We start from the raw sequence: 72,089 nt of genomic DNA on the forward strand, positions 1-72,089 counted from the left end.
GCTGGTTCCGGAGCTTAGGTGAACATCCATGTCGGAATAGCTTTCGAAATAACTATCAGAATAACTATCGGAATCTGAGGGACTCGAACTGATTGAGGGATTCATCTCGTACGATCAGATGAAGGATTTTCGATAAGAAATAGATTATCAGACGTAGATTAGTACCCTGCAATACATAATTTAGATATGCATATATAATACTAAAATCCCATAAGTTACAGAGGAATCTACGGAAGTTGTCAGGCAAAGTCTACAGTAACAGATATGCTAAGTTATGAATTAGCAAATACGCTAAGATACGAATTTTGTCTATACACTATTCATGCAATCATTGCAGTAAGATGTGTCTAGACTAAGAATTATAAGCAAGTAATTTCCTAAGGATGATAAGCAGATGATTTCCGACTAGAAATGATAAGCAAAACTTTTGACATGCAGACACGGTCGAAGTCCAGACTCACTAATGCATCCTAACGACTTATCAGTTATACACACTAATGCAGACCTGGTTCGCTAAGACCATCGCTCTGATACCAACTGTAGAGACCCGTCCTAATCCATCCGGACGAAGTCCATATCGATTATAAATGATTCACAACAGTTGATTACATCGCGAGGTAATTGACCTCTATATGATACATTTTATAAACATTGCATTCGTTGAAGACAATCTTTCATTACATCGAAGGTTGACAGCATGCATGCCATTTTATAATATATCCACTATAATTGACTTAATAATAATCTTGATGAACTCAACGACTCGAATGCAATGTTTTTTGAAAGATGCCATAAATGACTCCAAGTAATATTTCTAGAATGAGCAAATGCACATCGGAAGACTCCTTTCATACCTGAGAATAAACATGCTTTAAAGTGTCAACCAAAAAGGTTGGTGAGTTCATTAGTTTATCATAAAGAATCATTTCATAATTTTAATAGACCACAAGATTTCATATTTCCAATTCTCATAAACATACGTCCCATGCATAGAGACAAAAATCATTCATATGGATTGAACACCTGGTAACTGACATTCACAATTTGCATATAAGAATATCCCCATCATTCCGGGATCCTCCTTCGGACATGATATAAATTTCGAAGTACTAAAGCATCCGGTACTTTGAATGGGGCTTGTTAGGCCCAATAGATCTATCTTTAGGATTCGCGTCAATTAGGGTGTCTGTTCCCTAATTCTTAGATTACCAGACTAAAAAGGGGCATATTCGGTTTAATAATCCAGCCATAGAATGTAGTTTCATTTACTCGTGTCTATTTCGTAAAACAGTTATAAAAGCAGCGCATGTATTCTCAGCCCAAAAATATAAAGAGTAAAAAAGGCAAATGAAACTCACGCATATAATTATTGTAAAACAGTTAATAAAACATTTGCATGTATTCTCAGCCCCAAAAATGTAAAGAGAAAAAGGGGAGCAAATGAAACTCACCTAATGTATTTTGTAGTAAAAATACATATGGCTATATTGAAACAATGCAGGGTTGGCCTCGGATTCACGAACCTATATCATTTGTATGTTTATTAATACATATAATTGTAAGTGAATAAATTTATATATATAATAATTTATTAATTGTATTATTTTTATAATAATGATATATATATATATATATATATATATATATATATATATATATATATATATATATATATATATATATATATATATATATATATATATATATATATATATATATATATATATATATATATATATATATGACTCAAATATTCTTTGTATATGAAAATATTGATTTTATTATGTTATGTGTCTTAATATATTTTTATATATATATATCAGTTGTTTGGAAAGGTAGTTATTATAATAACACTAATTATTCTAATAACCATATCCTAATTTTAATTAAAATAATGATGATTTTATTAATTATTTTAATGCTAATAAGAATAATGGTAATACTAATAATAATAATAGTAATAATAGTAGTAATAAAAATATTAATTTTTAATATGATAAATTTTAATGATCGAATTAATAGTAATACTAAAAATAATTAGATTAGTAATGATACTGATTTTACTAGTTTTGATAATGATGCTAATAATAATAACTATAATATATTATACCATAATACTTCCATCTTATAAGCTTAATACTAATATCATTATAACATTTACAAAGTTCGCATCTTATTATTATTCTTATTAGTTAATATAAATCTTAACATCATCAAAATTACCTTCATCTTTTTATAATCTCAATCTTAATCTTAATCAATATAATAGTAAAACTAAATAATAATATGTATACTTGAAATTCAAATTCATAATAATAATAATAATAACATCATATTAACCAAATAATAATAATCATAGGAATAATAATATAGGAATAATAATAAAAGTGCTACCTCAAGAATAGGCTTTTAAAAAAAATATAACGCCATTGCCCGGGCTCGAACTCGCGACCTCTCGTTCAATGACCACACCCCCAAACCAACCACTCTGTCTATTACTTTCTAAATTAATTCGCCACTTTAATCTATTTAACCCATTTACTTTGTTTTTCTTCTTCTTCTTCTTCACCCCTAAAACAATTCTACCAGAGTATAACGAGTTTTATCTTCTATTATCATTCAATCAGTATCATCATCATCCTCGCATATAAAATCACATCACCATATAGTTATCATAACTGCATCTTAATTAATCATCATCGTTATCATCATAATCACCATCATGTGCTACTTCTTCATAATTTCGATGTTGTAGGTTATTGTTCAAGTTGTTTTACTAAAGACTGCAAACAGAAAATGACTACAATAAACGAGATACAAAAAAAAAATGGCGGTTGAGTCTTCGAACCACAGCAGAAACAACAGCATAGTAGCAGCCCAACAAAGTAGCCTAAATTGGGTCATGGCCCAACAACACCATTTAAACCATTCGGCCCAAGAGGAAAAGAAGTGAGTTCACAGCCCAAACAAAAAAAAATACAGCTCAACAACAATTTCGTGGATAGAATCTCTAACCACAACAAAAGTAAATGATCTGTTTCCTCCACCTTTTGTTAGCCGACACTCAAAAAAAGAAATACACACAATCATCATCAATGAGTCATACACCAACTACCATTATAATAATTAGTAAGTGGGTATTACTTATGCCTTTCGGTTGAAAAGAAAAAGGGTACCAGCGTAAATAAAACGAACAAAAGAGGATAGGTTCGATCACTACAAAAAGAAGAAGAAGAGTTTCTAGTTTCAGGTTTCCAATCAAACACCACAACCCATACGTTCAATATCATCATAGTTGTTATCACATCATTTTCTTCATCGAGAAATCATAATCGTATTCTCATGTATTATCAATCGTCATTATAATCATCCTCATACATGCAGCAACAATCGGCTGTGGCAAAAAAAAAACGAATCGGGTAGTAGTAGAAATTTGGGTTTGATGGTTGTGGTTTGTGTTTGAGGGTTCCACGAAGAGAGAATAGTAAGAGAGAGATGGAGGCTTGTATTGACAAGGTGGTTCATGGTAGTGGTGGGAGTGGCAGTTGTAGGGTGGTGGAGAGGTGACGGGATAGTTTTCAAAGTGAGGTTGGTTGTGGTGATCTAGCATGGTGATGGTGTCTTTGGTAGAATAATAGAATCCTTTGTTGTAGTATTAGATTTTGAAGTCTCGATGTGTGTTTGTTCGAGAAGAAAGGGAAATAGATAGGAGACAGAAATAGTATCCTACAAGTGGTGTTCTATGGTGGTTTCAAGGGGTGGTGTGTTTGTGATGTTTGAAGAAACAGAAGCTAAGTAGATGATGAGGTGAGTAATGAATTTCTAACATATATCCGCATATGTAAGTGTTTGAATGTTTGATGTGGGTTGTCGACCAGATGTCACGAGGAATACAGAAGAAAAAGAAAAAAAATAAAGTGGATAGTGATTTATAACAACTCATTTTTTTTTAATTATCTGTTTTTGATTTACAATTTGCAGTACTTGTGTGATTTTGTAACAACCCAAATCAACCCGCGAGCAAACCACGTGAAAATACAAAATAAATTTTTTTTTGCTACACAGTGAATTGGCACGGCGCGCCATTCGGGTTTGTCCGGAAAGTCTCAAAATGCGAAAAAGATCGACTAGTTCCCGACATTTTTAGATGACACGCTTTTAACCACACATTCAAATATGTAAAACTAACACAATTCAAATGTAAAATGAGTTTTACAAAGCGGGGCCTACTTCGGCCGTTTTACGAGTTTAATACAAAATATGAGTTTCGACCGCCAAAAAGTTTAAGTGCCAAACTACACTACGAGCATGGCGTTTGGGATTAAACTACCCAAGTCTCGGTCAAACTCCGAGAACTAAACTTCCAAACCTAATCAACCAAGCGGGATCTCTATTCCAAGATAATGCCCTTACCCTTGTCCACAACCGAACCTATAAAAATAGTAAACAACGAGAGGGTAAGCAAGGCTTAGTGAATGCAATAATTATACGAATACATATATAATTATACCTACTTGCATACACTTACACAACCGCAAACATGCTAGCAAACAACATTAGCTTATCGTCATAATAACAAGCTATAATCCACCAATACCCCTAAGCTAGCATAACAACCGCATATAAATATAACTCGAATAACATAATATGCTTACAACACAAATAACCATGGTTAACCAATAGTACAAGGGAACGACGCTCGCGAAAACGCCATCGGTGTTCACAACATCCGTTAGGGCACTTAACACCTCGCACCACTAACCCCTAGGGTGGCACCTTAACACCTCGGCACATCACCCCGAGTGGCATCTTAACACCTCGATGCATCACTCATTAATTTACGGAGTGGCGTCTTAACACCTCGACACTACACTCCTAGGTGGCATCTTAACACCTCGATGCTACACCCGAGTGGCATCTTAACACCTCGATGCTACACTCTTCATGTGAAACATGGTGTCTTAGCACCTCGACACTACACATTTCAGGCTACAACAAATAGACACATTATATACATACGCATATAATTATTCCACTCACCTCAAAGTCTTGTGAAAAGATACCCGAGCTTGCAAGACCTCAAAGTAACGTACCTATCATATAATACACATCATCAAACGCAAACTCAAGTCAGTCAACCAAACCCTTTTCACCATTCTAAGCCATTTTGACCCAAGGTGCAATTTCAACCCATTTGCACCCTTAACCCTAAATTGGGTCAACACACACCAAAACCCTAATCATTCGTCAAGATGGGTTTAAAACACATTTAGGTCGCAAGGCTAACTCGTTTTCATACTTGCTAGGCCACTTAGGTCATTAAAGACTCATTTGACCCATTTCAAGGTCAACACACCCATTTGGGCCATCCATACCCAATAACACCCATTTACATATTATTAAAGTGTTCTAGCAACTAACTAACCAAATTTAAGACTCAAAAGTCCAATTAACACATTCAAACCCTAGGTTAGTCATCAATGAGCCTTCATAACCCATATTCACCCAAAATCCCCAAAATACTAACAAAATGGGTCTTTGGTTCATCACTAGCCCAAACCCTAACCCTTAAAGCAATTAAAGTAAGAAATCGGGTTTTATAACTTACCAACACAATCACCACGTAGCTATCGACTAGATGAACAACTTTATAACTTGCACCAAGACCCGATTCAACCTCTTTCACCCTTTAATGAAGCTTTCTCTCTCAAGGATTGCACTCTCTCTCTAGAGTTTAATTGGAGAAGATAAGGTTATTGGGAATGGAGTGAATGAAGCTCCAAAACTGATCCAAGGCATTAAATTCGGGCTCCAATGTGTTTTGACCAAAATGCCCTCAAAATATCTATTTTAAAAGAAAAGGAGAATCTATCGCAGACAGATGGTGCGGTGCGCCACCAGGCCGCGCGGCGCGCGACACCTCTTGTTCAGCTTCTTTCTTGCTTTTAAATATATAACCAAAACCCCGTTTCAAGTATCGAACATTACACTTATATACACTACAAATACTCGGGTCTTACAGATTTATGCTATCACAAAATCAATTAAGGTTGTAATGTAGTGAAGGTTGTAATGTAGTGATAATTTATCGACAGGGAATAATTCGTGAGCAGGGAAAAGGAAGAAGTTTCCAAACAGATAGAGATATCAATAATGTGTAATATTCTGTTTACATATATCTGCATTTGTATATATCTGTATCAGTATAGTCACCCATATTTATGTATCCATATATATATCAATCTGTTTATATACATATGTTATATTAAATTTGGTATTATTAATTAATGATATAAATTTATTAACAATTCTATGAATGTTATTATTATTATTTTTTTAAAAATAATAAGAATACTAACAACAACAATAATAATATTAATGATAATAAAAATAATAATAATAGATATATAATATTAAATCTATTAATAGTAATTTAAAAAAAATGATACTAATAATATTAACACAGATAACCCTAGCAATATTGATACAACAGATTATACTTATCAAATCTCATATATTATATATTAGATGAATAATATTAATACTACTGATATTAATATTAATAATAAATGAATTAATATTATTATTAATATAATAACTATATTTAGCTTGTAGTTTAATACCTAAATTTTAAATAATTGGATAATATACATATAGTATTTATATCTTTTATATATATTTACATAATTATTTATACACATTTGTTCGTGAATCATCGAGAATAGTCAAAGGTCAGATGATCTCATAAAATAGTTCAAGCATTTTAGGACTCAACATTATAGACTATGTTTATCGTGTCGGAATCATATAAAGATAAAGTTTAAATTTGTTCGGAAATTTCCAGGTCGTCACAATAGATACCAAGAAATATTAGTAATAATGAGTTAAGATGTATTGACTCATTCTTCCTGAAAATTATATATGTATACTTTATATATATATATATATATATATATATATATATATATATATATATATATATGTGTGTGTGTGTGTGTGTGTGTGTGTGTGTGTGTGTGTGTGTGTGTGTGTGTGTGTGTGTGTGTGGTTTGGAACAATAATAAATCTTTTCGTATTAAGCTATTACGTGTGAATCTTAACTAGTATGTACTACTTGGTTAATTCATATCACTAATATGCTATGATGTACATCCCTCGTTAATGAATTAACAATCGTTAATCACTGCTTCATCACAATAAACTTCATTTCATAATAAATTAAGTGTATTATTCAAATACATGTTTGGTTTTACACTTTCATTTTCGATGTACTCAAAACTCTTTAGAAAACATCATTCGTGCCTTGTGAATTTCACAAGAATTCCACGAGCATCAACATTATATACCGAGGTATATCAATAACAATGAACGATGGAGTATTGATTCATAACTTCATTAAAGAAAGATTCTGCGATGATTATGTAATCTCTCAAGTTTTGAAGATTATTTATTCTCGCTTCAACCGCAAATCAAATGAGTTTAATAGTATATTAACTCATTAAATCTATATTATACGTGAAGAATACATATATGAACGTATATCTTCATAAAGATTGTAATTAAAAATCCTTTTGTACAAACTGTTAATTGTGAAAATATTTTAACGGGTAGGTAAAACCCGAGAAATATGTATATCTCACATTAATATCTTACATTGTACATTCTTCAAATTCTGATTCAATAATTAGTAACTATACTACTTACATCCACATATGTATCCGTTCACTAAAGAACAACCATTTTCATACAAATTTAATTACCTATTCTGATTTGGACATATCGGAATCCAAGTAAAGCTTTAGCAAGTGTAATCTTCCTAAAGATCACTACATTCATGAATTATATTCATTCGTATTCTATGATGAATTATCACATCAAACCACCGAAATTATCGTTCATTACTTTTGAAATCAACAACGCCTATTCATCAACCATTAGATCCGTTGACGATTACAATCAGCGTTTAATCATCTAAAAATGAAATTTCTTGAAACCATCTCAGATTGATAACCGATGAATCAAATATGGCTGCATTAAATGCAGAGGAAATAGCAAAATTGTAGATGGTCTCAATGGCCAAAAGTTTGATAATAAAGAATGGTACGTTGGAAAAGCTCAAAAGAAAATTTGGAACTGAAAAACGGATTGAGCTAACCATGGAGGAGACCAAGGACAAATACAAGGACCAAACCCTATATTCAAAGAATCTAGGTAATTCTGGATCCGATGAAATCTTTAGAGAATATCTTGCTCCGAAGTTATGTTAAAAGCTTGCGGAAAATTTTTCTTCATCAACCTTCGAACTTAGAAATTCCAAAATGTCGTTATAAATATCCTCTATATTTCTGAAGATATTTTCATAACGATTCTTGTCCACAATTAAGTATCTCTTTGCGATATCGTTATAAAGGAAACTATTTTAGTTTCTATATTCAGTAAAATTCAAGTTTAAATTATAAATGTTTTGAAGAAATGTTGGAAATTGAAGCATGAGTTAGTATAATATAATGACGTCAGGCCAACGTGATTATATTACAGTAAGTCATGCTAAATTTTTAATGGAAGATGATGATTCATAGACTTTATAATCATCATTTGCCATGTTACACGACTCTTACATTCTACTTAATCTCTGAACATATCAAGAACATATATTCTTGATAGTTCTATCCTCAGTAATTCTGGTAATTTACCAAATCAAATCGTGATATTACGCTTAGAACATTAGGTTCATTCGAAACTTCATACCTACAAATTCTGGACCATTACTCGCTTAACTTAGAGTCGAGAGCAGAATAAAAAGGTAAAGAGCTCCGACATATAAGGGAAAATACAAAGCTCGATAACAACACTGAAATTACAAATCGTGTATATCAATGCGTATAGCAACATAAAGACACGGGAGAATTAAAAACACTATAACCCCAAGAGCATAGTAGAAGTAAACAGATTCCTCTGGTGGTAAAAGAAAAAGAAGCATGACTGCATATATGGTCAATATAATAACAAGTATCAATACGGGATTGAGCATATTAACAAATCTTTTGGAATTATGAATCTAGGAAGAAAGTATAGAAGTGGTGAAGATAATGAAACGAAAGAAGCTAATTTATAGCAAAATTTCCAAACACAGCAATCGAGGCAATTCACCGCATTTAATCAAAGAAATCCAAAAATTCCGTAAATACCAGAGAATCAAATCTTATAGATTACGAAGATTTCCTTTAATCCCTTGAATTCCGGAAATAAATCGTGACTACGTCAAAAGTTAAGGCGAACATTTAATTTACTCAATCTCTCTTTTACGATAGCTTCGTTTATACTCTTCCTATAATCGAATCGTTTTATCTATATTATTCAATAGTGATAAAACTTTATTCTTCAACTTATATTCATCATTACAATATTCTTGTTGTAAACAATGATGATCTCTATCAAACTTCATGACTATAATTTTCATGAACTACTCTCTGTTTTGTCTACCCTAATATTGTGGCATAACCACTCAAGGTTTTAAATGAGCTCGATATTATTCATAACACATTTTATATATCCAATTTACTGAAATGACTTGTATAACATCATCATTTTGAATGATCTCCGCATTAATAATAAAATGCACTTCGTAGAAGAACTTGTAGAAATTATGGTTTGTATGATTTTAATTCTTGAAACAGAACAATATTCTATCCGTTGGAATTCACGCAAGGCCCCGAGCATACCTGGGAACGTGAAAACCAAATAAAATGTAGATATCCTCGTCTATGTACGAACAACGCCGATTGATGCCAACAACTAAATTTCGGGACGAAATTTCTTTTAACGGGTAGGTACTATAACAACCCTCATATTTCCATACTTGAATTGACTAATTTGCCTATAGGGTTGTTATCCATACGTAATATATAATTAAATTTGACGTTGATCAAATATTTATTTTTAGTCGACACTTTTTGTTAACTAAAGTTTACACTAATTATATAAAATAACTTTAGTTAATATTAATATTAATGCGTATTATATTTAAAACTATATGAAACATAATTATTAATTAAATGATAAGTTTTTTAATCATTATATATATATATATATATATATATATATATATATATATATATATATATATATATATATATATATATATATATATATATATATATATAGCTTATAAAAAAGAGATTTTTTTATAAATTAAATAATGAGCCCATGAATTTTGACTAAATATTTTCAAAAACAAAAACTTATTAAAAACATTTTTAACATGTTTTTATTTTTGGTCAAAATTGGCACCTTTATTTTATTTATATTTTTTATTTTCACCAACTATTTTTTTCCTATAAATACCCACTTCCATTTCATAAAATCTTGTATCAAATCTTTGGAAAAACTCTCTCACAAACTTGGGAAAGTACTTGAGGTATTTTCTATATTTTTTATCGAATTGCTTTTATTTTTTTGTATATTCTTTAAAAATTTGAATTTAATATATATAAATTATTTTTACATGTTATAATTAGTATTATAAGTATTATGATGTATAAAAATAATTTTGATAATTTATGGAATATTATTTATAATTAAATACGAATTATGTAGTATTTAAACATAAAAACAATATAAAATTCGTAATAAAATATTAATCAGTAATAAAAATAATTATATATTTTTTTGAGATTATTATACTTTTATAAACAAGTGAAAATTATAAAAATTAAATAAATGGAACGATTAGTATTTAAAAAGAATTTACTTTTGCATTATTCTAAACTGAGAGAAATAATAAAGAAAATACAAAATAAATACAAACGTGTATTAAATATTTTTATAAAAATTTTATATGATTAGTAGCATCACTAGATACTTTAAAAAAATATAAAAATTAATTTTAAATTATTTTTCCTATTTATTTAATTATAGGCCGATTACAATGGTTAAATAATTAGAAAACATTAAATAAATAATATTTTGATATAAAATTTGATTTAATAATTTTTATAACATTTTTACATAATATAAAACCTGTAAAAAATATAAAATTATTTATTTAGGTCGATTTAATATTTATTACCTAATTAAATTTGATTAATATAAACAGAGTATATATATATAAAGAAAAGTGGGAACTAAATACAAAAACTTGATAAAATTATTTTTATAAAATATCCTACTGAATTGTATAATTAACTAAGTTTATAAAAATTATAAATATAATATTTAATGAATTAATATTCGAATTAACATATATTAGTATGATTTTCGATTAACATAAGTATATTACATATACTAAATTAATATTATTATTATAACTTACGGTTAATAACTAAGTATACTATATAATAAAGTATAATGCTTATAATGTAAGTTAATAACAATACATTATTAATAAACACTTATTTTATAACTATACTAATTTAATAATAATAACTTATAGTATATAATATAAGATAATCAAATTGTTAATACATTAATAAATATAATATAACATATATAATAATATATAAACCTAAAGTGAAGGTTAATCAAAAATAATGTACAATTCATGTGAACTTCATCGCTACTCACGGTCGTAAGTGAATGATGTCTAGGTTGCCATTTATGGGTAAGCTTGTGGATCTCGAATGCCATGACTTAGATTCTGGTCAAGAGTCCTGGGCCCCCGGTTACATCTGGTCATTCCTGACTTATTTAATAGCAACGAAGTTTGAGTAAAGTTATACAACGTCTTGCTAAAGATTAACCCGAACTTTCTAAAATTGGAAAATTACTCTAAGTGGAAACTTTCCATAAATAGTAACCTTTCAAAAATGGAAATTCTTTAGTGAACCATTACTATCAATATAGTACTATATACTATTGTCTGTTAGGCAATGTCTGATCATACGTTCTATCTCTAGGTTGAGATCTCGGTCACGTCCTTCTGTTCAATTCTTTCGTGGGATACTCTTTTGTGCTACTAAGGTGATTTTCATAGCCCCACTTTTACTATTTACTTAACTATTTATAACTTTTGGGGTGAGACACATGCTTGCTTTATAACTGTTTTACACTTAGACACAAGTACTAAATTGTTAACTATGCTGTCATGCTAAATCCCTACCGTAATATCGTCAATTGCTACGTTTAAATGCAAACTTAATTATTGTGAGTAGGCCTATTGAGAGTAAGTCTCTAACCATTCGACTGTTGGTCTTTGGTTACATAATAATGATTTCACGACACTGACAGTACAAGGTGTCTTAGGCTAAACTTGTTTAGTAGTGATATTACAAAATGCAGCAACACTTTTAGATTGATATTTCTATATCAATCAACTTTAAACTAAATCTTGTGGTCTAAAACTTTGGATATTATTTATAAACCTGTGAATTTCACTCAACCTTTTTGGTTGACACTTTAAGCATGTTTTGTCTCAGGTGATGATTGAGCTAGCTGTTTGCAACTTTGTGATGATAAATTTGATGCTTGCATGGAGTCCACATCGCATATTATATTTTAGTTCATAAATATTTATTTTACATTTTAATAATAATGTAAACATGTATTACTGCTTCCGATGTTTTATTAACAAAGGTTTTATTTAAAAAGTCTCATATAGAGTCGTTCTCGTTTATACAACTGTGTTATGATATGATTGGTCACAATTACCCCTGATCCATTTTGGGGGGTGTGACACACTCATACCCATCTTCTTACATTAAACACAAGGTTCTTTAAATCTCCAAAAATTGACTGGTTACTAAGAGGTTGAGATCCACCGAATCTAAATCAAGCAACAAATGAAATTTTGAAACTATATTCACCACAAATTATCAAAGTGATTAAGAGAACTTACCCTAATTTGGTGTAGAATCGGTTGATAAATTTTGCTTCAAACACTTGCAATTTTGATGTACGACTTAAACATACTCCATTCGTTTCAGTTAATAGTCCACTGACGAAAAACACACAGTTCAAGAAGAATTAGTCTACTTTCTAGTTTTACCCCTTACTTTTTACCTACATTTTTGTCTTACTTAATTAAAGTATGAGTATAAAAGTACTCTAATCAATTAAACTTTTCCATTTATGGAAGTATACTATTAATTTGGGACAATCCAAAAAGGAAAGATGAACCATTGATATAAGACAGAGGGAGTAATACATAAGTTTTCCGGCAATGACGATGACAGTGAAGATGTTAAGCCAATAGGCGGAATTGACAAACACTCGTGGCTTAGACTTGTGACGATAGATTGCTATGATTTGTGAAAGTGAATGAAGGTGGACAATAACCTGAAAGTTAAATGACGGAAACACCCTTCATCATCTTCTGAACAAAATATGATTCACAAACACGAACGGATTGGAATTAAGGGTGAAATCATCGACTTCTCCCTTCCCAACAAAAAAGAGCTTCCATCTTGAGTATAAACATAATATATATATATATATATATATATATATATATATATATATATATGTATGTATGTATATGTACATATACATATATATGTATATATACATATATACATATGTATATATACTATATACATATATACATATATACATATAAATATATACATATATACACATATATATATACACATATATATACATATGTACATATATATAAATATATACATATATATACATATGTACATATATATATATATGTATATATATATATGTATATATATATATATATTTATGTATATATATATATGTATGTATATATATATATATGTATGTATATATACATATATATGTATATATACTATATATATATATACTATATACTATGATTCACAAACACGAACGGATCGGAATAAAGGGTGAAATCATCGACTTCTCCCTTCCCCACAAAAAAGAGCTTCCATCTTGAGTATAAACATAATATATATATATATATATATATATATATATATATATATATATATATATATATATATATATATATATATATATATATATATATGTGTGTGTGTGTGTGTGTGTGTGTGTGTGTGTGTGTGTATGTACATATATATGTATATATACATATATATGTATGTACATATATATGTATGTACATATATATATATATATATATATACATATATATAAATATATACATATTTATACATATATATATATAAATAAATATATATATATATATATATATATATATATATATATATATATATAGTGGTAGGATCAAGAGGGAAGTAACTAATCGGGGGGAAGCGGGGGGAAGCAAAAAAAAATCGTTTTTTGAAAAAATTTTGTTCACGAACATTATAGATTGGATGAAAATATGAACATTTAATAAAGACACTTTGTGATAAATATTTTTATTTTGGCAGGAAAACGCTCGAAGAAGTATTATATATAACAATTATCGTGTTTTTCGAGCGTATGTTGAGGTTTTAGATATTAGGTTTTAGATATTAGGGTTTATAGGGTTTAGATATTAGGGTTTATAAATTTAGGGTTTAGGGTTTAGATTTAGGGTTTAGATTTAGGATTTAGATTGAGTTTTTAACACGAACGGTTTAGAGTTTAGGGTTTAGGGTTTAGGGTTTGGGGTTTTGGGTTTATGGACTAAACCCAAAACACCAAACCCTAAACCCTAAACTCTAAATCGGGCTAAATTTTACTTCACAAAACATGAAGAAAAAAAAACGTTAACATTCTTCACGATCAATATTATCTTGAATGTTATTTTTGTCGATTGTTTTCCAGCCTAAATAATAACATTCATCACGAAGTGTCTTTTTTAAATGTTCATATTTTCGTGTGATCTTGATGCCTGAAAAAAAATTCCAAAAAAATGAAAAAAAAATTGCTTCCCCCCGCTTGGTTACTTCCCCATTGATCCTGCCCCTATATATATATATATATATATATATATATATATATATATATATATATATATATATATATATATATATATATATATATATATATATATATATTGATCGGTGTCGAACGGCCGGTCAAAATAGCCTAATTACTCTACTTTAGATAGGGTAAGCAGGATTCGTTCCACGGGAAGCTATGGTTAACTAGCAAGCAATTTCAGGATTTGTTTGTTTATGATTAACTAAAATTAATTAAAGTAAAGACTAGATTAACAATTACTAAGCAAGTGTAAACTTTGAGTATTTAAGAGCATAAACAATGAGCTAATTAAAAAGGTTGTAATCAATTGGATGGAAGTCTTTATTCCTTAACAATCCCAATTATGCATGCATTAGTTCAACAAGTCCTTATGCTATCAAATTATTAACTAAATCTCATAGACAAGACTTCTTTAGTTTTTCAATTTATGATTATCTTGGGCACAAGCAATGCTACTTATGCATGTTGTCTTTATCCCTATACTAAATTGTAACTAGGTTGGATTAAGCACAAGATGTTAAATATCAATTACTTGTCTTGCAACAATCAATAACTTTCAAACTTGCATTAAATGATAATTCAAAAGATTCAATGAAATTATAAACCAAAAGACATAAGGATTACAAATTCAAGAATCACATAAGTAAATGAAGAACTAAACATAACATAATTGTTCATGCAAGGAATAAAGTGAAAGAAACTAGCCAAGCATGTTGGTGATGATGATCATGGTTGCTTCTTGAAGTTGCATGATGAACACTCCTTGAAACCTAGCTTGAATCTTAATTTGATGATGATTGATGATGTGTTTTTGTGTGTTTGATGCTCTAAAAAGTAAAAACTGATGGAAAAAGTTATCAATTCGTACCCTAGGGTTTTCATTATATAGGGGTGAAGTAGGGTAACCCCCAAGCATTAAATACCTCAAATTCGGCCTCAAATTTTATCCAAAAATAGCTCCAGCCACAAATTATGCTCACCGGGCGCAAATTAAGCCCGGGCGCCAAATCCAGGCGCCTCCTTATGCTCGAATTCCACTTGAAAAGATTTGTGACACCTGCCAGGCACCTACATGCGCCCACCAGCTGCCTCCTTGCGGCTGGGTTCCAGTTTTCACATTTTTTTCTTGTTTTAACCCCCGTTTTCGCGTTTTCGTCCCAAATTGTTACTCATTATAAAAACCTCATGAAATAGCTTTTTAAGCCTTAAATGTACACATAAAATTCACCTCTTAACATCAATCATGATTGGTGTTTAAGACCTGATCAACTCCCCCACACTTATCATTGTTTGTCCTCAAACAATCTCAAACTCAAATCTTCGACTCAAACCTTTAATTAAGCTTTTAACAACTGATAAATCTTCAAAGGACTGTATAAAACCGCAACGTCTTGAACTCAATGTGAAACATAAATTCTTCCGAGATGGCTCTCACTTAACCAACTTTAACTTCCCGATTATATGAACATCTCATCTCAAGCACATACTTCAAAAATGTAACAAAACTTCAAACTTGGTGATCTTCAAATAAAATATAAGTCAAGTGAGAGCCATCCGCCATATGAACTAGATAAGAGAACCATAGTACAAGTTACATACTATGCTCTAGTTGTTAGGCTAGAAGCGTTACCGTTAATTCCATATTTGTTTTAAAGGTTGGTGTGCCAGAGTGTCCGAAGACACCCTTTTTGGTTCTACCGGTATTTTAGGATCACGGCACTCATCTCATGCCCTAACAACTCCTCCGGTGTCTCTCAGAGCAGGGTGGACAATCGACGAAGGGTCGTGGAATTTAAGTCCCACGTGACTTATAATGAGAAATAGTTTTTGTGGATTTAACCCCATCTAGCTCTATTTTTAGCGGTATTATACTCTCCAACAAGGCTCGCGTGTAGGAATATTTATCCAGCCCCTATACTGGCTGTTTTATGAATTTGGCTCCATCGAGCTCTCGTTTTGTGGTTTTAGCCCCAAGCATGGCTCTCGTTTAGGAATATTTATCCAGCCCCTAAACTGGCTGTTTTGCAGTGAACTGCGGGTATGACTAGTGTCATCCACAGCTAATCCTGGTTTTGGATAGTGACACAGAACAAGTTCAAGCACTAGCATTTGTTCCCGGTATCGAAACAAGATGTGAATGAACAGGAAATGACATTTTGTACCTTTCACTTTCGTCAATTCATGGGTAAAAAGCTGCACTAAAAAGTGCTTGCTAAGCGTAAATTGGAAGACTTTACTTCCATCTTGAAAACACATTGATAACACAACTAAGAAGACTTTACTTCTTAACTTTACCATTTAAAAAATCTTTATTAATTTAGGTGCTAACGACCAACTTTTTCTTAATACCCATTAATACCATGCCACTTCACTTATTCTTTCAACTCTTTTTCACAAGAATCACACTTGGTTTGTTATAAAATTATGATAAAAATTTTGTTCACTTTTAATAATCATAATATTTTACTCACTTTAAGCTTCAAACCAAAGTAATGTATCCCAACAAGAAAATTTTAATTTTCCCCTCTCCCCCACACTTGAATCATGCTACGCCCTCGTACGCATGTTTAGAATATTACAATACTTATGTGAAAAGAAAAGGAAAAATTTAACATATTACCGAGATACTGTTCACCATTCACTAGAAAGCATTGCACGCCATTTTGATTCATCATCACGCATTCCATTTGATTACATGTATCCTTCCATTACAACTTATAAAAAGAAAAACAAAGAGAAAAGCGCCACTTCCGTAGGACTCACAGTTGCACTTAGCGTGTGCAACAAGCCTTTAAACCACCCGATTCCCTCGGGTGGACGAGTTTTATCTTGTGAGGGCTTGCAGTGAACATACCCACAAAGTTCATTTAACTAAAAATAAATAAAAATAAAATAGAAACAAAATAAAACTAAAATAAAGAAGACTTACAAACTCTACATTGTGCAGTTTTTATATCCGAGTCGAGCACACGACTCTTTCTTCACATCAGCTAATTCCAGGACTATAGAAGGTTCCTCCTTCCCTCACTTTATGAGGACCTTCACTATCTCTAACTTTCCTCAACTTAGAATCCATCCACACATCATTCTCCTTAGCCACATGCATTAACTCAAACAATTTATATTTTTCTTTAGGAGACAAGTTACACACAAGACGGTTGCACAAACTTTCATCTCCTCTACTCCTAGCATCATGGACCCATCTATGTAATTTCCTCATGGAACGATCAAGCACCGGGTTGTAGTGACCCAAACTTTTCCATTTTTATTTATATTAATTGAGATTGATATTTACATGACTAAATGTTTCCAACGTGTTAAGCAATCAAACTTGTTAAGACTTGATTAAATGAAATAAGTTTCATATAGACAATTGATCACCCAAGTTGACCGGTGATTCACGAACGTTACAAAATTGTAAAAACTACATGTTATAGTATATATAGACATATATATTTTTGACATGAGATTATGATGAGTAAGTATCTCACTAAGTATATTAACAATGTGTGATATACATAAGAAATGAGATTACTAAGTTAAGAAACTCGAAATGATATATATAATGATTATCGTTATGATAACGTCTACTAAATACATATGTATCATATTAAGATATTGATACACTATATTTAACATGATAAAATGATATTTAAATATATCATTAAGTATGTTAACAATGAACTACATATGTAAAAACAAGACTACTAACTCAAGAATTACGAAACGAGACTTATATGTAACGATTATCGTTGTAACGATATTTTAATGTATATATCATATTAAGAGATATTCATACATCATAGTATCATGATAATATAATAATTTAACATCTCATTTGATATAATAAACATTGGGTTAACAACATTAATTGAGATCGTTAACTTAAAGGTTTCAAAACAACACTTACATGTAACGACTAACGAAGACTTAACGACTCCATTAGAATGTATATACATGTTGCGTTTTGATATGTATTCTTACACTTTTGAAAGACTTCAAGACACATATAAAAGTACTTCTACTTAACAAAAATTCTTACAATTACATCCTCGTTCAGTTTCATCAACAATTCTACTCATATGCATCCGTATTCGTACTCGTACAATACACAAATTTTAGATGTATGTACTATTGGTATATACACTCCAATGATCAGCTCGTAGCAGACCATGTGAGTCACCTAACACATGTAGAAACCATCATTTGGCAACTAGCATGAAGTATCTCATAAAATTACAAAAATATTAGTAATCATTCATGACTTATTTACATGAAAACAAAATTACATATCCTTTATATCTAATCCATATACCAACGACCAAAAACACCTACAAACACTTTCATTCTTCAATTTTATTCATCTAATTGATCTCTCTCAAGTTCCATCTTCAAGTTCTAAGTGTTCTTCATAAATTCCATAAGTATAGTTTCGACGAAAATGACTACCTCTTTAGTAATTGACATGTAACTTAAATTTCCGACTATAAACCTATACTTTTTCTATTTGGATTCTTAAATTATAGTTCAATATGAAACCATATCAATTTAATTCACTCAAAACGGATTTAAAATGAAGAAGTTATGGGTAAAACAAGATTGGATATTTTTGATCTTTTTAGCTACGGGAAATGTTTAACAAATCTATACAAATCATATCCTAGCTAAATTATATTGTATTATACATGTATTCTAATATATTATGTAATCTTGGGATACCATAGACACGTATGCAAATGTTTTGACATATCATATCGACCCATGTATATATATTATTTGGAACAACCATAGACACTCTATATGCAGTAATGTTGGAGTTAGCTATACAGGGTTGAGGTTGATTCCAAAAATATATATACTTTGAGTTGTGATCTAGCCTGAGACGTGTATACACTGGGTCGTGGATTGATTCAAGATAATATATATCGATTTATTTCTGTACATCTAACTATGGACAACTAGTTGTAGGTTACTAACGAGGACAGTTGACTTAATACACTCAAATCTTTAAAACATAATAAAAATGGTTGTAATTATATTTTAATCATACTTTGATATATATGTACATATTTGTATAGGTTCGTGAATCGATCCGTGGCCAAGTCTTATTTTCGAGGAAGAAAATATCTGTAAAAATGAGTTATAGTCCCACTTTTAAAATATAATATTTTTGGGATGAGAATACATGCAGGTTTTATAAATGATTTACAAAATAGACACAACTACGTGAAACTACATTCTATGGTTGAATTATCAAAATCGAATATGCCCCTTTTTATTAAGTCTGGTAATCTAAGAATTAGGGAACAGACACCCTAATTGACGCGAATCCTAAAGATAGATCTATTGGGCCTAACAAACCCCATCCAAAGTACCGGATGCTTTAGTACTTCGAAATTTATATCATATCCGAAGAGTGTCCCGGAATGATGGGGATATTCTTATATATGCATCTTGTTAATGTCGGTTACCAGGTGTTCACCATATGAATGATTTTTATCTCTATGTATGGGATGTGTATGGAAATATGAAATCTTGTGGTCTATTGTTACGATTTGATATATATAGGTTAAACCTATAACTCACCAACATTTTTGTTAACGTTTAAAACATGTTTATTCTCAGGTGAATGCTAAGAGCTTCCGCTGTTGCATACTAAAATAAGGACAAGATTTGGAGTCCATGTTTGTATGATATTGTGTAAAAACTGCATTCAAGAAACATATGTCGATGTAATATATTTCTATTGTAAACCATTATGTAATGGTCGTGTGTAAACAGTATATTTTAGATTATCATTATTTGATAATCTACGTAATGTTTTTAAAACCTTTATTGATAAAATAAAGGTTATGGTTGTTTTAAAAATGAATGCAGTCTTTGAAAAACGTCTCATATAGAGGTCAAAACCTCGCAATGAAATCAATTAATATGGAACGTTTATAATCAATATGAATGGGACATTTCAGTTGGTATCCGAGCGTTGGTCTTAGAGAACCAGAAAATTTGCATTAGTGTGTCTTATCGAGTTTGTTAGGATGCATTAGAGAGTCTGGACTTCGACCGTGTTTTCTTTAAAAATGATTGCTTAACATTTTTGTTGGAAACTATATATTATTAACATGTAAATATTATGTGATATATTAATCTCTTAACATGTTTGATATTGTGTGATAGATGTCTACCTCTAGCACAAATCCCATTGACTCACCTAATAATAACGAAGAGTCGAATATATATTGGCAAGATTCACAAGTTCCCGAAGAACCGGAAGAAGAGGAAACGGAACCGGAAGAAGAGGAACCAAAAGAAGAGGAACCGGAAGAAGAAGAGGTTCCGGAGGGGGGAATAGTAGGAACCACAGAAAACCGGTCAAATAAAAGAAAATCCTCAACCAATGGACCAAAGTTAATAATGGTCAATGGTGTTTTCGCTAAGGAAGTAAAATATTGAGAAAATTACCAATTTTACAATGAATCGGATCCTGATGAGGATTCCGATGATGTTATAGAAATTACCCCGACCCAATTTAATGAGACAAAAGAAACTAAAAAGGGAAAAGGCATCAAAATAGAGAAATCTGATTCCGACCCCGATGAACTTTATATGTACCGTCAACACCCGTATTTTTAATATCGTGACAATAACCCGGGAACCTCTAAACCACCAGGTTTTTCTAAACCAATGTGGAAAACGACGACTCATATTAGAGGAACATCATATATCCCTAGAATATTAGGAAAAAGAACCAAGTCCGAAGAAGAAGAAACCAGTGATTCAGATTAGAGGGGTGTGAGCATGTTGTGTAATAAATGTATTGTAGTGTGCTTGTACTTTTATGTTCTATGTAAAAAATTGCTTGTATTGTTTGTTATTACGAATCTAATCCTTGTCTATTTTACAGTATAAAAACAAAATGGACGTTAAGGGTAGACAACCGAATATTTTAGAAGACCTACCAGAGGATATGATTGAGGAAATCTTGTCTAGAGTCGGTCAGAATTCATCAGCACATTTAGTTATGGCGAAATTAACTTGTCAAACATTTGAAAGACTTTCCAAAAATGCCTTAGTTTATAAAAGGCTTTCCTTTGATAGGTGGGGTATATCACATTGGGGAGACTTTAAGTTACGCCGTGTTTTCTTTAAAGCTTTAAATGCGGGGAACCCAAATGCAATTTTACGCTACGGGTTAAGAACCTATTTTGACTCAACATATCCCAACATAGGATTTCGTGAATTAGAAAGAGCTTCTAACATGCAACATAAAGAAGCATGTTATGCTTATGGGTTAGTGATGTATGCTTCTTACCAAAGTGAGAAAAAGAACATCGGATTGCAGCTTTTAAATAAAACTTTTCCACAAGTGACGGATTCAGTAGTTGGGATGAGAAACAAGGTTTTTAGATTATTACGGGGCTGTTGGACATTACGAAACCCTCGTCCTTTTGACGACATTACAACATGCTGCCTAGCCAATGGTCATACGGTTATTTTCCACAAGATCAAGGATGGGAAGTCGTCTTAGTAAAACCAGAATGCATGACTTGTTTCTGGACTTATGAATTACGTGTCTTTATTTCCTTTGCTGAACAACTTGCGTATTAACTAGATTTATCTTCAAAACTGTCCTGTATCATAGTGTACTATATTTCATGTTATATGTAATATAGTGAAGTTGTAAGTTTGAAGAATATTTGTATGTGATATATTATTATAATCAGTTTTTCATATGAAATTGTAGTAGTTGAATTGTATATTAGCTACTAAGTATGAACTTAACAGGTAGGTAGTACCCGAATTTAAACTTATAAAACGCTAATATGAAGAAAAAGCTTTTATAAATGAGTTCATATTATGCTATGAGATACTATTGACTACTCTTAATATTCTATATGATTAACTTGTTTCATTTGACTATTTTGAAAGAAATGGCACCGACTACTCGACACACCTTGAATATGAGCGAAGAGGAATTTCGTACCTTTCTTGCTTCAAACATAGCCGCAGTACAGACCGCGCTACATACCAACAATAACTCTGAATCTAGCAATACAGCTAACGGTGCAAGAAATCGTGTAGGATGCTCCTACAAGGAATTCACTGCCTACAAACCTTCAGAATTTGATGGGACCGAAGGACCAATCGGATTGAAATGGTGGACCGAGAAAGTTGAATCGGTGTTTGCCATAAGTAAGTGTGCTAAAGGAGACAAAGTGAAGTACGCTACGCATACCGTCACAGGTATTGCGTTAACATGGTGGAATACCTATCTAGAGCAAGTGGGACAAAATGCTGCTTACACACTACCGTGGTCAGCATTCAAGCACTTGATGAACGAGAAGTACCGTTCCAGAACCGAGGTCAATAAGCTCAAGTCAGAACTTAGAGGGTTACGAACACAGGGATTCGATATTTATTCGTACGAAAGACGATTCACAGAATTGTGCTTATTGTGTTCGAGAGCGTTTGAAAATGAGGAAGAGAAGATCGACGCGTTTGTGAAAGGGTTACCGAAGAGAATCCAAGAAGATATAAGTTCACATGAGCTTGCCTCCATACAAAAGGCATGTAGAATGGCTCACAAACTAGTGAGCCAGATTGAGGGTAGAATTAAAGAACAGGCGGCCGAAGAGGCCAACGTGAAACTAGTCAAAAGAAAGTGGGAGGAAAACGGTGATAAGAGTCACCAAAACAAAAATAACTATCCCAACAATCGCAACATCAATCGTAACTATAACAAACGGCATAACAACAACAACTACAACAATCATCCTAACAACAATAACAACCGCAACAATAACAACAATCAGAAGCAGCTATGCCAAAGGTGTGAAAAGTATCACTCGGGGTTCTGCACCAAATTTTGCAACAAGTGTAAAAGAAATGGTCATAGCGCGGCGAAGTGTGAGGTCTACAGACCAGGGGTTAACAGAACGAAAGGAACAAATGGTGTCAGAACGAGTAATGGCGGAGCAAGTAGTGTCGGAGCTAGTAGTGTCGGAGTAGTTTGTTATAAATGTGGAAAACCGGGCCACATTATTAGAAATTGCCCAAACCAGGAGAACACGAATGGACAAGGCCGTGGAAGAGCTTTCAATATTAATGTGACAGAGGCACAAGAAGACCCGGAGCTTGTTACGGGTACGTTTCTTATTGACAATAAATCTGGTTACGTTTTACTTGATTCGGGTGCGGATAGAAGCTATATGAGTAGAGATTTTTGTGCTAAATTAAGTTGTCCATTGACGCCATTGGATAGTAATTTTTTACTCGAATTAGCAAACGGTAAATTAATTTCAGCAGATTATATATGCCGGAATCGAGAAATTAAACTGGGTAGCGAAATATTTAAGATTGATTTGATACCAGTAGAGTTAGGGAGTTTTGATGTAATAGTTAGCATGGACTGGCTGAAGGAGATGAAAGCAGAGATCGTATGTTACAAAAATGCAATTCGCATTGTACGAGAAGAAGGAGAACCCTTAATGGTGTATGGAGAAAAGGGCAACATGAAGCTACATCTTATTGGTAATTTGAAGGGACAAAAACTAATAAGAAAAGGTTGCTATGCTGTTCTAGCACACGTCGAGAAAGTACAAACTGAAGAAAAGAGCATCAATGATGTTCCTGTCGCAAAATAATTTCCCGATGTATTTCCGAAAGAATTACCGGGACTACCTCCACATCGATCTGTTGAATTTCAAATAGATCTTGTACCAGCAGCTACACCAATAGCTCGTGCTCCTTACAGACTCGCACCCAGTGAGATGAAAGAACTACAAAGCCAACTGCAAGAACTATTAGAACGTGGTTTCATTCGACCAAGCACATCACCATGGGGAGCTCCTGTTTTGTTTGTCAAGAAGAAGGATGGTACATTTAGGTTGTGTATTGACTACAGAGAGTTGAATAAACTTACCATCAAAAACCGTTATCCACTGCCGAGAATTGACGACTTATTTGATCAACTACAAGGCTCGTCGGTTTATTCAAAAATCGATTTACGTTCTGGATATCATTAAATGCGAGTAAAGGAGGATGATATTCCAAAAACTGCTTTTAGGACGCGTTATGGTCATTACGAGTTTATGGTTATGCCGTTTGGATTGACTAACGCACCAGCTGTGTTCATGGACCTTATGAACCGAGTGTGTGGGCTATATCTTGACAAGTTTGTCATTGTTTTCATCGATGACATACTTATTTACTCAAAGAATGATCAAGAGCAGGAAGAACATTTGAGAAAAGTGCTAGAAGTATTGAGGAAAGAAAAACTGTACGCTAAGTTTTCAAAGTGTGCATTTTGGTTGGAAGAAGTTTAATTCCTCGGTCACATAGTGAACAAAGAAGGTATCCAGGTGGACCCGGCAAAGATCGAAACCGTTAAAAAGTGGGAAAACCCAAAAACTCTGAAGCATATACATCAATTTTTAGGATTGGCTGGTTACTACAGAAGATTCATCCAAGATTTCTCCAAAATAGCAAAACCATTGACTGCATTAACGCATAAAGGGAAGAAATTTGAATGGAAGGATGAACAAGAGAAGGCGTTTCATTGCCTGAAGGGAATGATGATTTTGTGATTTATTGTGACGCATCAAAGCAAGGTCTCGGTTTTGTATTAATGCAACGAACGAAGGTGATTGCTTATGCGTCTAGACAATTGAAGATTCACGAGCAAAATTATACAACTCACGATTTGAAATTGGGTGCTGTTGTTTTTTGCATTAAAGACTTGGAGGCATTATTTATATGGGGTCAAAAGTATTATATATACCGACCACAAAAGTCTCCAACATATATTTAATCAGAAGCAACTGAATATGAGACAACGCAGGTGGATTGAACTGTTGAATGACTATGATTTTGAGATTCGATACCACTCGGGGAAGGCGAATGTGGTAGCCGACGCTTTGAGTAGAAAGGACAGAGAACCTATACGGGTAAAAGCTATGAATATAATTATTCGTACTAACCTTACTACTCAAATAAAGGAGACGCAATAGGGGGTTGTGAAAGAAGGAAAGTTGAAGAATGATATACCCAAAGGATCAGAGAAACATCTTAATATTCGGGAAGACGGAACCCGATATAGGGCTGATAGAATTTGGGTACCAAGGTTTGGAGATGTGAGAGAAATGGTACTTAAAGAAGCACATAAAACCAGATATTCAATACATCCCGGAGCGGGGAAGATGTATAAAGATCTCAAGAAACACTTTTGGTGGCCGGGTATGAAAGCCGATATTGCTAAATATGTAGGAGAATGTTTGACGTGTTCTAAGGTCAAAGCTGAACATCAGAAACCATCAGGTCTACTACAACAACCTGAAATCCCGCAATAGAAATGGGAAAATATTACCATGGATTTCATTACTAAATTGCCAAGGACTGCAAGTGGTTATGATACTATTTGGGTAATAGTTGATCGTCTCACCAAGTCAGCACACTTTCTACCAATGAGAGAAGATGACAAAATGGAAAAGTTGGCGCGATTGTATTTGAAGGAGGTTGTCTCCAGACATGGAATACCCGTCTCTATTATCTCTGATAGGGATGGTAGATTTGTTTCAAGGTTTTGGCAGACGTTGCAACAAGCATTTGGGACTCGTCTAGACATGAGTACTGCCTATCATCCACAAACTGATGGGCAGAGCGAAAGGACGATACAAATGCTTGAAGACAAGCTACGAGCATGTGTTATTGATTTCGGAAACAGTTGGGATCGACACCTACCGTTAGCAGAATTTTCCTACAACAACAGTTATCATTCTAGTATTGAGATGGCGTCGTTTGAGGCACTTTATGGTAGAAAGTGCAGGTCTCCGATTTTTTGGAATGAAGTGGGGGATAGACAGATTATGGGTCCGGAGATAATACAAGAAACTACCGAGAAAATTATCCAAATTCAAAAACGATTGAAAACCGCCCAGAGTCGACAAAAGAGCTACGCGGACAGTAAAAGAAAAGATATAGAGTTTGAAATTGGAGAAATGGTCATGCTTAAGGTTTCACCTTGGAAAGGCGTTGTTCGATTTGGTAAACGGGGGAAACTAAATCCAAGGTACATTGGACCATTCAAGATTATAGATCGTGTCAGACCAGTAGCTTACCAACTGGAGCAACCTCAACAACTCGCGGCTGTACATAACACTTTCCACGTCTCGAATTTGAAGAAATGTTTTGCTAAAGAAGATCTCGCTATTCCGTTGGACGAAATCCAAATCAATGAAAAACTTCAATTCATTGAAGAACCCGTCGAAATAATGGATCGTGAGGTTAAGAGACTTAAGCAAAACAAGATACCGATTGTTAAGGTTCAATGGAATGCTCGTAGAGGACCCGAGTTCACCTAGGAGCATGAAGATCAGATGAAGAAGAAATACCCGCATCTATTTCCAGAAGATTCGTCAACACCTTCAACAGCTTAAAATTTCAGGACGAAATTTATTTAACGGGTAGGTACTCTAGTGACCCGAACTTTTCCATGTTTATTTATATTAATTGAGATTGATATTTACATGACTAAATGTTTCCAACGTGTTAAGCAATCAAACTTGTTAAGACTTGATTAAATGAAATAAGTTTCACATAGATAATTGATCACCCAAGTTGACCGGTGATTCACGAACGTTACAAAATTGTAAAAACTACATGTTGTGGTATATATAGACATATATATATTTTTGACATGAGATTATGATGAGTAAGTATCTCACTAAGTATATTAACAATGTGTGATATACATAAGAAATGAGATTACTAAGTTAAGAAACTCGAAATGATATATATAACGATTATCGTTATGATAACGTCTACTAAATACATATGTATCATATTAAGATATTGATACACTATATTTAACATGATAAAATGATATTTAAATATATCATTAAGTGTGTTAACAATGAACTACATATGTAAAAACAAGACTACTAACTCAAGAATTACGAAACGAGACTTATATGTAACGATTATCGTTGTAACGATATTTTAATGTATATATCATATTAAGAGATATTCATACATTATAATATCATGATAATATAATAATTTAACATCTCATTTGATATAATAAACATTGGGTTAACAACATTAATTGAGATCGTTAACTTAAAGGTTTCAAAACAACACTTACATGTAACGACTAACGAAGACTTAACGACTCCATTAGAATGTATATACATGTTGTGTTTTGATATGTATTCTTACACTTTTGAAAGACTTCAAGACATATATCAAAGTACTTCTACTTAACAAAAATGCTTACAATTACATCCTCGTTCAGTTTCATCAACAATTCTACTCGTATGCATCTGTATTCGTACTCGTACAATACACAGCTTTTAGATGTATGTACTATTAGTATATACACTCCAATGATCAGCTCTTAGCAGCCCATGTGAGTCACCTAACACATGTGGGAACCATCATTTGGCAACTAGCATGAAATATCTCATAAAATTACAAAAATATTAGTAATCATTCATGACTTATTTACATGAAAACAAAATTACATATCCTTTATATCTAATCCATATACCAACGACCAAAAATACCTACAAACACTTTCATTCTTCAATTTTCTTCATCTAATTAATCTCTCTTAAGTTCCATCTTCAAGTTCTAAGTGTTCTTCATAAATTCCATAAGTATAGTTTCATAAAAATCAAGAATACTACCAAGTTTGCAAGTCTACTTCCAAGCTTTCTAATCCATTCCAAGTAATCATCTAAGATCAAGGAACCTTTGTTATTTATAGTAGATTATCTTTCTAATTCAAGGTAATATTCATATTCAAATTTTGATTCAATTTCTACAACTATAACAATCTTATTTCGAGTGAAAATCTTACTTGAACTGTTTTCGTGTCATGATTCTGCTTCAAGAACTTTCAAGCCATCCAATGATCCTTTGAAGCTAGATCCATTTTTCTCATTTCCAGTAGTTTTATCCAGAAAACTTGAGGTAGTAATGATGTTCATAACATCATTCGATTCATACATATAAAGCTATCTTATTCGAAGGTTTAAACTTGTAATCACTAGAACATAGTTTAGTTAATTCTAAACTTGTTCGCAAACAAAAGTTATTCCTTCTAACTTGACTTTTAAAATCAACTAAACACATGTTCTATATCTATATGATATGCTAACTTAATGATTTAAAACCTGGAAACACGATGAACACCATAAAATCGGATATACGCCGTCGTAGTGAAACCGGGGGCTGTTTTGGTTTGGATAATTAAAAACTATGATAAACTTTGATTTAAAAGTTGTTCTTCTGGGAAAATTATTTTTCATATAAACATGAAACTATATTCAAAAATCTTGGTTAAACTCAAAGTGAAAGTATGTTTTTCAAAATGGTCATCAAGATGTCGTTCTTTCGACAGAAATGACTACCTCTTTAGTAATTGACATGTAACTTAAATTTCTGACTATAAACCTATACTTTTTCTGTTTAGATTCTTAAATTATAGTTCAATATGAAATGATAGCAATTTGATTCACTCAAAACGGATTTAAAATGAAGAAGTTATGGGTAAAACAAGATTGGATATTTTTGATCTTTTTAGCTACGGGAAATGTTTAACAAATCTATACAAATTATATCCTCGCTAACTTATATTGTATTATACATGTATTCTAATATATTATGTAATCTTGGGATACCATAGACACGTATGCAAATGTTTTGACATATCATATCGACCCATGTATATATATTATTTGGAACAACCATAGACACTCTATATGCAGTAATGTTGGAGTTAGCTATACAGGGTTGAGGTTGATTCCAAAAATATATATACTTTGAGTTGTGATCTAGCCTGAGACGTGTATACACTGGGTCGTGGATTGATTCAAGATAATATATATCGATTTATTTCTGTACATCTAACTGTGGACAACTAGTTGTAGGTTACTAACGAGGACAACTGACTTAATACACTCAAATCTTTAAAACATAATAAAAATGGTTGTAATTATATTTTGATCATACTTTGATATATATGTACATATTTGTATAGGTTCGTGAATCGATCCGTGGCCAAGTCTTATTTCCGAGGAAGGAAATATCTGTGAAAGTGAGTTATAGTCCCACTTTTAAAATCTAATATTTTTGGGATGAGAATACATGCAGGTTTTATAAATGATTTACAAAATAGACACAAGTACGTGAAACTACATTCTATGGTTAAATTATCAAAATCGAATATGCCCCTTTTTATTAAGTCTGGTAATCTAAGAATTAGGGAATAGACACCCTAATTGACGCGAATCCTAAAGATAGATCTATTGGGCCTAAGAAACCCCATCCAAAGTACCGGATGCTTTAGTACTTCGAAATTTATATCATATCCGAAGGGTGTCCCGGAATGATGGGGATATTCTTATATATGCATCTTGTTAATGTCGGTTACCAGGTGTTCATCATATGAATGATTTTTATCTTTATGTATGGGATGTGTATTGAAATATGAAATCTTGTGGTCTATTGTTACGATTTGATATATATAGGTTAAACCTATAACTCACCAACATTTTTGTTGACGTTTAAAGCATGTTTATTCTCAGGTGAATACTAAGAGCTTCCGCTATTGCATACTAAAATAAGGACAAGATTTGGAGTCCATGTTTGTATGATATTGTGTAAAAACTGCATTCAAGAAATATATGTCGATGTAATATATTTCTATTGTAAATCATTATGTAATGGTCGTGTGTAAACAGTATATTTTAGATTATCATTATTTGATAATCTACGTAATGTTTTTAAAACCTTTATTGATAAAATAAAGGTTATGGTTGTTTTAAAAATGAATGCAGTCTTTGAAAAACGTCTCATATAGAGGTCAAAACCTCGCAACGAAATCAATTAATATGGAACGTTTATAATCAATATGAACGGGACATTTCACGGGTCATCCACATATTCCTTACACTCACTATCATGCCTCAAAGAACTATGTAGCGGGTTTTCACTATCTCCCCCACACTTAGGCCCTTCAAGATCCTCTAAATTGGAAATCACCTCATAATCAACTCGAGAATTCACCTTTTCATTCTTATTCACTTTGATCTTGTGACCTCCAAACCGCTCAACGAGTTTTTCTACGGTTTTTCCCATTACTTTGACTACTTTTTCATCGGATTCTTCAGACTTTTCAAGTGTATCAACAGACACCTTCCCAACACAATTCTCCATTTTGTTATCACTAGATACCTGCTCATTTAATTTTCTCATTGATACCTGCTCATTTAATTTTCGTCATCGGGGTTACCCAATGTTCATCTTCTTCACATTTAGAAACTTTTTCATCCACCCCAACAAAGGTGGATACTTCCATCACGGTTTCTTTAATCGGTAATGAACAAGTGGTGCTAATAGACGAACTCAACTTGGTTTCAAGAACTTGACTCAGATTTTTCAATTCTCGCTCAAGATTTTGTATCGACTCTTGTTGACTCATCAAAATTTCTGCATTATTTCTTATTTGAGATTCCATGAATTCACTTGTCATACCCTCTTTACTAGATTTCCTTACCTCCTCTTTCTCTTTCACATTCGGTGCATACTTTTGAACCTGATCATGGTTAGTATCCAACAAAAAACAATCCTGGACATCCGGTGTATGTAATGAATTAAAAATGTTAATCCGTGATCTCTTATTACCAAAAGAAATGTCCATAACCCCAGTTCTACAATTGATAAGAGCATCAATTGTGGCCAAAAATGGACGACCAAGAATGATCGTCGGTTGGGTCTCCCTAAAAGTGGTCTCTGTGTCCATAACTATAAAATCTATCGGGCAATAAAAGTCTTTCACTTTCACAATCACATTTTCTAATATACCCCGTGGAGTTCTCATTGACCGATCCGCAAGTTGGACAAGAATATCTGTATGTTTTAAAGTTCCCAACTCGTATTGGTCAACAAGGCTCAATGGAAGTATGTTAATACTAGCCCCTAAGTCCAACAAAGCCTTTTTGACATTAACATTACCCACCGTAACCGAAATTAATGGTGTCCCCGGGTCCTTAAACTTAGGTGGAAGTGAACCTGAAATTACAGCACTCACTTTTTCAGTTAATTTTACCTTTTTGGGCAATGATACGTTGAGTTTACGCTTTTGAACACACAAATCTTTTAAAAACTTAGCATATGCTAGAATTTGTTTGATTGCATCAATAAGTGGAATATTGATTTTTACTTGTTTAAATGTTTCCCACATATCATCTGTTTTCGGTCCCTTTTTCCCATAAGGAAATTGGTTTGGGGACTCCAAAGCCTCGGAGAATGGAATGGTATTAGTTTCCATGTCTGATTTCCCAATTTCTTTAAAGATGGGTTCTTTATTTTCCACCCCCTTCCCATGGTCAATATTTTCACTTACCTCATCCTCCTCATCAAGAACGATAGGAGACTTACTTGCATCGCGTTGAGCTACCTCTTTCTCACCAACCTTATTGTCATACTTCTTTCCACTACGCAAGGTGCCTACCATGTTTACACTATGTCCTTTTCCCGAGTCCTTATGATTTAGATTTAACACCGTATAACTCAGTATGGTACCCGGCTCCCGATTTCCCTTACTCTCCGCTACATTACCAATCTCCTTAGCCAATGCACCAATAGACTTGTTTTGCACCTCCACTATTTTTCGCATTTCGGAAATAAACACGTCCATCTTGGCATCCGAGCTCGATGGTTGATTGGGTGGAGCATTGTTTTGATTTTGGTTTTGGTTTTGATAATTGTTTTGATTTTGGTAATTGTTTTGGTTTTGGTTTTGGTTTCGGTTTCGGTTATTGGGATAAGGGTTTTGGTAGTTTCCTTGGTTTTGAAAGTTGTTTTGGTTTTGGAAGTTATTTTGAGGTCTTGGTTGGGTTCCTTGATTGTTAGCATTTAGAGAGTTGTTGTTGCTCCAACTAAAGTTTGGATGATTTCTCCATCCCGGATTATATGTGTTAGAGTATGGATCAAACCTCCTTCCCTGAACCTCATGAACCTGTTCTTCCATTATTTGTTAATTCACAGGTGGGATCCCATTCCTACACCCGTGTGCAAAATGAGAAGGATCTCCACAAATCTCACAAACCTCCTGAACCTGCGAAACATTACAAGCAAGACCCTGGTTTGGGTTGTTAAATATAAGCATTTTCAAATCATCTAATTCTTGTTCTAAGTTCCTAGATGAACCACCCAAGTCGAAAACATGATTCACTCGGGAAGTACTAGGTTGTTTCCGATTAACCGAAGCTTGGGTTTTTGAACCCTTGCTTAATTGCTCAAAGAAAGTCCACTCATCATCACTAGATCGAGTTAAAAATGCCCCACCACTAGCCGCTAAAAGGAATTGCCTATTTTGGGAATCCAAACTATCATAGAAAATTTTAACCAATTCCCACTTTGGTATCTCATGGTGTGGGCATGCTCTAAGTAACTCCTTCAAACGCTCGTACGCTTCATGAAATAATTCACCCGGTAATTATTTAAAATATTTTATTTGCGTACGCATGTCTGAAGTTTTACTTATGGGATAAAACTCCTCTAAAAACCGTTTTTTCATCACCGCCCAAGTATTAATACTCCGGGCGGGTAAAGAGAGAAACCATCGTTTTGCCTTTTCTTTAAGTGAATAAGGAAATAATCGAAGACGTACCTCATCATCAGTGAAACCATTTACCTGATTAGTAGCACATATCTCATTAAATTCAGTGATGTGTTCATATAGTTCCTCGTTAGCCATACCTCGGTAGGTTGACAAGATCGAAATGAGTTGAGGTCGGACCTCAAATTGTCGATTGTTTCCTCCTGCCGGTGCAGGATAAACAATGGGTGAGTGATCCTTAAAATCACCCGGTTGGTAGTAAGTATCTACTCCTCTCTGTCGTTCGTCCATCTCGTCTCGTTGATCAAAAACTTCCTCTTCAGTATCAGAATCTGATTTAGGAGAGTTTGGTGGAACAATTGGATGTGACTCTAACTGTGGTTAAGTGGATTCTGAAGCCACTGTCGAGCCCTTTAAAATTCTTGTAGCTTTTCGATTAGCTTTTGCGGATTTCTCGATTTCCGGGTCTAAAGGCTTAAGATTTTGATCTCCCAAACTCCGAGTTTGCATACACTAACCTGCACTTCAACAAAAACAAGAACACCGAGCGTAAAACTGGCAAAAATAAAATAAACAAAACGCTATTTTTGGATTTTTATTGGTTTTATAATTTTTATGGTTTTTCTAATTTAACACGAAAGCAATAAAATAAGAGCTTGCAATCAAGCGCACACTTCCCCGGCAGCGCCGTCAAAATTTGATCGGTGTCGAAGGGCCGGTCAAAAATAGCCTAATTACTCTACTTTAGATAGGGTAAGCATGATTCGTTCCACGGGAAGCTATGGTTAACTAGCAAGTAATTTCAGGATTTGTTTGTTTGTGATTAACTAAAATTAATTAAAGTAAAGACTAGATTAACAATTACTAAGCAAGTGTAAACTTTGAGTATTTAAGAGCATAAACAATGAGCTAATTAAAAAGGTTGTAATCAATTGGATGGAAGGCTTTATTCCTTAACAATCCTAATTATGCATGCATTAGTTCAACAAGTCCTTATGCTATCAAATTATCAACTAAATCTCATAGACAAGACTTCTTTAGTTTTCCAATTTATGATTATCTTGGGCACAAGCAATACTACTTACACATGTTGTCTTTATCCCTATACTAAATTGTAACTAGGTTGAATTAAGCACAAGATGTTAAATATCAATCACTTGTCTTACAACAATCAATAACTTTCAAACTTGCATTAAATGATAATTCAAAAGATTCAATGAAATTATAAACCAAAAGACATAAGGATTACAAATTCAAGAATCACATAAGTAAATGAAGAACTAAACATAACATAATTGTTCATGCAAGGAATAAAGTGAAAGAAACTAGCCCAGCATGTTGGTGATGATGATCATGGTTGCTTCTTGAAGTTGCATGATGAACACTCCTTGAAACCTAGCTTGAATCTTGATTTGATGATGATTGATGAAGTGTTTTTATGTGTTTGATGCTCTAAAAACTGATGGAAAAAGTTATCAATTCGTACCCTAGGGTTTTCATTATATAGGGGTGAAGTAGGGTAACTCCCAAGCATTAAATTCCTCAAATTCGGCCTCAAATTTTATCCAAAAATAGCTCCAGCCGCAAATTATGCTCACCGGGCGCAAATTACGCCCGGGCGCCAAATCCAGGCGCCTCCTTATGCCCGAATTCCACCTGAAAAGATTTGTGACACCCTGCCAGGCGCCTACATGCGCCCACCAGCCTCCTCCTTGCGGCTGGGTTCCAGTTTTCGCATTTTTTTCTTGTTTTAACCCCCGTTTTCGCGTTTTCGTCCCAAATCGTTACTCGTTATAAAAACCACATGAAATAGCTTTTTAAGCCTCAAATGTACACATAAAATTCACCTCTTAACATCAATCATGATCGGCGTTTAAGACCCGATCATATATATATATATATATATATATATATATATATATATATATATATATATATATATATATATATATATATATATATATATATATATATATATATATATATATATATATATATATATATATAGGGATTTAGTCTGCAACAACTTCAGGGGTATAACATGTAAAATTATAATTTTATTAAAAAACTTTAAACAAATTCCACTCAAATTTTTAACGGGCCGTATCTTCCCACTCGCCGTGAGTTAAATAATTTTAACTCGAAATAATTTTACGAACACAATGCAAATAACTATACACGAAACGGACTTTTTAAAAAAAACGTAGCGTATCAGTGTATCTTTCATACATATATATACACATATAATAAACAACCCAAACTAACTATATCATATCGATGGTTTCGTCCTCCTTTTTTACTCGATTTTCTTGGCATTAAAAATGTGTTGGTCATTAGGTACATTAGGTACTAATCACGTGCATCCAAATACACTCGCATCAACACGTTTTTAATTCTATAAATACATAACGCTGCGTTAAATATAAATATGCAATCTAAAAGACCCCACCGCATCGCGCGGGTCTCTCTTACTAGTTATACGTGAAAATAGTTAAGTTATAGCTATTTGGGCTTCTATAACCAAAACAAAATATTCACGTGCGTTTAGGTCTTACAATAATCGGGCCTAAGAGACGGGCTTTGAGATAATTGTAGTTGCAAGTCAGCCGAAGTTGGCATTTCAGGCTCAAACGGGCCCATGCTAGTTTCTAGACTCATTGTAGCCATAGTAGTTTTCGGGCTCCAATGAGCCCATATCTACGTCAATTTCTTGAAGTTCAAAATTGAATCTGAGCCAAGGTCCCCCCTATACGCAGCTGGCACTAAATACGTAGAGTATATCGATTTTGTTCAAAGCAAAGGGTCCCCAATATTATTATTGACATATGCTATTATTATTCTTTTCGCTCCAAAAATAAATAAATAAATAAATATTAAAATATTCAAGCTTAGTCTCATTTCATTCAATATTTACGTACTTTTCAGTTATTTGGAACTAAAAGCAGCAACAAGAATAACAAAAAAAATCAATCCACGAATGTGAGGGCTTTTATGAGAATAATATTAAATATTAATTATTCTTGGATTAAAATGCGTAGCGTCTAAACATAACGAACACTGGTGAAGGTTAGTTTAACCACCACCCTCTTATTTTGGAAAATTCAAATCCCTTCCTTTTTGGAAGAAATCGTTTTGATATATTCTCCAAAACAATTCCACCAGATCACAACTTTTACACACAACACATTCACAACTTCTAAACCTAAACAAATCGTCTCCGCTTTGCTCCTTATTGCCGCCGTACACCGCTACCAAGAACCACCACCTTCAACCCTAACTTATAATTGTTTATTAGTGTAGAACAGTTCAAGAGTGTGGTGTTATCGATAAGCTAATATTGCAAGTATTTGTGTAACGAATTCATACGGTATTGATTTTGATTTGAATATTTATCCCCTGCTCTAGTATCTTATCCTGATAAGTTTCATTGGATGTAGCTCGTATTATTATTTAGATCACACACCCTACAAACATATGATAATGATTTGAAGGAAAAAAAAAAGGAAAAAAAAAAAAAAACGGGTTCTTAAACCGAAATATGACCCACATACGATCCGTGGGCCTACCCGATTCCTCGGCCGGTCAAGGCGGGAATACATTACATTTCACACGCGCTTGAGTAATTCAATGCTCACACTCTAGCTATACGAAATACTCCGTAATACTACGTAGTTAAAGTTTGGGCGCGTTCCAAAGATACGCGTGTGGGTGAGGGAATATGTTTACCCGCAACTCGTGCGCAGAACTCTTTTTTACTCCGTGTGGAAAACGGTGCACCGACTCACTGGACAAGGCACGTGACCTCGTGACATACTCCGTATTAATCTTGGTTTAATATTTTTTAATCAATACTAAATCATTTTATTTATTTTAAAAATATTAAATCTAAATCTAATCCTCGAAAGTCCCCTCCTTCTTTTGACCGGTAAAGATTCCCTTATCGTCATTTTAACAAATATTTGTTACTCTTTATTTTATTCTTTTGAAGAACAATTAGCATTTTTCTAAATATTTTATGTGAAGTCATTGTAACCTCAATCATTAAGATATAGCACTTGACCAAGCTGACCAAATCGTTAAGTTTAAATTTGGTTGATCACTTCCATATCTAAATTTTTGATAAATTCACCATAATACAATCTTTAAAAAGTATCTTTAAATAAATTCTAACATTAAAATTGTGTAAAACATCAACTAAGAGTATATTAGGCAATGTATGTGAATCTTGTAATACTAAGGGCATGTTTACTTATCTATTAGCTGGTTTATTTATGCACGGATCTTAATTTAATAAGTAAAATTATTGTTTCTTTATCACTTAAACTGACATTTAATTTGAAAATATGTTTATTTTCAGAAGACATGAAATCAAACACCCCTCCAGAATAAGGAGTAAATGAAAACAAAGACAAATTCAAAGAAAAATAAACATCCCCTAAACTAAAAACCAAATACAAAGCAGAGTTTTTAAATTAAAAACTATGAACAGGCATCCTTTTACCTCATTTTTATGTATTTTCTTTTGTCAATAATAATTGTCATTTAAGAGAGAAAACAACAATATCAATAAAAATAACAACTACAACCAGTACAAATATACTCATAGAGGTAGCTACAGAAATCAGAGCCATTTAGTAACTGGTTACACACAAGTGAACAACAAGACTAGTTCTCACTCCAAAGTTGTTTTTACAAGTATTTTTCAAGAACAATCTAATTAGTGGAGTGTACAAATCTAAAAAAAATGGCAGCTTCAGGGGCAACAGACAGAGGCAAAGAAGCAATAGGAATGATGGCACTTCATGAAACTCTCAGAAACTTATGCATCACATCTGATTGGACTTATTCTGTTTTCTGGACCATTCGTCCTCGCCCGTACGTACACTTTTCTTTATCCAATTCAGTGGCAGTTTGTTTAGGTTTTCAATTTGGTTATATGTTTGTTTTCAGTCGACTTCGAGGTGGTAACGGGTGTAAAGTTGGAGACGACAATGGTAGCTTGTAAGTTCTTCTTCTATATAGTTTTTTTTATATATAAGTTTGAGTGTATATATGTTGCAGTTTACTCATTGTACTCGCATGCGGCGTACTTTTAACTATTTTACTAGTTAATGTAACCATGTTAGAAAAAGTTGCATGAATATGTAAGCATGTTTCAAATAATTAATGGTAAAAAAGTTGAAATATGTTGTGTTTTAGTGCAAATGAGGCCTGAAATGAAACAATGGATTAGTGTTATGATTATGGTGATCTGATTAACCATCCAAGATAGCCTAGTGGCTGGGGTTTCTGGTTCAAACCTCACAAACAACGTAATTTGGGATAACCAGAGAAAATGGTCGTAAACTGTCATGGATAACCGGTTAAACTGCGTACATGTTAGTAAACATACTTACCTTCCCTGGTAGCCTGAACAAAACAACCTTAAATGTTTACCCATTTATTATAATGATTAATTGATGATTGATTAATTTGCAGGATGTTAATGTGGGAAGATGGATTTTGTAGAGGAAGAGTTGAAGAAATGGATGGAAGTGAAGATCAAGTTAAGAAATCATTCAGCAAAATGTCAATTCAGCTCTATAATTATGGAGAAGGGTGGGTACTTGGTAGGTGTATCATAAATTTAATTTAATGACATTAATCTCTAAATTAAGTTGTGTTCTTATAATGTTTGATTTTCTTGAAATGCAGATTAATGGGAAAAGTTGCTTCTGATAAATGTCATAAATGGGTGTTCAAAGAGCCTACAGAATCTGAACAGAATGTATCTAATTACTGGCAGAGTTCTTTTGATGCTGTAAGCTTCTTAAGAACACACACTTATATTCATAAGCCTATCATACTCATGATAAAATCATTTTTTATTTAAATGTTTCATCTTAGTTTTGTAGTATTACATATTACATATTACATATTACATATTACATATTACATATGATGTATGATCCAGCTTTCAAAACTGATTCTATTGAGGTTGATTAACAAGGTTTTTGTTTCTGTTTATAAAGATTCCTACTGAATGGACTGAACAATTTGATGCTGGGATTCAGGTAATCATCCATGAATTTTTTTTTAAAGTTATGGCATATGCATGATTCAATCAATCTAAGAATACATTATCACAATTTAATATAGTTTTTTGATGATTTTAAAATAGTAATTATTTTTTTTTTTTTTTTTTTTTTGAAAAGCAAAAAGATATTATAACCAGGAAAGAAAAGAGTACAAAGGGATACAAACTGCCACGAATTATGGCTATATACAAAATTACATTTTGAAATCAGAAAAGCAAAAGAAATTAGAAATTAGAAAATGTAACAAGGAAGATTAGCCGACTCCCGATCTATTGTGGTTGGAGGAGATGAAGGAGCTCGGGTTAATTAGCCATTGTGACCAATCCAAGTTGGATTTCTTTAAGCGTTTCGAGATCCAAGCGAAGCTGGCCGTTTGAATATTGGTTAGAATCGAATCCCCGTTCCACACTTTGTTCTTGAAAACCACCTCGTTTCGGGCCCTCCATATGAAATAGCTACAAGCCCATTTAGCACTCTGCCATATTTGTTTGCCAACTTTTGTGATCCCAGGATGGGCAGAAGTGTAATCGAAAATCTGCTCAAGAGAAGACAAATTTGCATTTGAAGAGTTCCACCATTTGAAAAATAGCAACCATAACTCTTTAACCTTGGTACACTCCAATAAAGTATGATCCACTGTTTCTGTATTGTTGGAGCATAACGGACATAAAATAGAGTCTAAATCTATCCCTCGTTTGTCGAGTTCGACTCTGACCGGGATCCTTTTTTGTTTTGCTCTCCAAACGAAAATACCGATTTTTTGTGGTACTGCTTTATTTAATAGTGTTTCGGATGAAGAATGTGTGCCCAGCCTTTTATCATCGATTAATAGAGCCATTGTTTTCGATTTGTAGACTCCATCTTGATCTAAACGCCATTTCCACTTATCAACTTCCCCATAGACAAAAGTTATACTTTCGATTAAACCCACGAGCAGATCTAAATCATTATGGGCTCGACCTCTGATCGGCCTGGCCCATTTCCAATTGAAGACATTTGACCCCGATGACCCGTTAATTCTATCTTGGACGGTAGCCTGCTTGTCTGTTTCGAGAGCATATAGCCTGCCAAATGAGTCTTTTAGCTTGCTGTTGCCTACCCACATTTCTTCCCAAAACAAGGTGTCGTTTCCACTTCCAATGCTTTTGAAGAAGGATGATGAGAATTCAATTCCTTGAGCATCTATAGCAGCACCAACTTTAATAATGTTTCTCCAAGTTGTTGCTCCCGAATAAGTCCTGTCATGGTTAGCACAATCTAAACCGCCCCCCGACCCGTAAATACTAGTAATGACTTTCGCCCATAAACTATTTTGGTCGGTTTTGAAACGCCACCACCATTTGGATAAAAGTGCAAGGTTTTTTGCATAAAGGGACCCAATGTTTAACCCGCCCATTTTGTAAGGAAGTAGCACTTTTTCCCATTTGACCCAAGAAAGTTTTTTAGATTCACCCGTCCCGCCCCAAAAGAAATTGTACCTCAAGGATTCTAGAAGCTTGACAACACTTGCTGGAGCTCTAAATAAGGAGAAATAATATAAGGGTAAACTGCTAAGCACCGATTTCACGAGTGTTAATCTACCACCAAACGAAATAGTTTTAGCTTTCCAATCGGCTAAACGTTTTTTGAATTTCGAAATGACCGAATCCCACGCATTCAACTTGTTCATTTTCATTCCCAATGGAAGACCAAGATATTTTAATGGAAGTTTTCCTGCCAAACAATTCATCTTACCCGACATTCTTAAGACTTCACTTTCACTTACTCCTATACCGAAAAGACTGCTTTTCTGGATATTGATTTTTAAACCTGAAAGTTTTTCGAAGCATAGGAGAAGTTTCATCAGGTTTGTGGTATTTATGTCACTCCATTCCCCGAAGAAGATCATATCATCGGCATACTGTAAATGCGATACGACAATTTTGTCACGACCTACCGAAACGCCTTTGTAAGATCCTGTCTCAACAGCTTTTTTAACAAGTAGGTTTAGGCCCTCGGCTGCAATAATGAAAAGGAACGGAGATAACGGGTCTCCTTGTCTCACCCCTTTTTCCGGTTTAAATTCGCTGGTTGGAGACCCGTTAACGAGAACGGAAATACTTGTCGAAGTGAGGCAGGCCTCTATCCACTTTAACCATTTGTTTCCAAACCCGAGACTCTTCATTGTGTCGAGAATAAATTGCCACTTGAGCCGATCAAAGGCCTTTTCGAAATCAACCTTGAAGATAAGTCCTTTCTTCTTATCCTTTTTCAGATTGTCAATCGTTTCGTTTGCAATAAGGACTCCATCTAAGATATACCGACCCTCGATAAAAGCACTTTGCTCGACGCCGATTACTTTATGGATGATACTTTTAAGTCGTCTCGCAAGCACTTTAGAGATTATCTTATACATACTTCCGATAAGGCTTATTGGACGGTAATCACGAAGGCATAAAGGGTTGTCGTTTTTTGGAATAAGAGTAATAAAGGATGCGTTACAACCCTTAGAGATTTCCATCCGGTTCCAAAACATATCGAAAACTTTGATGATGTCGTCTTTCATTAGCCACCAAAACTTTTTGTAAAATTTGAGATTAAATCCGTCGGGTCCCGGAGCTTTAGAGCTCCCACAACTTTGAATTGCTTGCCAAATTTCTTCTTCAGTGAATCTATCTTCAAGCAGGGAGTTGTCGTTGTCATTTATACATTGGCATTGGAATAAGAAGGAACCAGCATCCGAATCAGTATCTTTAAAAATAGTCGAAAAGTAATAGTAAACCTCCTCTTTTATTTTTTGTGGGTTGTCTGACCAAATGCCATCGATTTGAATACCACGAATTGAGTTCTTATTGGCCCTTCTCTTGACAAAATTATGAAAATATTTTGAGTTTTCATCCCCCTCGAGCGCCCATTTCACTCTAGATTTCTGCTTCAACATGTTTAATTGGACTTTTTCTTTAAGGAACCATTGTTTTCTTTCATTTAGCCAGGACGTTCTTTCATCATCATTTAATTGTCTCGATTCTGCAGTTCGTTCCCATAACTTGGCAGCGTTTGCGTGGCTTTGGATTTCAGTATCGAGGTTGTTGTAGACAGAACTAGCTTGTTTCAGTTCAAGTTTGACCATCTTTAATTTGTTTCTAACAATACAGTCTGCTCTTGAACCCGAGTAATGTTGGTTCCAAATATTTTCAATGATCTGATCGACACCCTCGATTTTTAACCATTCATTGAAGATTCTTATTGGTTTGGGACCAAAATCATAGAAACCGTTTTTTAGAATAATCGGGGCGTGATCCGATTGTTTTCTATCAAGAACGGTAGCATGAATTTCAGGCCAAATATCGTTAAATTCCTCGGAAATCAAGAATCTGTCAATTTTACTGAACTTAATTCCATTATCGCAAACCCGTGTGAATTTACTCCCACCAAGAGGAACATCAATTAAGCATGTGTTGTTGATAAATTCATTGAATTTAGCCGCCCAATTGGAATTGAAATCAGAATTTAATCTATCGAATTGGGATCTTACCTCATTGAAGTCACCACATAAAAGCCATGGAATGTTGTCGTGGTTAATTAAGGATTGTAAGCTGTTCCAGAATCTGACCTTTTTCGCGGTTGAGTGTGCCCGTATACATTTACAATGGCTACTTCTGAAGATATCCCTTGACAATGACCTTTCACAGCTATGAAAAACTAGATATTTAATTTTTTTATACTTTAAGAAGAATTAAATAACAAACAGTTGCATAATTTGTCTTCTACTCAGATTCATACCTACTTATGATAGATATTTGAATATGAGCGATAGACTTCTACAATATGGTCCAACTTTAACCAACTAGACTATCCCATTTTTTAGATTAAATGTCATCACTGTTGTTCTTTTTGACCACAACAATAAACTGAGAACTATCATAATCAGTTACTAATGTATTAAATGTTCAACCTTTCTTTCTTCCAATTTTTCCAAAAATTAGTATTTTTAGAAGTTAAGATTCACTAAGATAGTTATCGCCTACCGGGTGCTTTATTATGCAGACTATTGTCGTTTAAAAATGAATCACAAGTATCCATTTTGCATAAACCAGACCGTATTTGATTGAATTAATGAATTATATGGTGGTTAACAATCTTGTGACGGTTAAAATTGTGAGTTTCTGTCTTATGTTAACAGACTATAGCTGTGATTCAAGCTGGTCATGGACTTTTGCAACTTGGTTCTTGCAAGATTGTAAGTGTAATCTATTCTGTTTTATGTATATCATATGTTATATATTGGGGCGCAATCCATGGAGATGTTTTATATATATCATATGTTATATATTGGGGCGCGATCATGGAGAAATAAAAAAAAAAGGAGGAAGGGGAAATAATGTGACGAATGATACGGAGTACATAAGATGTGTGATGCATGATATTTCACTGTATTACACTGTTTCCCCCTCTTCCCCTTTTCTTTTACTTTTGGTCTTATGACCAAAAATGTTACAGTTTTTGAATATATACACAACAACAACAACAAAATTCAATACCACATGAGTGGTGTATGGGGAGGTGAGATGTAGACAATCCTTCCCCTATCCGAGAATAAAGACAAGTCATTTCTCCACCCAGAGTGAAACACTCTCAAAAGTAGAGAAAGTCATCTCTCTCTCTATTCGACGGATAAAGAGATTGCTTCCGAGAGGACCTCCGGCCTTTAAGTAGGAAAAAGTTTTTTTTTTAAAATAAAAAATAATAAAATAAAAATAAGTAGACGCCATGAAAATGGTAGAATCAAGTTTCCAGGGGTTTTAAATCATGCCTGGAATTTAATTTAGGCTCTAAGAGTCAGTCAAATCGCCAATAAATCGACGATTGCTGTCGACTCAATAGAGCCTACAGTTTTTGAATATATATCAAGGCAAAAGTAACATCATTTGTTGATTATACCTTTTGGGTTGGATTTAAGTTACTAATTACGTCGTCTATTATGTGTATAGATTCCCGAAGACCTTCATTTTGTGCTTAGAATGAGGCACACATTCGAATCACTTGGCTATCAATCTGGTTTCTATCTTTCCCAACTATTTGCATCGACTAGAGGCAACATTTCATCGCCTTCTTCCACGGCAATGGCGCTAAAACAACCACCAATTCCAACCCGTCCACCACCTCTCTTCAACTGGGCTCCACCTAGAACAATGCCATCACCCAACTTTCACAACCCAGGACAACTTGGATACCCACCCGGGTCATCAAAAGACGAACCCCACATGTTCTTACACCCTCACTCATCCGAACCCCAGTTGGACAACATGATGGGCCCTGGCCCAGAGCATGTTCAAAATGACATCAAATGGCCCAACGGGCTGAGCTTCTTTAGCGCCCTCACAGGAAGAACTGATGAAGCCAAACTACTTTTCAATTCAGACGGGCTAGGAAACAAGCCCGAGGGTTGGCACCCTGACCAAATGAAGAACCCGAACGATTTCTTGAGCTTGGATAATAACACAAACTCGGATCATAACCTTGGAAAGGTAGATCATAATAAGTATAAAAGAAGCTTCACTTTGCCTGCAAGATTGACAACTTCTTCTTCATCATCTTCATCGCTCGATCACCATAATAAACACAACCCTAATGGAGAATACAGGAACCCTGAAGCCTCAATGTACTCTGATGTCATGGAAACTTTCTTGGAGTAATATAATGATGAGATGAAGGGTATGTATCAGTTAAAGGATTTTAATTAGTTGTATTATTTGTTCTCATTTCATATCTTGTTGGTTCATAACACTTGTACTATTAGCATACAATATTTCTTTGATCTAGTTGGTGTGGTTGATTTATATAACTGTCTTTTGGTTTGCATTATTTTCTTGATGGTGGTTCTTGACAGTTGTACATTATAACTTACGAATGCATACATATCAGGGCAGGTTTATGCAACTCTGTTATAAATGGATGTCCTAGTGTTGAAGTTGCTACCTAATTTAGACGCAAAAACAGTACCAATCGTAAACATCTATATTCGTAATTTCGTACCAGATTCAATCAAAACACAATAAAATGAATTATAATAGTTAGAACAATAAACCGAAAAATATAAATCTATAGATAATACCGTACATGGCAATCTTTAACAGATGATAACTAATAAACAAAAACGTAAACAAGGATTCAGATTTGGTGTTCTTGTTGATTTTGGTTTTTTTGATGAATTAGGGAGAGAGTTAGTTTGTGTTTTTAGGAAATGGTAAAATGATAATGTGTGTTTAGAAAAAAGGCTGGTGTGTTAGGGTTGGGCAAAAACGTTTTTGCATATATGGAAGCAATTGAAAGGCTTTCAAAGTGTTGATTTGTTTTCACAATATGAGGAGAGGTGGTTATGGACTTATGGTTAACATTCGTTAGTCAAGGTTAAGTTTAGGACTAAAGGTGTAAATAAAACTAACCTAAACCTAACTATTAGTCGTACAAAGATTACAGCACACGTCGTTTTATATATTTAACACCAATGCCGCAGTAATTAAATTATTTGGCAGATACATAATGAAATATAAGTTATACGAGAAAATTAAGAAAGAAAATTGAGAAATGCAATGCTACTGATTTCCAAGTTATATCAATGACGACCCAATTCAAGTAGATCTTAGTAAACTACCTATAAACTACTACTGTATATGCTACAAGCAGAGGCGAAACTAGGATTTTTTTTACCGGGGGAAAAAAAAAAAAATTAAACCGTAGCAATTTTTTTTTGACAAAATTTGAAGAATTTGGGGCAAAAGTTGGAGATTTTGGGGCAAAATTTGAAGATTTTGAGACAAAATTTGGAGAATTTGGGGCAAAATTTGAAGGTTTTGGGGCAAAATTTGTAGGTTTGGAGGCAAAAAAAAAAAAAACTACCGGGAGCAAAGTCGAAAAATCCAAAATTTTTACTCTGAAAAAAAAATCCACTGGGGGCGGCCGCCCCCCTCTGCCCCTACACACTTTCGCCCCTGGCTACAAGTGTGTTCATTAGAAAGTTAATCACTTTGAAGAGAATCAATGAGAGAGTCTTCACATAGATCCTCATATGTTGAATATTAGCTAATGATGCGCATACTCGCATACTTCATATACACGCATCACGCGTGACCAGTACGTAACTAACATTGCACAATCAACATATTACTAAGTAAAAACGTGAGTGCGCTATCCATGATAATACCATTGTGGCGCACTACAAGCAAACACACTTACAAAGCTCATGCTACAAGCAGGCACGCTTATAAAACTGGCGCTGACAGAAAGCTGGACCAAGGACTTTAAAAGTACAGATAATAACAGTAGTACACGAATTGACAAAAAGGACACCATAAGTGGTCGGCACAATCCCAACACTGTACAACTGCCAGATGATGCTGCAGGTTGCACGACGGATGTGGCAGACAACTGGCAGATTGTCTATGCTTGATCAGGAACCACTTGCACTTTTTCAACTTTAGAGACAAAATAGTACGACTTGACAATGATTTGTTCCATTTGTCCTATTACGTGTCACTAAGTAACTAAAACGTTCAACCATAAGCAGGGCATCAAACTTTCACACATTTACACATTAACACATCACCAAATACTCTAAACACATTTACACATTAACACATCACCAAATACTCTAAACACTCTCTAATATCATTTCATCATCGTTAGGCGAATAACCCGTTTAACTGGAATCATAACAGCTCCAGAGCTTTCATTAACAGATACAAGTAACGTTCTATGAACATAAACCCTCACAACCCCTCCTTGAGCCATCAATGTCTGCTAGTCCGATGATGGTGGGTTAATATTTGAACACCCTAGATCATCTCTCACATCAGGGTTATTAACGGTGCACTGAATCGCGGTGTTAAAATTGAAAGACCCTTATATCCCCCTCTTTTGTTGGCAAGTATAGACCGAAACATAAAGGATCATTTATGTGCTTGATTATTAGCATACTTAGAGGTAGTAATATGAAACTTAACTGATTGTACTGGTTAGAAATTTAGGACTAGGTTAGCTTAGTGGTAAAGTTGACTTAGGATTCAAGTTAGGGGGTGTTTGTTTTTGCGTTTGGAAGGTGGTTATTTGATCATCACGTTTTCAAAACGTAAATAATTAAAAAATAGTGTTTGGCAAACTAAATATTAGAATCAATTAATTGCGATTTGAAGACCTCAAAACGTGAAAATGAAAAAACAGGTCACCCTTTACTGCAGCAAAACGTGATTATTTGATTATCTAATTATTTCCTTTTCTGCTTATCTTTTCCCACAACTACTCGTTAATTTATCAAATAATTTGATTTGACATACACCTAAAAGGCTAATTAATCGATTATTGCGTTATGAAACAGTATAATCAAATCTAAACACCATTAATATTTAACACATTTTGCTACAGTTAATTATTTGATTTTAATTATCTAAATCGCATAATCAGTTTTGAAAACGCAAACCCAAACACCCCCTTACATGGAGTATTAAGTAATTTGGTTTAAGTTTTATAACACCTTATAATTGATGAATGATGGTAACCTGTAAAATCCATATGATACGTTCTAAGAATAGCATATATGAAAGATAAAGTTCAAAACGACTGAGTAGCCAAATGGCAAGAAGATGGCCTAACAAGACCATACTTATAAGTTTCAACCTTATTGTTTAGTTGTCTCATCCCACGTCGGCAATGTAGTTAAATATAATATAATGCTACTTATAATAGATTGGGTTCCTCAACCTCTTGAATTAACTTTTGGGGTTAGTTTTGGATCAAGTTTAATAATTTATATGGTATCAGAGCTAATGTTTGATGTTGGGACCGCGCCCGCAGTTATCTTCGCCTCGTGTGTAGGGGCGTGTTGAGTTATCTCATCCCACATCAACAATGTAGCTAAATATTTCATAGCTCGAGTTCCTCAATCTATCGAGTTAACTTTTGAAGTTAAATTGGAGTTAACTTTTGAAGTTAAATTGAGCTAGCCTATTATTTAATACTCATCTCCAAAACTAACAAAGTTACACGTCAAATGGCTAATCCAATCATCTAAAGTTACAAATTACTCTACCAGAGTTTAATTTGGGTTTTCACTTTAGATTCCCAAATTCCCAACTACTGCTTATAACTTAGGCTAATATGATGAGTTAATATAAATATATGGAATCACATTTATGCATACTACACCGGATATAACCCTTCAATAGTGAAGGACAAATAATTCCATTTTCCATTCAATAAACAAACCAATTGAAATTCTCAAACCTCAACAATAAAATGAATGAGGAAAAAAAAAAAAAGTGACAACAATTACATATTCAAATCCCGTGAAAAATAATAATAAAAAAGAAATATATAGAAACAAAAAAAAAAAAAAAAAAAAAAAAAAAAAGAACAATATGGTAATCATGTTCTCACTTTTGTTCTCTTTGAAGGTTCGATCGCATGACACTCTTGACATGTCGTCACAAGCCACCCAACAAGCCTCCGAAAAATCCCTTTTCTGACGCTACCATCTCGCTTCCCTTTACACCTCTTCCTTTTCTTCAAAGAATTTCGTCGGTTCAACAATGGAGTTGGTGCAATAAACTGCCACCTTTGTGAATGACTATATTCGTTACAATAAATTTGACGCTTACTTTCCTTATTTGGAAACCTTTTGTTTGTTTTGGTCGTTTTAGTTGCAACACATTTTGCTTGATTGATCGTTGTTAATTTGTTTTTATGTGACATTTCACTAGTGCTTGTTCTCGCACTAGTGCAACTGCTGTTACTAGTACTGTTACTGTTGCTGCTGGTACGACTGTTTGTGCTATTACTTCTAGAAGACAATAACGAGCTCTTGCTACTTATACTGCTTGTTCGGCTCATGATCATTGATCTTGGAATGTTGAAATTGGTAGGTTGCACGGGGAAATCATGAAGGAGGAATTTTCCATTGAAGAATAGTTGATCGGCTAACTCTGACTCGAACTTTATATCGGGTGACATGGCCGGAAAAGTGAAGATATCGCCGGTGGAATTAGCTTTTTTCCGGCGATGAGGCTCCATAATGTTGGTAGGAAATGGAAACTAGATGGCATTGCAATTGGATGTAAAGTTGGCATGAATTTATAATGCTCGGAAAAAAATATGAGAAAGTGAGAATAATGGGGATTGGGCCCCTTCTTGAATTGCCCCCTAAAGAGGAGGTCATATGGGTCCGGAGTCGTAAGTTTAACGTGGCCAACTCGTTTAGTTTTCTTATTAGGTAACGTTTTTATTTTCTCTATAAGAGAATTACAATTACAATTAAACAAATTAAAAATGTATCAAACTTTAAGGTGGTCATATTTATCATATTTATTTTAACACACACTTGGTATTTGAAGCTAAATTAATAAAGTTTTACAGTATAATTTAATGGATATACGCTGTATAAATAGAAAAGACTTGCTTGACCAATATCCAAACTTATTCAGTCATGCAGTTTTATACATAATCAATAAATGACACCGGCAAATTATAATGTGGAATTAAAATTTCATATGAGATTCATAAGTAATACTCCGTAATAAAAAAGAAAAATTTGTAACGATAACTTTAAAAGTTGTCATTAAAAAACTTAAACATTAATTTATGTTTATACATTTTAATAACTACTTACTCTTGAAAATAATTACCCTTAAATGTACTACTATTTAATGCACATAAATACTTTTAATTACAACTCTTAGGGTTGTAATTAGATGATTCCATAATAAAAAGTGAGCTATTTTTTTTTTCTTTAGAAACAAATGCTAATATTTTCTAGTGATTATGCCCAATTTGAAACTAATGTGATTTGTGTTCTAGAAGATGCTTTTGGTTAATTGCTTAGTTTGGGTACTGAATTCCCAAACGCTACGTTTGGGCCCTTATTTTAGGAGTATTAAACTAAATGGGTTGAAATAGCCACCTTAACTTCCAAAGGGTCATGTATTGCCCAAGGTCGTGATTGATATAATGATGGCATATTTTGAAGTGTTATTGGATATTAAAATAGGTGTTATTCGATATGTGCAGTTTGGCGTCGAAGGTGTACTTGGAAATGGGTCAAAAAGGGGTTTTTAAGGCGGAAACTGAAGTTTCAGCACATGGTGCTCCACACTTGAAAGGAATGCGCCGCACCATAATGTGAAATTTGCTACTGACTTTGAGGTGTCAAAGATCAGCTTTATGGTGCGCCGCAATTGGCACATGCGGCGCCGCAGGTGCGCCGCACCTGCTGCTGTGATTATAAATAAATTGTGTCGTTTTTAATAAACGGGTTTGAGACGTTTCACCCACCATCGTCGGGATTGCCGGTACTGATGGCTTGAGGGGGTGTCTTAAGGTTAGTGTTCGTAGAACGTTACCTGCATCCTTTTAAAGTAAGGCTTGAGTGTTGTGTGTCCGGTAGCGCGTGTAATGCACTATCTGCTAACGCAGGTTTGGGTATTAGAACAGGGTTGCTAATAATAGTATATGTGTGATGTGATGTTGTATCCTTTCCCTGTAATGGAGGTTTTAGTTCCTTATTTATAGCCTGATCCCGTTTGTCCAAAATGTTATGTAATAGGACAAAAAGAACATGCTTGATCATGATCGTACTACTCTCCCTGCAAGTTGACAAAAGCAAAATTAATCCCGTCGGGCCTATTTCTTGTCTGTCATAACTGCTTTGCAGGTTGTGGCGCCTTACAATGTGAGGATCATGCCACATTCATCCGTTGTTTGTTGTATTTTACCTGTGGGTGGCGGGTTGTAACCTTGTTTGTTGTGTTTTACATACATCAGCACTTGTCTGCTCGTGATGGCGTCGTTTGCCTCGTCTTTCGCGCATGCGCGCCATTTTGGATAGTGCCTATGTTAGTCTAAACACATGGTTAGCCTTTATTTAACACGTGATTAGCACATGTGATGCGCAATGCAAGAGGTTTGAGCATGCGTATCATTAATAGCAATACTAAACGTGGTCAAAAGCAGCATAGAAATAATCATATACATTACAAAGTTTATACTATCAGTTTTGAATAACATACTATTATTTTTCGTGTAGAAAAAATATTATATAGTACAACATTATAAAATATAAGAAGTGATGTGCGAATAAAAATGACAGTGATCTCCATTGTACAATATTTATATTTATGTAATCTTTCAACAATGTTAGATTATAATCATTTAACTAGCTTTAGCTGAAAAATAGAAGTCATATTGTTTCTAATTGGAACATATGACTTTAAAAGCTTTTGTAACCCCCTCTTTTAGCGTCTTGCTAGGGAGTTTTTGATTAATAAACTTTTGACCGTTCAAAAAAAAGTAAATGAAGTGAGCTACTAGCGAGCTACTTGAGTTCAACTCGTTAAAAACTCGATTCAAGCCGTGCTTAGACAACCTTGAACATATTTTGAAGGTTGTTTAGTAAACGAGTTGGAGCTCGAACTTATTATATCGAGCTCGGACTTATTATATTGAGCTCGAGCAAACTCGGGGTATAAATGAGCTTTTAATTTATACATTATTATTTACTTTTATGTTAATATATATATATATATATATATATATATATATATATATATATATATATATATATATATATATATATATATATATATATATATATTAAAAGTATAAAATTATATAATAATAGAGATTATATATAAACTCGAGTCGAACTCAAGTGAAATTCGAGCTTGTATAATATCTGACGTGCCGATCTCGAGCTTTATATATTAGGCTCGAATCAAACCGAGCTCGAGCTCGAGTTTTATAAATTTTAAACACGCTGAGCTCGAGCCGAATCAAGCTCAAACTCGACTAGTTACACTCCTAAATGAACATATACAATATAATTTCAAAGGATTGTAGCTATGATCTTATGGAACATGTGGAATTCAACTTTAAGGCTACGGGTCCTTATAATATTGACAAAGTCATGATTGATGCTCAAAGAACCATTAAACTTGAAACACTTGTATAACATTATTGGCACAAAGTACCTTTGAAATGTTTATAAAATGCTTCTTTCTACTTATTATGCTTGTTCTTTGATTCCTACCCTTTCTTTTCAGTTTGTAATCCAACCATTTCAGTCCACATAGCGTTTGTATTAACACATTAAAATACCTTATTACCCCCTTCATAAACTTTCATCATCATATATCATATTCATATACTTTGTTAAATGAAACTAAAACAAATCAAGTATTTTTATTCCAGGCTATCTTGATAAGACGGGTATTTTTACTATGAACTGCGTAAACTAATCGGGTTATTACATTAGCTATTTTAAAAGACCCTCACCACTATTAAGCTACCATAATTACTTTAAAAAACGAAATAAAACTCCAAGATAACGATGACTCATCGGCTCATCGCCATGTCATCATTAATCCAATGTTCCAAAGGCTCAAAGTCGTAGATTACAATTAAAAAAAACTTATCAAGATGACTTGAAACTAAGACGATTTTTTATTTGTAACAAGGAACTCTCATATTAACGAGCACATTGGTTCTCCATAGCAGATAAACCTCGGATATCAAGAACTCAGACGTCGCCCCGATGTCAGGTAAAACACATTCCATTGTAAATTCTAATTAGGCTCAAGAGGACATTGCTAACGATTGAATCCGAGACCTACAGCTTCACTAGAAGTCTTGCTCGTCACTTAATGACTACCCAAGTGGTTTAACTTGATAACTAATCAACAACAACTAAAACCAAGACAAATTTTCTTTATTGTTGATAAGTTATTAAGTTATATTGTTATAACCGATAGGATTAGACCATGAACTTTTATTAACATCTTGACTTAGAACAAAATATCACATTAACATTGTTGAGGCTTAACATCATTGGGTCAAAACTTGAGTATTATACTTGTCGTGCTTCCAAACTATAATACACAGGGAGACAACTCAAGAACTCTAACAAAACCATTGTCTCCCATTTATTTATAATAGTAGGGGACCTTTTTCTTACCCAAAACTTGTATTCCAAGGATTATGTGGCATGCCTTTGACCAACTAACTTACCATCAATGCCACTTCTCAATCCTCACTTTCTTTTTTTCTTTACGTTTGTTTTTTTATGAAGTTATTCTCTCTCTCTTTTTTTAACATTAATAATGTTAACAAATAAGTAGTTTATCAAGTGGAAAACTTAATAAAAAAAAGAGGGAATGCCCCTTATTTGTTTATTTATTTATTTTTGAACGCCAAATGCAATTTTAGTTTTGAACGGCAAATCCGCAAATCCATTAATTCGTTGCTTATTAATTGAAGAAGCTGTTGGTTTTATTTTTGATAGAAAAATTGATATTGTTACTTTGTGAAGGATGTTATTCCACATAGGTGGGAGGAAAAAGTTGGAGGTGTCTCCCTTAGTTATAAAAGGAGGTCATGGGCATAATTCTAATTTGCACCACACTTTAAATATTTGATAATTTCTTTCTTTCTTACCCTTGTTTGTAAGTTGTATTAGTTAAATACTTTAGAGAGTGTAGTTGGCTTAAGAGAGTCGTCTATATCATTGTAACAATTTGTGATATTGTGTATTTTCTCTATTTGGAGGTCCGTGATTTTTCTCCTGTTTTGAAGTTTCTACGTTAAATTCTTGTGTTGTGGATTTTTCTTATTTCTTTACTGTTTTTTATTGGGAGTTTGTTGGGAATTAGTGAGACCGTAATTTCTCAACAACCGGTATCAGAGCGTTAGGTTTGACGGGGGGTCTCGGTTATAGAAGTCGGAGTATGCTCTGTGGTTGCCACGGTAGTGGATCGTCCACATCAGAAACGAGTTCTATTTATCGTATAGGGTATCTGGTTAGACAATATTTTTCTGATTCGGAGTAAGTGGTGTCAAGAATTTGTAGTGGACCGGGTGTTGGATTTTCTAATTTAACGGATCATGTGCACCACTCAACTACATCTGTCGTCTAGTCGAAACGTGGGCAAAATCAGAGAAAGTGTTGTTCTTTGGACACGAATACGATGTCAAAGTTCAGTCCAATGAGTTCTGATGTTGAGAAATTTGATGGGAGGGTCAATTTTGGCTTGTGGCAAGTTCAAGTCAAAATGTGTTGATTCAGTCCGGTTTATACAAGGCTTTGAAAGGTAAACCCACCTTCGTTTCCGGCAGTGATTATAGCTGTAAGTTCGATGAAGAAGAATGGGATGATATGGATTTGAGGACGGAAAGTGCGATTAGTTTGTGTCTTACAAAGAACGTGCTTGCAAATGTGCACTGGTTATCAATGGCTAAGGAACTTTAGGATAAGTTGGAGCAGTTGTACCAGGGCAAGGGCATCTCAAACTGGTTGTGTCTAAAGGAACAGTTTCATACTTTGCATATGGATGAGGGTTCAAAGATTTCAGATCATCTGAGCATTCTGAATGGTATTATTTCAGAACTAGAGGCTATTGGAGTTAAAGTTGATAATGAAGATAAAGCTTTAAGGTTGATATTATCTTTATCATCGTCATGTGAGCACATGAAACATATTTTGGTGTATGGGAAAGAAACTTTAAAGTTTGAAGACGTTACTAGCAAGCTCATATCCGAGGAGAAAAAAGACTGGAAGGTAACGGGGTCTCGTCATCAGAAAGTACAGTACTGTTGTGTTCGGATAGGCGGAAGAAATACTCCGGGAAGAATCTGGAATGCTGGAAGTGCGGGAAGACTGTGCATGCAAGGGTTAATTTTTCAGGTGGAGCTAATTCGGTAAATGGCTCCAAAGGCGCTAACATTGTCTCCGTTGTTATGGAGAGTGACGAATTCCTCTAAAGTCATGTCATCCTCATGGTGTGTCCGGGCCACCATGAAAAGGGATGTTCATTAGCGGTTCCATAAATTGCACATGGACATTGGTTTGGCGTTGATGCAAGGTGTGTGGTGGAAACTGATGTTGTAGCTGATGGAACTTTCGGGAAAGCTAAACAGAAAGTTGCACCATAACTGTTCAGCTGGTTATACAACATGTGCCGAGGTGAAATGCTTGAAATGTGATATTTTAAGTGTGATACTCTTTATGGTGGGGGTATGATAATTCTTTTTAGAATTATGATTGTCTGTGAAGACAATGATTGTCGGGTCTTGACAATGTTCGACGAGGATGCAAGTTTTGTCTCGTGGGAGATAATGTCAGCGGCATGAAGATGAGGATCTTGAAGTTGTCGTCGAGGGAGCATCTACGTCGGTTATCCCTATAATGTCGAAGTATGATTATCTTTTTCTATCAAAAAGGTGGAGATTTGTTGGTTTTATTTTTGATAGAAAAATTGATGTGGTTACTTTGTGAAGGATGTTATCCCACATAGGTGGGAGGAAAAAGTTGGAGGTATCTCCCTTGGTTATAAAAGGAGGTCATGGGCATACTTTCAATTTGCACCAATCAATACGCTTTAAGTATTTGATTATTTCTTTCTTTCTGACCCTTGTTTGAGAGTTGTATTAGTTAAATACTTTGGAGAGTGTAGTTGGCTTAAGAGAGTCGTCTATATCATTTTAACAATGTGTGATATAGCGTATTTTCTCTCTCTGGAGGCCCGTAGTTTTTCTCCTGTTTTGGAGTTTCCACGTTAAATTCTTGTGTTGTGGATTGTTCTTATTTCTTTACTGTTTTTCATTGGGCGTTTGTTGGTAATTAGTGAGACCATAATTTCCCAACAGAAGCGGCCACAAATGCTCCTTGTTGGTACTATTTTCCGGCTAGTGGCTAATATATACAAGTACAATACCAGAGCTGGTCAACGTGGTGGGATATGTTGTCGATTGATGTTTGCCCTGTTGGATGTGTGAAGGATGTCAAAACAACAAGGAAAAGAAGAAGAAAAAAAAGGCTGATTTGGATTTTGCAGTGGAGGCGTGGCGCGGCCCTTCCTGAGCGCGGCGCGGCTAGGGCCTGACGGGCTGAAAATTCTAGAATCAAGTTTTCTTGTTCCCTAAGTTGTTTCCTTGCCTATATAAACATCTCATTGTAACCCTAACATGTGTGCACAAAAATTATAGTGAAGAATCTCTGGTTTGTGCCCATGGAGTAAACGCTTCTCCGTGTTTTGGAGTTGGGATATAACCACCTTAAATCTTGTGTCGTTTACATTTATCGTTTCATGCTTTATTTTATCGTTTATCGTTTGTGGGTTTAGTGATTGGTTTAAATCAACGATCTTGTTTGGGTCCATAATTCCTAACAAGTGGTATCAAGAGCTCATGGTTTCGAATGGAAGCGATGGCGATTTGAAAGCATGGCGAAGAACTCACGGGTATGTCTATGTACTCATGAGATAATCTATTAAAATTGGTCTATGATTATAATAGATTATTGTGGTGATTCGCGGTGGTAACGGAGTCGGTGGTCGGATCGATAGTTTTTTTGTTGTGAAAGAGATTTTTCAAAAACTCGGAATTCTGTCGCAGCTGTGGTAGAAAATTTGTAACGGTTTCGTTAACTGTTGGATCTCCAAGAGATTTTAACCGTTTTTTGAAGACTCATAGATCTGGTTGTGTACCAAATTTGAAAATGATCAGACGGTTGGATTGGGAGATACAATTTTCCGAAGTTGCAGTAACTCGGTTTGGGGTTTAATTGCAGACATGTGGTCAAAAATTCATAGAGGGTTCGTTAACCATCGGATCGTCTTGAAACTTTTTCTGTAGGTGGTAGACATGTAGGAATAAAACATATCCAAAATTCGTAGCGATCGGACCGTTCAATTTGTAGATATATTTTTTCGAATTTTGCAGCCGCCAGGAAAAACCCTTTTGGGGTTTGTTTGTGCAGCTGTGCGAGAAAATTAATTTTGGGTTCGCCTACAACTGGATCGACTTGATTTTTTTTACTGATGATTCTACACACATAGATCTAGTTGTGGTAAAAATTCGAGGTTGATCGGACCGTTGGATTCTCAGATATGATTATTTGAATTTGAGCAGTTTCAGGGTTGAACTTTTTCAGGTTTGATGACGCGAGTGCGAGACGGTTTTGTCTCGTGATACTTCGAGCGATACAAACTGTGTTTTTCTGGGATGTGGGTTTGTTATGGGAGCTCAGGAGGTTGTTTTTATCTCGGGTTAGAGTAGTTGGATAACGAACAAGATGCATCGAGTCGAAGTTGACAGTGGGAGATATCGGTGGAAGTTTGTGCTTGTGTGTTATGAAAATGGGTGACCAAGCATATGGTCGGATATTCCAAGATGATTGGGATATTATGGAACTTGAGCTTTCTAGGATCGTTGAGGGTGTCGGGAACTCGGTTGAGTTTAGTAATCGACGGAAGTTATCGAGCTAGTGGAAGTTAGTCAACTAGTAGAGTGGTGGAGATAATTATGCGACGTTGTTCTCCAAAGTTCTCAAGATTAGTGTGATGATTCCGGGTAACACTAGGGCTTCGAGTACTTGTTTTACTCTCCGATGGCAAAGAAATTTTGCGACTGACTGTGTAACACGCCGCCTTTTTCCGTTTACTTTTCGTTTATTTATTTAAAGTCCGTTATATGATTATAACATCTTCCGTTAAAACGCGTTTTAAAAAAACTCGTTTAGGTAATTCACGCACCCGCTTTTAAAGTCGAGGGACTAAACTTGCCAAGTGACCAAAGTTTTGACTAGGTCAAAGTGGTCAACTTCTTCCTCATCCATTCATTCACCTCCTCAAATCTAATACTTTCACCTTTTACTCTCAAACACCCAATACAAAGATTCATCATCTATTTCCGATCTAGCAAGTGTTTTACAAAACAAATTACATATTTGAAATCCTTGCAACTTCCTCTTCGATTCCATACCAACTTCATCACTTTTGGGTAAATTTCTAAAATCACTAAATTCTTGGTTCTTGATGTTTTTAACTTATAAAAGTGTTAATTAGTGTCTATGGCTCAAGTCTAACATGAATATATGATTTATATGCTTGTTCTTGTCATTTTGATGTAACTAGCTTAAACTTGAAATGAGTATGTTTGATCTTGAGATTTGGTTGCTTAAATGTTGTTAGATGTTAAAAATGCATGTATTAAATGTGTTACTAGCATCAATAGCTTCAATTTGGTATGTAAGTTGACTTGGAAAAGCCTCATTAACATGATTAAGGATTTTATGATTGTTAGTTAGGGTTTGGTGGCCTTAAATGTGATCTTTGATGCATCAAAAGCCTTGCAATGTTGTTTGTAAGTGTTTAGTAGTATTGTATGCGTAATTACCTACGAAATGGCGTATTATATGTGTGGATTAAATTCCCGAATCATCTTATGCATTTTGTGAACTTGAAACCTTGATAATGAACCTTTAATGATCACTTGACCAGAATTTGGTTATTGTAAAAGATATTTTTGTGAGATGAAAAGTGTTTAGTTGTATTCCTCGTTAAATTACCTTTCCAACGATATAAGATACGCGTTTTAAGTGTTTACGGTTCATAAATTATGCTTGTTTGAATTTTGGCTCGTTTTGGACACTTGAAAACTGCCAGAATTGCTGAACAGATACATGGAGCGGCGCTCCAATACCTTGAGCGGCGCTCCAAACCCGGCTGTCCAAAATTTCACTTTTTCGTTTAATTCTAACTATGCTACGCACCTCCGATTAACATGAAACTTGGCCAACGTGCTTATATATGATTAAAAACCTCAGAAAAATAATTCGGGACCCGACCCGAATGTGTTGAATTTTTCGTTGACTTTGACTTGACCAAAGTTGACTTTTATTCAAACTTAACCAAACACTTTTGCAATCGTTCTAACATGCTTTTATACTTATATCTTGCATTAAACTTGACAACGTGATTCACATGTCATATATAATCGAGTCGTAACGAGCCATAGGACTAATTGAACGACTTTGAGCGACTGTGATTACCATTATTGATACAATCTATTTGTTTAGGTCAAGACTAGCATTGTTCTTTGCACACGTTACTTTGTGAAGTACCTTTTAAACCGTGCACTCAAGGTGAGATCATAGTCCAACCTTCTCAACAACTTTTATTCTTTTAAAACATGGGATGAGAAACATATACATTTATGCTACTTACATTTATACTTTGAACACAAGTACGAAACAAACATTCCACGTGAGAGTTTGAACTAAAATCCTCAATTCAATTATCATTAGTTACACTTGCGGGTGTGAGCGTGAACTTATGTTGTATGGATCCATGCGGGCTAGACGTGCCCTCATTCAGACGGTTCGCTACCGTCGGCGGATGAAATATATTTTCGATTTTAGTGTATGTTCTAACACTACGTAACAGGGTACCAAACAGTAAAGTCTTGAAAATTGGGTGCTCCACAAACATTTTGGAATGCAAACGATTTGGAAAATCAACTATATTAAATCTTGTGGTTCAAAAGCAACGTTTATTACTACACCTATGATTTCACCAACGTTTTCGTTGACAGTTTTCTATATGTTTTCTCAGGTCCTTGAACTCTATGTTGTAGTGACCCGAACTTTTCCATGTTTATATATATTAATTGAGATTGATATTTACATGATTAAATGTTTCCAACATGTTAAGCAATCAAACTTGTTAAGACTTGATTAATTGAAATATGTTTCATATAGACAATTGACCACCCAAGTTGACCGGCGATTCACGAACGTTAAAACTTGTAAAAACGACATGACGATATATATATGGATATACATATGGTTAACATGAGATTATGATAAGTAAGTATCTCCATAAGTATATTAACAATGAGTTATATACATATAAACAAGACTACTAACTTAAGGATTTCGAAACGAGACATATATGTAACGATTATCGTTGTAACGACATTTAAATGTATATATATCATATTAAGAGATATTCATACATGATAATATCATGATAATATAATAATTTAAAATCTCATTTGATATTATAAACATTGGGTTAACAACATTTAACAAGATCGTTAACCTAAAGGTTTCAAAACAACACTTACATGTAACGACTAACGATGACTTAACGACTCAGTTAAAATGTATATACATGTAGTGTTTTGATATGTATTTATACACTTTTGAAAGACTTCAATACACTTATCAAAATACCTCTACTTAACAAAAATGCTTACAATTACATCCTCGTTCAGTTTCATCAACAATTCTACTCGTATGCACCCGTATTCATACTCGTACAATACACAGCTTTTAGATGTATGTACTATTGGTATATACACTCCAATGATCAGCTCTTAGCAGCCCATGTGAGTCACCTAACACATGTGGGAACCATCATTTGGCAACTAGCATGAAATATCTCATAAAATTACAAAAATATGAGTAATCATTCATGACTTATTTACATGAAAACAAAATTACATATCCTTTATATCTAATCCATACACCAATGACCAAAAACACCTACAAACACTTTCATTCTTCAATTTTCTTCATCTAATTGATCTCTCTCAAGTTCTATCTTCAAGTTCTAAGTGTTCTTCATATATTCTACAAGTTCTAGTTACATAAAATCAAGAATACTTTCAAGTTTGCTAGCTCACTTCCAATCTTGTAAGGTGATCATCCAACCTCAAGAAATCTTTGTTTCTTACAGTAGGTTATCATTCTAATACAAGGTAATAATCATATTCAAACTTTTGTTCAATTTCTATAACTATAACAATCTTATTTCAAGTGATGATCTTACTTGAACTTGTTTTCGTGTCATGATTCTGCTTCAAGAACTTCGAGCCATCCAAGGATCCGTTGAAGCTAGATCCATTTTTCTCTTTTCCAGTAGGTTTATCCAAGGAACTTAAGGTAGTAATGATGTTCATAACATCATTCGATTCATACATATAAAGCTATCTTATTCGAAGGTTTAAACTTGTAATCACTAGAACATAGTTTAGTTAATTCTAAACTTGTTCGCAAACAAAAGTTAATCCTTCTAACTTGACTTTTAAAATCAACTAAACACATATTCTATATCTATATGATATGCTAACTTAATGATTTAAAACCTGGAAACACGAAAAACACCGTAAAATCGGATTTACGCCGTCGTAGTAACACCGCGGGCTGTTTTGTGTTAGTTAATTAAAAACTATGATAAACTTTGATTTAAAAGTTGTTATTCTGAGAAAATGATTTTTATTATGAACATGAAACTATATCCAAAAATTATGGTTAAACTCAAAGTGGAAGTATGTTTTCTAAAATGGTCATCTAGACGTCGTTCTTTCGACTGAAATGACTACCTTTACAAAAACGACTTGTAACTTATTTTTCCGACTATAAACCTATACTTTTTCTGTTTATATTCATAAAATAGAGTTCAATATGAAACCATAGCAATTTGATTCACTCAAAACGGATTTAAAATGAAGAAGTTATGGGTAAAACAAGATTGGATAATTTTTCTCATTTTAGCTACGTGAAAATTGGTAACAAATCTATTCCAACCATAACTTAATCAACTTGTATTGTATAATATGTAATCTTGAGATACCATAGACACGTATACAATGTTTCGACCTATCATGTCGACACATCTATATATATTTCGGAACAACCATAGACACTCTATATGTGAATGTTGGAGTTAGCTATACAGGGTTGAGGTTGATTCCAAAATATATATAGTTTGAGTTGTGATCAATACTGAGATACGTATACACTGGGTCGTGGATTGATTCAAGATAATATTTATCGATTTATTTCTGTACATCTAACTGTGGACAACTAGTTGTAGGTTACTAACGAGGACAGCTGACTTAATAAACTTAAAACATCAAAATATATTAAAAGTGTTGTAAATATATTTTGAACATACTTTGATATATATGTATATATTGTTATAGGTTCGTGAATCAACCAGTGGCCAAGTCTTACTTCCCGACGAAGTAAAAATCTGTGAAAGTGAGTTATAGTCCCACTTTTAAAATCTAATATTTTTGGGATGAGAATACATGCAGGTTTTATAAATAATTTACAAAATAGACACAAGTACGTGAAACTACATTCTATGGTTGAATTATCGAAATCGAATATGCCCCTTTTTATTAAGTCTGGTAATCTAAGAATTAGGGAACAGACACCCTAATTGACGCGAATCCTAAAGATAGATCTATTGGGCCTAACAAACCCCATCCAAAGTACCGGATGCTTTAGTACTTCGAAATTTATATCATATCCGAAGGGTGTCCCGGAATGATGGGGATATTCTTATATATGCATCTTGTTAATGTCGGTTACCAGGTGTTCACCACATGAATGATTTTTATCTCTATGTATGGGATGTGTATTGAAATATGAAATCTTGTGGTCTATTGTTACGATTTGATATATATAGGTTAAACCTATAACTCACCAACATTTTTGTTGACGTTTTAAGCATGTTTATTCTCAGGTGATTATTAAGAGCTTCCGCTGTCGCATACTTAAATAAGGACGAGATTTGGAGTCCATGCTTGTATGATATTGTGTAAAAACTGCATTCAAGAAACTTATTTTGTTGTAACATATTTGTATTGTAAACCATTATGTAATGGTCGTGTGTAAACAGGATATTTTAGATTATCATTATTTGATAATCTACGTAAAGCTTTTTAAACCTTTATTGATGAAATAAAGGTTATAGTTTGTTTTAAAATGAATGCAGTCTTTGAAAAATGTCTCATATAGAGGTCAAAACCTCGCAACGAAATCAATTAATATGGAACGTTTTTAATCAATAAGAACGGGACATTTCAGTTGGTATCCGAGCGTTGGTCTTAGAGAACCAGAATTTTGCATTAGTGTGTCTTATCGAGTTTGTTAGGATGCATTAGTGAGTCTGGACTTCGACCATGTTTACTTGAAAAATGATTGCTTAACAAATTTTGTTGGAAACTATATATTTTTAACATGTGAATATTATGTGATATATTAATCTCTTAACGCGTTTGATATTATGTGATAGATGTCTACCTCTAGAACAAGTCCCATTGACTCACCTAATAATAATGAAGGGTCAAATGTAAATTGGAATGATTCGTGGACTGATTCACAAGTTCCCGAAGAGGAACCGGAAGAAGAGTCGGAACCGGAAGAAGAATCGGAACCGGAAGAAGAATCGGAACCGGATGAAGAAATAGAACCGGTGGGGGAAATAATAAAACGGTTAAGTAAAAGAAAATCCTCAACCAACCGACCAAGGTTAATTATGGTCAATGGTGTTTCCGCCAAGGAAGCAAAATATTGGGAGGATTACCAATTCTCCGATGAATCGGATTCCGACGAGAATTCCGATGATGTTATAGAAATTACCCCAACTGAATTTAAAAAGGCAAAAGAAAATAATAAGGGAAAGGGCATAAAAATAGAGAAATCTAATTCCAACCCCGATGAACTTTATATGTATCGTCAACCCCCGAAGTCCTTAAGTTGTAACAATGACCCGGGAACCTCTAAACCACCAGGTTTTTCTAAACCAATGTGGAAAATGACGGCTCGTATTAGGGGAACATCATATATCCCTAGAAACTTGGCAAAACGAACCAAAACCAAAGAAGAAGAAACAAGCGAGTCGGAATAAGATAGTTGTATTCGTGTGGTGTAATATATGTAATATAGTGTGCTTATGCGTTATGATATATGTAAAAATTGCTTGTATTAATAAGTATTTTTTTTATGAATCTAACTCTTGTCTATTTTACAGTATAAAAACACAAAATGGATAGACAACCCAATATTTTAAGAGACCTACCCGGAGACATGATTGATGAAATCTTGTCTAGAGTCGGTCAGAATTCTTCGGCACAACTATTTAAGGCGAGATCAGTTTGTAAGACATTCGAAGAACGTTCCAAGAATGCCTTGGTTTATAAAAGGCTTTCGTTCGAAAGATGGGGGATATCACATTGGAAAATCCATAAGTTACGATGTGTTTACTTTGACGCATATATTGCGGGGAACCCAAATGCTATTTTACGCAATGGGTTAATAAATTATTTTGACTCAATATATCCGAATATTGGACTTCGTGATTTAGAAAAAGTGGCTAACATGCAACATAAAGAAGCATGTTATGCTTACGGATTAGTAATGTTCGCTTCTCACCAAAGTGAGAACAAGAACATCGGTCTACAACTATTAAACAAAACGTTCCCACAAGTGACGGAGTCGGTAATTGGGGTAAGAAATGAGGTTTTTAGATTGTTACGGGACTGTTGGACATTACGTAACCCTCGTCCCTTTGACGATGTTACAACACGCTGTCTTATCAACGGCCATAATGGTTATGTTCCACAAGACCAAGGATGGGAAGTAGTCCTAGTAAAACCAGAATGCATGACTTGTTTCTGGACGTATGAATTACGTGTCTTTATTGCCTTTGCTGAACGACTTGTGTACTAGCTAGAATTATCTTCACAACTATCTTGTATCAAAGTTATTGTGTGCTATATTTCATGCTTTATGTAAAATAAGCAGTATTGTAAGTTTGTAAAATATTGTATAAAAGTTTGAACGCGAAATATTATTATAATCAGTTTTTCATATAGAATTGTAGTAGTTGAATTGTATATTAGCTACTAAGTATGAACTTAACGGGTAGGTACTACCCGAATTTAAACTTATAAAACGCTAATATGAAGAAAAAGCTTTTATAAATAAGTTCATATTAGGCTACGAAATACTATTAACTACTCTTAATATTCTGTATGATTAACTTGTTCCATTTGACTATTTTGAAGGAAATGGCACCGACTACTCGACACACCGTGAATATGAATGAAGAGGAATTCCGTACTTTTCTAGCTTCAAACATAGCCGCAGTACAGGCTGCGCTACATACCAACAATAACCTTGGATCTAGCAGTACAGGAAATCGTGTAGGATGCACCTACAAAGAATTCACTGCCTGCAAACCTTTGGAATTTGATGGAACCGAAGGACCGATCGGATTGAAACGGTGGACCGAGAAGGTCGAATCGGTGTTTGCCATAAGTAAGTGTACTGAAGAGGACAAAGTGAAGTACGCTACGCATACCTTCACAGGTTCTGCGTTAACATTGTGGAATACCTATCTAGAGCAAGTGGGACAAGACGATGCGTACGCACTACCGTGGTCAGCATTCAAGCACTTGATGAACGAGAAGTACCGTCCCAGAACCGAGGTCAATAAGCTCAAGACAGAACTTAGAGGGTTACGAACCCAAGGATTTGATATTACCACGTACGAAAGACGATTCACAGAATTGTGCCTATTGTGTCCGGGAGCATTCGAAGATGAGGAAGAGAAGATCGACGCGTTTGTGAAAGGATTACCAGAAAGAATCCAAGAAGATATAAGTTCACACGAGCCCGCCTCCATACAACAGGCATGTAGAATGGCTCACAAACTAGTGAACCAGATTGAAGAAAGAATTAAAGAACAGACTGCTGAAGAGGCCAATGTGAAGCAAGTCAAAAGAAAGTGGGAGGAAAACGATGATAAGAATCACCAATACAATAACAACAGCAATTACAACAATAATCGCAACAATTATCCCAACAATCGCAACATCAATCGCAACTACAACAAATGGCCCAACACCAACAACAACAGCAACTACAACAATCATCCCAACAACAATAATAACCGCAACAACAACAACAATCAGAAGCAGCTATGCCAAAGGTGTGAAAAGTATCACTCGGGGTTCTGCACCAAATTTTGTAACAAGTGTAAAAGAAATGGTCATAGCGCGGCGAAGTGTGAGGTCTACGGACCAGGGGTTAACAGAACGAAAGGAACAAATGGTGTCGGAACGAGTAATGGCGGAGCAAGTAGTGTCGGAGAAAGTTATGCCAATGTAGTTTGTTATAAATGTGGAAAACTGGGCCACATTATTAGAAATTGCCCGAACCAGGAGAACACGAATGGACAAGGCCGCGGAAGAGTTTTCAATATTAATGCGGCAGAGGCACAGGAAGACCCGAAGCTTGTTACGGGTACGTTTCTTATTGACAATAAATCTGCTTACGTTTTATTTGATTCGGGTGCGGATAGAAGCTATATGAGTAGAGATTTTTGTGCTAAATTAAGTTGTCCATTGACGCCTTTGGATAGTAAATTTTTACTCGAATTAGCAAATGGTAAATTAATTTCAGCAGATAATATATGTCGGAATCGAGAAATTAAACTGGTTAGTGAAACATTTAAGATTGATTTGATACCAGTAGAGTTAGGGAGTTTTGATGTGATAATCGGTATGGACTGGTTGAAAGAAGTGAAAGCGGAGATCGTTTGTTACAAAAATGCAATTCACATTATACGAGAAAAAGGAAAACCCTTAATGGTGTACGGAGAAAAGGGCAACACGAAGCTACATCTTATTAGTAATTTGAAGGCACAAAAACTAATAAGAAAAGGTTGCTATGATGTTCTAGCACACGTCGAGAAAGTACAAACTGAAGAAAAGAGCATCAATGATGTTCCCGTCGCAAAAGAATTTCCTGATGTATTTCCGAAAGAATTACCGGGATTACCCCCACATCGATCCGTTGAATTTCAAATAGATCTTGTACCAGGAGCTGCACCAATAGCTCGTGCTCCTTACAGACTCGCACCCAGCGAGATGAAAGAACTACAAAGCCAATTACAAGAACTTTTAGAGCGTGGTTTCATTCGACCAAGCACATCACCGTAGGGAGCTCCTGTTTTGTTTGTCAAGAAGAAAGATGGTACATTCAGGTTGTGTATCGACTACCGAGAGTTGAACAAACTTACCATCAAGAACCGCTACCCACTACCGAGAATCGATGACTTATTTGATCAACTACAAGGCTCGTCTGTTTATTCAAAGATTGACTTACGTTCCGGGTATCATCAAATGCGGGTGAAAGAAGATGATATTCCAAAGACTGCTTTCAGAACACGTTACGGTCATTACGAGTTTATGGTCATGCCGTTTGGTTTAACTAATGCACCAGCTGTGTTCATGGACCTTATGAACCGAGTGTGTGGACCATACCTTGACAAGTTTGTCATTGTTTTCATTGATGACATACTTATTTACTCAAAGAATGACCAAGAACACGGTGAACATTTGAGAAAGGTGTTAGAAGTATTGAGGAAGGAAGAATTGTATGCTAAGTTTTCAAAGTGTGCATTTTGGTTGGAAGAAGTTCAATTCCTCGGTCACATAGTGAACAAAGAAGGTATTAAGGTGGATCCGGCAAAGATAGAAACTGTTGAAAAGTGGGAAACCCCGAAAACTCCGAAACACATACGCCAGTTTTTAGGACTAGCTGGTTACTACAGAAGGTTCATCCAAGACTTTTCCAGAATAGCAAAACCCTTGACTGCATTAACGCATAAAGGGAAGAAATTTGAATGGAATGATGAACAAGAGAAAGCGTTTCAGTTATTGAAGAAAAAGCTAACTACGGCACCTATATTGTCATTGCCTGAAGGGAATGATGATTTTGTGATTTATTGTGACGCATCAAAGCAAGGTCTCGGTTGTGTATTAATGCAACGAACGAAGGTGATTGCTTATGCGTCTAGACAATTGAAGATTCACGAACAAAATTATACGACGCATGATTTGGAATTAGGCGCGGTTGTTTTTGCATTAAAGACTTGGAGGCACTACTTATATGGGGTCAAAAGTATTATATATACCGACCACAAAAGTCTTCAACACATATTTAATCAGAAACAACTGAATATGAGGCAGCGTAGGTGGATTGAATTATTGAATGATTACGACTTTGAGATTCGTTACCACCCGGGGAAGGCAAATGTGGTAGCCGATGCCTTGAGCAGGAAGGACAGAGAACCCATTCGAGTAAAATCTATGAATATAATGATTCATAATAACCTTACTACTCAAATAAAGGAAGCGCAACAAGGAGTTTTAAAAGAGGGAAATTTAAAGGATGAAATACCCAAAGGATCGGAGAAGCATCTTAATATTCAGGAAGACGGAACCCGGTATAGGGCTGAAAGGATTTGGGTACCAAAATTTGGAGATATGAGAGAAGTGGTACTTAGAGAAGCTCATAAAACCAGATACTCAATACATCCTGGAACGGGGAAGATGTACAAGGATCTCAAGAAACATTTTTGGTGGCCGGGTATGAAAGCCGATGTTGCTAAATATGTAGGAGAATGTTTGACGTGTTCTAAGGTCAAAGCTGAGCATCAGAAACCATCAGGTCTACTTCAACAACCCGAAATCCCGGAATGGAAATGGGAAAACATTACCATGGATTTCATCACTAAATTGCCAAGGACTGCAAGTGGTTTTGATACTATTTGGGTAATAGTTGATCGTCTCACCAAATCAGCACACTTCCTACCAATAAGAGAAGATGACAAGATGGAGAAGTTAGCACAACTGTATTTGAAGGAAGTCGTCTCCATACATGGAATACCAATCTCTATTATCTCTGATAGGGATGGCAGATTTATTTCAAGATTCTGGCAGACATTACAGCAAACATTAGGAACTCGTCTAGACATGAGTACTGCCTATCATCCACAAACTGATGGGCAGAGCGAAAGGACAATACAAATGCTTGAAGACATGCTACGAGCATGTGTTATTGATTTCGGAAACATTTGGGATCGACATCTACCGTTAGCAGAATTTTCCTACAACAACAGCTACCATTCAAGCATTGAGATGGCGCCGTTTGAAGCACTTTATGGTAGAAAGTGCAGGTCTCCGATTTGTTAGAGTGAAGTGGGGGATAGATAGATTACGTGTCCGGAGATTATACAAGAAACTACCGAGAAGATCATCCAAATTCAACAACGGTTGAAAACCGCCCAAAGTCGACAAAAGAGCTACGCTGACATTAAAAGAAAAGATATAGAATTTGAAATTGGAGAGATGGTCATGCTTAAAGTTGCACCTTGGAAAGGCGTTGTTCGATTTGGTAAACGAGGGAAATTAAATCCAAGGTATATTGAACCATTCAAGATTATAGATCGTGTTGGACCAGTAGCTTACCGACTTGAGTTACCTCAACAACTCGCGGCTGTACATAACACTTTCCACGTCTCGAATTTGAAGAAATATTTTGCTAAAGAAGATCTCACTATTCCGTTAGATGAAATCCAAATCAACGAAAAACTTCAATTCATCGAAGAACCCGTCGAAATAATGGATCGTGAGGTTAAAAGACTTAAGCAAAACAAGATACCAATTGTTAAGGTTCGATGGAATGCTCGTAGAGGACCCGAGTTCACCTGGGAGCGTGAAGATCAGATGAAGAAGAAGTACCCGCATCTATTTCCAGAAGATTCGTCAACACCTTCAACAGCTTAAAATTTCGGGACGAAATTTATTTAACGGGTAGGTACTGTAGTGACCCGAACTTTTCCATGTTTATATATATTAATTGAGATTGATATTTACATGATTAAATGTTTCCAACATGTTAAGCAATCAAACTTGTTAAGACTTGATTAATTGAAATATGTTTCATATAGACAATTGACCACCCAAGTTGACCGGCGATTCACGAACGTTAAAACTTGTAAAAACGACATGACGATATATATATATGGATATACATATGGTTAACATGAGATTATGATAAGTAAGTATCTCCATAAGTATATTAACAATGAGTTATGTACATATAAACAAGACTACTAACTTAAGGATTTCGAAACGAGACATATATGTAACGATTATCGTTGTAACGACATTTAAATGTATATATATCATATTAAGAGATATTCATACATGATAATATCATGATAATATAATAATTTAAAATCTCATTTGATATTATAAACATTGGGTTAACAACATTTAACAAGATCGTTAACCTAAAGGTTTCAAAACAACACTTACATGTAACGACTAACGATGACTTAACGACTCAGTTAAAATGTATATACATGTAGTGTTTTGATATGTATTTATACACTTTTGAAAGACTTCAATACACTTATCAAAATACTTCTACTTAACAAAAATGCTTACAATTACATCCTCGTTCAGTTTCATCAACAATTCTACTCGTATGCACCCGTATTCGTACTCGTACAATACACAGCTTTTAGATGTATGTACTATTGGTATATACACTCCAATGATCAGCTATTAGCAGCCCATGTGAGTCACCTAACACATGTGGGAACCATCATTTGGCAACTAGCATGAAATATCTCATAAAATTACAAAAATATGAGTAATCATTCATGACTTATTTACATGAAAACAAAATTACATATCCTTTATATCTAATCCATACACCAACGACCAAAAACACCTACAAACACTTTCATTCTTCAATTTTATTCATCTAATTGATCTCTATCAAGTTCTATCTTCAAGTTCTAAGTGTTCTTCATATATTCTACAAGTTCTAGTTACATAAAATCAAGAATACTTTCAAGTTTGCTAGCTCACTTCCAATCTTGTAAGGTGATCATCCAACCTCAAGAAATCTTTGTTTCTTACAGTAGGTTATCATTCTAATACAAGGTAATAATCATATTTAAACTTTTGTTCAATTTCTATAACTATAACAATCTTATTTCAAGTGATGATCTTACTTGAACTTGTTTTCGTGTCATGATTCTGCTTCAAGAACTTCGAGCCATCCAAGGATCCGTTGAAGCTAGATCCATTTTTCTCTTTTCCAGTAGGTTTATTCAAGGAACTTAAGGTAGTAATGATGTTCATAACATCATTCGATTCATACATATAAAGCTATCTTATTCGAAGGTTTAAACTTGTAATCACTAGAACATAGTTTAGTTAATTCTAAACTTGTTCGCAAACAAAAGTTAATCCTTCTAACTTGACTTTTAAAATCAACTAAACACATATTCTATATCTATATGATATGCTAACTTAATGATTTAAAACCTGGAAACACGAAAAACACCTTAAAATCGGATTTACGCCGTCGTAGTAACACCGCGGGCTGTTTTGGGTTAGTTAATTAAAAACTATGATAAACTTTGATTTAAAAGTTGTTATTCTGAGAAAATGATTTTTATTATGAACATGAAACTATATCCAAAAATTATGGTTAAACTCAAAGTGGAAGTATGTTTTCTAAAATGGTCATCTAGACGTCGTTCTTTCGACTGAAATGACTACCTTTACAAAAACGACTTGTAACTTATTTTTCCGACTATAAACCTATACTTTTTCTGTTTATATTCATAAAATAGAGTTCAATATGAAACCATAGCAATTTGATTCACTCAAAACGGATTTAAAATGAAGAAGTTATGGGTAAAACAAGATTGGATAATTTTTCTCATTTTAGCTACGTGAAAATTGGTAACAAATCTATTCCAACCATAACTTAATCAACTTGTATTGTATAATATGTAATCTTGAGATACCATAGACACGTATACAATGTTTCGACCTATCATGTCGACACATCTATATATATTTCGGAACAACCATAGACACTCTATATGTGAATGTTGGAGTTAGCTATACAGGGTTGAGGTTGATTCCAAAATATATATAGTTTGAGTTGTGATCAATACTGAGATACGTATACACTGGGTCGTGGATTGATTCAAGATAATATTTATCGATTTATTTCTGTACATCTAACTGTGGACAACTAGTTGTAGGTTACTAAC

General features: G+C 34.2%; 2 protein-coding genes and 1 pseudogene across 2 annotated transcripts; 2 read left to right on the forward strand and 1 right to left on the reverse strand.

Moving 5' to 3' along the window:
* Positions 1-33,287: 33,287 nt before the first annotated feature.
* On the forward strand, positions 33,288-33,401 carry LOC139894797 (small nucleolar RNA R71; annotated as a pseudogene).
* A 4,827-nt stretch (positions 33,402-38,228) lies between these two features.
* Positions 38,229-45,236, forward strand: LOC139891099 (protein RICE SALT SENSITIVE 3). The gene is made up of 7 exons (XM_071874027.1): positions 38,229-38,359; positions 38,435-38,485; positions 38,963-39,082; positions 39,179-39,284; positions 39,496-39,537; positions 43,724-43,780; positions 44,532-45,236. The coding sequence occupies exons 1-7, from the start codon at positions 38,229-38,231 to the stop codon at positions 45,234-45,236; spliced, it is 1,212 nt and encodes a 403-aa protein (XP_071730128.1).
* Positions 45,237-48,960: 3,724 nt separating this feature from the next.
* LOC139888034 (uncharacterized) lies at positions 48,961-49,605 on the reverse strand. Its single transcript, XM_071871069.1, has one exon. The coding sequence runs from the start codon at positions 49,603-49,605 to the stop codon at positions 48,961-48,963; it is 645 nt and encodes a 214-aa protein (XP_071727170.1).
* Positions 49,606-72,089: the final 22,484 nt, after the last annotated feature.

The sequence above is a fragment of the Rutidosis leptorrhynchoides genome, chromosome 2 (assembly GCF_046630445.1).
Source record: "Rutidosis leptorrhynchoides isolate AG116_Rl617_1_P2 chromosome 2, CSIRO_AGI_Rlap_v1, whole genome shotgun sequence".
Lineage (NCBI taxonomy): Eukaryota > Viridiplantae > Streptophyta > Magnoliopsida > Asterales > Asteraceae > Rutidosis > Rutidosis leptorrhynchoides.

Excerpts from the sequence above, each read along its gene's own strand:
- LOC139888034 (XM_071871069.1), bottom strand. The coding sequence starts at position 49,605 with ATGGAGCCTCATCGCCGGAAAAAAGCTAATTCCACCGGCGATATCTTC.
- LOC139891099 (XM_071874027.1), top strand. The coding sequence starts at position 38,229 with ATGGCAGCTTCAGGGGCAACAGACAGAGGCAAAGAAGCAATAGGAATG. Across the intron at positions 38,360-38,434 it reads TGGACCATTCGTCCTCGCCC|TCGACTTCGAGGTGGTAACG; the intron begins GTACGTACACTT and ends GTTTGTTTTCAG. Across the intron at positions 39,538-43,723 it reads AATTTGATGCTGGGATTCAG|ACTATAGCTGTGATTCAAGC; the intron begins GTAATCATCCAT and ends TTATGTTAACAG.